The following is a 68,363-nucleotide window of genomic DNA, read 5'->3' on the forward strand; positions in this document are numbered from 1 at the left end:
CAACAGCTATGCTCTCCCCCCCAAAACTTGAATAGCACGGAACACACACGGGAACAAAGCATATCTGGATATACCACTACTTCAGGGCATGTAAACCGACTTCACGGATATCCTGGCCAGCGGGTGGGCTGATCGGGACCCCTTTTCCATAAGCGGCCTTGAATATGCCAGATGTGTGAGTGGCTACTGTAGCAAAAGAGACATACAGCTGAACCCTTGTGACGACAGTCATAAAAATGTGTATACGAAAATATGCATGCATATTACCCAAAGAAAATATCATACCTGTTGCAGCACATCTCTTGCGCGTCGCCCTTGCTCACTTGAGAGTGCACCTCTGGTTTCTTGTTTGACTGGCGCAATTTAGTTCCCGGGTGTTGGAGCTACGCCGATGGCTTGTAGAGAAGATCGATAAGGGAGCTTCGAGGTGCTGAAAAAGGCAAAATCTCGGCCGGGGTGGAAAGGGCCGAGCAAAACACTTCGCGCTGCAGTTCAAGGGCCTGGAACAAACATCCGCAAAAACATGCACTCTATTTCTGCCTTCAGCAATTGTGTTTTATCCTATGTATGCCTTCTCAAATACTAAACGAAATATTTACAGACCCATTCAGTTCGCGTACCCCCTGAAAGCACAGATGACAGCGCCATGGCATACATACAATGCAGCGAGGGTTGCAGCTTTTGAGGTGAGCTTGGTCTTTTAAATAATTTGCTTTTGCGGACTAAAGAAATCCTGCAGTTAAAGCCTTACATCGTTCTACCTCCAGAACGAGCTAGACAACTTCCTATCTAATGCACGGGGTAGCAATAGAGCTGGCTCATAGTTTGAAGCATTGAGATTCGCAGTAAATAGGTAAATTGTCCCATGAATGAGGGTACAAAGACCATAGCTTAGCATGAAAGCTTGCTTGGATGCTGTGAGTACTCGGGGCGCTCAGGAAGAACAAATGAGGTTCACGCGCAATGGGTAGGACGAGCCATCCCGCAAAGATGATAATTCAAATGTGCTGTTTTCATTGCTTTCTATATGATTTTGTCTACGACCTCATGCAAATCAAGACAACTACTCCTCCCCTTATTTCGTCGTTGAGACAGAGAGCGTGGACAAACCTTTTGTTCATAGCTTAAGACTAATTGAGCTGCGATGTTCAAATATTGTGAACGACATTGGGATGCCTGGCGTTGCGTTTCGCGAAGGCAGATGGTTGATTGTATAACGAATGCTGCTCAGCATGTGTACGTTGGATTTGTGGGCAGTTGGTGGAGTGGGGGGCGGAACGTGGTAAGATGGAGGGGCGCAAGGCAGACAATGAAGGGGGTAGTATCTCCTGGGAGGTGAGCTGGGTTTCCGATGGTGGCGCCAAAAATAGGGATTCACGAAGGTGAAGTGGGGTCCGATAGGAGTTTAGCATTGGCATTGGGAACAGAGGAAATGCGCAGGTGGGCTTGTGTATTGATGCTATTGAGTAGGCTGGGGGTTTGTTTTCTTCTAGGGCAGGAACTATGTGGGGGCTGTCTTGCATTTGGATGCGCGGGCATGTGGGCATAAAAGAAAGTATGACCCTGCCGTGGTGGCGCATACATGGAATGTGCTGGGTGGGGGACTGGCTGCAGGGCGCGTTTCAGGACTGTGCAGAGATCATTGGCTCCATAGGTGTTGCGTTTGGACTAATCATGAGGATGCTTTTGAGCAGGCTGCGTGCCGCATATTCAGTGCTTTTGAAACAGCTGGCGTTTCTGTAGGTGCACACAGTGGGTAGCATGTGTAGGACTAACTGAGTCGTGCAGTTGGTTTAAGTGTTGATTGTGACATGTCATTCTGGTTTGATTGGGCCTGACGCAGGCTCAAGTGCACCGCGGCGCTAGACGCAGCAGCAGGGCTCCTCAACGGCACATCGGCAAAGAATGGGCACTGGGGAATGCAGCGAAGTGTGTCTCGAGAGGGGCTTGGTGGAGGATGAGGCAAAGGGCACTGCGGTGGGCAAGGTAAAGTGGAGATTTTTTGTGTGGAAGCAAGAGACCGTATGTATTGGACTGTTTGTGTCCACGCTGGCACCGAGAGGCGTGGGGAAGATGCACTAAGAATCTGTTGATGTTCGAGTAAAAACCACGCCTTGGTAGAGTTTTCGTTGGATGCCACAAACAGTGCATTGTGCTGTCGTGCGTGGCGTGTATGAGGGTGTGTGGGATAAAACCGAATGTTTCCTGTCTTCTCCAGAAACCATTTGTGCGCCGTTAGTATGCTCCACGAACACTGCGGTGTCTGGCGCTGGGTTTTGTTGGGGCAAAAGATTGCATGGCTTCAAATTGCAGCACCGCCCGTGTACGTTGCATCGCGGTCAGCTGATAGAGTGGCAGGTGCAACGTGTTTAAATGGGGATGAGCGAGGCACACATTGATGGGCACAGCGTGTGATAGGGTGTGCTTTGGTTTCGCGTGGCAAATGCGGGTGGGTTGGGCATCCAAGAAATTGATGAAAAATCTGTTCGTTCACTTTACATCCTTCATGATGAACTTTTAGCTTGAGGCGTTTTACATATCGTTTATGCGAACGTTTTCAGCCCAGGGCCATTCCAAAGTTAGCCGCGTTTGACACATGAATGCAGCAAATATTTAATTTTCTTGTAAAATGTGCGGACTTGAAGTAATCAAGAGCCATAGTAGCATGTGCATCACATTTCGATTGCTACGGGGCCATTACGTCGGAGTCATATGCAGCATTCGCAAAAAGGCCTAGAAAATATGCTCCGCTTTGAAATTCTACCGAAATTCAGACGCATACAAGCAAATAAAGTGGGAAAGATAATTTTAGCCAGTTAGCGAACTCGGATTCCCAGAGCCCGATGGCTTGAATAGGTGTAAGATAGCTCACGAAGAAGTGATTATAATGCGGAGAGTCTAAACTTTCGCTGTATTTAAGTATTACTTTTGGCAGGCTTGGCTCTCGCAGTATACTGAATATGGAGCATCGTTATATTATACAGGGCGAGCCTCGGATCTTTGGGGCGCAGGTAAATGTTTCTACATATACAATAATATGCATAATTATAATTCAACGAGGAGCCAGATATTTTTGTTAAAGGGTTACTTGATCAATGTTTTTTCAGATAGCTACGCCACAAGCCACGATTCGTTCCAGCGTGCAGGGAGCCAGCCATGCCTCGAGCGTTTATTGCGCGAAGCCTCTTGAGCTGGACCGTAATTCGTACGGCGAAATGTCTGACGCCCTGTCACGATAGGATTTACTGCAGGAATACCGCTCTAGTATTCAATGGTTCTGCGTAGAGTGTAATACCTGCTACGAGATTCTCGGCCACCCATGCTTAAAAGTAAAGTGTCCAAACTTACCTGAATTTCGGATGTAAAGATCTGCCCTACATTGTTACGACAAAATCTTGGTTGTAAACGTACTTAAGCTCATGTATGTTTCCATTACCGTGTGAATACTACTTCTGACTTACCAGAGCACGGAAAAGGCGATATCAGAATTGTTGGAATGTTATTTGCATATATTGCATGCTGCTTTGATTGCATGTGCCCATGCAGGTTCCCTCTTATGCACAAGGAAATTAGTAAGAAGCGCATATGGATCATGCCTGATGAGTGTGAGCGCTTCATATGACTCGTGGTTCATCTAGTCATACCCTGCTAAGAAAGAGGTTCACGCTTTTTATGGATAGCTGCGTCAGCACGCCTTTTGCCTTTAGCAGGGCTTGAGGCTCACGCAATACCAGGTCACCCCCTTCCAATGCGATTACGTTCATGTGGGCGCTGAAGGTTCTCAAATATAACACACAACACGTTTGAATTTTTTCGATAATGTAGACGCTCTCATTGGGTTCGTCAATCTCGTCATTATAATGATCAGCAAAATACAACTATGCGCAGTCTTCAAGATTAAGTGCTCAATTATCGACAAATTTAGGGGAGAAAGCTATGAGGGCATGGGCAGATTCGACTGCTCATGAATTGTACAGACTTTAGGCTGCCCTAATTTGTTTTTTGGATTGTATAAACACGCTTGGAGCTGCCTTCATTTGGCTGTGCAACAGGTACAGAAGTACTACTAGAGCAGTCGTACTACTGGCCTTGTGAAAAAGCGCAGTGTTCATGGGGGTTTGATTATTAAAATATGGCATAGCGTAGCAAACCCCGTTTCGTAACAATATATGTTGCTTGGCAATTCAATACGTGTGTGAAGCTGTAAGTCCCCATTCAAACAGTTGGAATGATGCAATTAATTGCGTTTCAGCTGCCTTCTACGGGTTCGGAGCCCTTTAGAATGAGGGCGTAGAGGGGTCCAGTATAGCTGCAGGCATATAAAAGTTGTCCTTTCATTCTCCTTGGTCGTGTTGCTGATCTAAAATTTTTGGCAGGGGATGTCCGCAACACTTGTTACACCATCTGCCCTGATGGCACAGCCAGAAGTTTCTCTTATCGCTCACCACGCCCTTTAATGGGCAAAGCAAGCGACAGACAATGCATGAGTAGACACTGCTGACAGGGCTTTCACACTTGTAATTGACGGTTGGATTAATGTAACTACAGCAAACGAATGACCTGCTCACTATACAATACGGCTGAAGTGCCACAAAGCAGCCTGCCAAATGTCTTAACTTCGCTGAATGTCTTACCTAGAGTTATCCACTCAGCAAGGTTAGCGAACACCCCGACAAAGCGTGTACGTTTAGAAGCTTGGGTCCCTGAGAGTCATAAACGTGCCCTGACAAGCTTAACTCAAACCCAATGGCTCCGCATGTACATCCAGGCAACCCTGTGCTTTCCTAGGTTCTCATCCTTATGAATCTGGGCATCCAGTGACAACTTGTTTTCAAATGATTATTGTTAAGTTCCAGTAATGTTGTTAGAGCTTCTTGGTACAATCGCGAAGAAAGGGTCCCCAACACGAGGTCCCGTAAGGTAAAAGTGTGGGGAATTCCAACCCCGATGCCCGTTCTGGACAACCCTCAAATGAGCCCCTGCAAGCTTCTATTTATGAAAATAATTGTCTCCTTTATATGGTCATAGGGACCAGTGCGATTTTCTCCCGAATCCGCCCCACGAGGACTTATTTCAATCTTCTCATATCGACGTTCACCAGACTGGCCCTAGCACATGTACACGCCAAACCTCTTTATCAACATGGAGAGCCATGACTGCTGGAATGGTTTCAAGGGAAGAGTTAACTCTATGCAGAATTTAAAAGTTAAACCATATTCGGCCAAAAATGACGGGATCCAGATTCTTTGACATACACAGACCCTGCTAGAGTTAGTGGTTAAAATCTTTTATATTTAGTCAGTGGACACGAGCGCCTCGGCGGGCATAGGCCGCTCACTAAAATATACGCTTTTCTTGCTTGCGCATTCTTCAACCCTCCATATAGTCTTGCCTCACGTGTAGTTAATCTGTTATGGGAACACGTATGCAGTCATAGAACACAGTCTGAATTTTACATCCCTTCACACAACTTCTTAACTCACGAAATCTCCTAATAAGCATATGGTGCAGTGCACAGCACTACAGTAGCATGCAATTGTCAATCAAGGCTTTAACTCGAAAAATAGAAGAGCTATTGAGCGAACGGCAACCAGAAAAGGCCTAGAAAAGTATACACTAACCCTTGAATATAAGTCCAACATGTAGCCTCCGTCCTGACGCGATTGTGAGGGTGGTAACAATATACACAGAGGACTGACATAGAGAGTCGCTCTGCAGGACCCCGAGGTGTCAGTACTCTAATGTCGATCCTTTTAAGAGGATAGTTGCTACTTTGCTAGACGAGGCGGAGTGTTCAGTCGTTTGAGTGGTCTCTATACACTTGCAGCATAGTGCTGCATCCAGCGCATGGGGAGATGTGCGCTAAAATTGAAATTCTTTTCCCCGGAAGATTTGCTTAATCGAAAAGAGAAAGTGTGCCCGAATATTTGATACCTAAGAACCTAGGGCAAGGCAGGTAAACAATATACGTTATGCATGCACCTGCGAAACAGGCCTGTGATAATTTTAGGAGACAATCTCGAGATGTTAAATACAAGGCAGCAAAGTAGGAAGCGAACAGTCGAGAGCATTAAGAAGATAAAGAGGATGCATTCAATATTAACTATCTCCCAGAAAAGCCTGGCGATATAGATGCCTTGACTGGAAAATTGGTGAAATTGGATCCGACGACGAATCTCCTGAGAGTTACAATCCAATCACAGCTATACGTGGCTAGCTTACAAAGGCAATGATCAAGATGCGCGCGACGCCGACGAAGCCATTTCCGAATCAGTCAACTGCAAACGAAGACGAAAGCAATATGCAGAACCTTCTTGCCACGATAGAGACAGAGTTTCTAGATGGCGAAAAAAGGGGCACTTAACGGGGAGGTAGAATGCTAAAGTCTCTAACTGGTCCTGCATTGCACTATTGGCTATACCGGAGGCGAGAGGTAGTGTTGGTTCCTGAACGACAAAAACTGGACAGGAGATAGTACATGAAACCGTTTGCAGTTGTAGCATGTAGTGTCCCAGGAAAAGGTTTTAGGATGGAAAAACTGTTGGGGCACTACTATTTAGCCTGTCAAATCCCGAACGCTTACTAAGAATAGTTTCAGAGCAATTCACTGATTAGGAGACGCGCCAACTGCAAAGCCAATTTTCGAGGACTCATGCTGCCTAGCAGACGCAGGTTAGTGGAGAAAATGTCAGGATGTAGACGATTCGCGACGGCAGATTAACAGGGGAACCGGAAAGTGAGAGTGAGGATCAGCCACACTACATGAATACCCGTAGCAAAAGAAAAGGACGGGCTTCGACTGAGGAGGATCAACGAAAACACTTTGGGGAGTTGGGATAATATGAGTGCAGCGGCAGAGGGCACTTTATCAGGCACATTTTGGTGCCTAGCCATGATCAGCGAAGGTCAAAAGAGCTGCACCACAAATTTGGAGCCAGGGGCCACTGTGCCGCTTTCTACGCAGCATGAAGAGCTCGTGAGTCGTCACAGGGAGCGCCAACCACTAGGGAGCCAACTAGGGGCAACAAACAGCATAAAAATCCAAACGTTCAAGTGTAGACGCTGTGTAACACGGATACACAAGGCGCACTAATGCCAAAGATGGACTGTATGGTACTGTCGACACGGGAAAAAGGCATCTTTGTCTCCACAGATTGGAGACAACGTCTCTACCTACAGAAGTTAGATCGAGGGCGAATCGCATAGTGTAATGCAGGAACGCGAATGCGATCTCTGAAGACATTGGTATTTTAGAGTGGGGCAAACCAGAGGCCAGCGATGGGCCGTTTGACCCGGGGACAAAAGCCGGTAAAGGCATGGATGCTCGCACGTCCGAGGTCCAGACACACAAGCCTACGCACATGGATCACGATCTTACTTGAAGATTGTAGAGAGCGAACACCGGAAAACTACCATTAGCGCTTCGGGTTTTTGTACTACCGAGCGAACACCAATGTGATGTGTGGACACGCTGAGACAGACATGTGGACCGCATTAGGACACGCATCCAGAAGTTTCGTTAGTTTCGACATGGCTCATCACCTGGGCCTTACGGTCAGGCCCTTGCGTGAATAGCTTGGCTTTACCTTCATCGAGGAGGAGAGCAATTAAAGCAGTCGCACTGTTCCCGATGATTTATGTGGTACGAACAAAGCTTTTATTGCAAACCAATGGCGAGCTTTATACCGTGTGACCTTAGCGTAAGGTAAGACTGCCATACCAGATATTACTTTGCATGGGATTACAGTCGAATAGATAGTATGCAGGCGTGATTGGCTACTGGTGCGACTTGCCAGTTTTGCGAGGAAGAGGAATACCTCAGGCGAGTGACCTCGCTCTCAGGACTCGTTCACAGGCCCCAACGGAGAACAAACAACTTGATTCGCTACTGCTTCCGTCTCCCCAGTACCGCAAGCCATTACGTAAACCATAAGCCCTGGCTACTATCAGAACCTTACTTCAGCAGACGCAGACCGACACTGCAAAGTTCCAATCGGCACTGCTGGGGCTGAGCGCTAGCCTCAATTCGCTTCTTCCTTCTAATGACACTGTTACTTACAGCTATGAGGAGCCACAGTTTCCTTTGCTGTGTGCCCTCGCAGAGCACTTGCGTTCTCGTAATTCAACATACTTCATCCACAAAGCATGACTCAGTGTCCCCGCTGCAGTGGACGCCAAGGAGAAACCTCTGTTGCTTGCAGCCTTATAAGATACCCAGTTTTATTCTTAGGTCTATCACAAGTCAGCTCGAAACTGCCTTCGCAGGCGCAGACTGTCCTTGAAGAGCACAGACTTTTGCTTCCCCATAGCCTCGGAGAGAGAAAGCTGTTCAAACTTCCTCATGATGACCATGTTTTACTCATACTGGTAAACTACCAAAGAAGGCTTCTACATAGGCTATGCCACGCGATCATCTTACTTCCCATCTACAGGAGATGACCAAGTTGATGTCTAATGCTTGGGTCGCTCCGACTTCTTCGCATGGCTGTGTCGCCACAACCAAGGTTGATAAGCACGATGCTGGAACGGAGAAGCACAAAGCAACTGCCGGTCCACTGCCAAGAATGTAACTCCCCCTGTGATAGCCGCGGGATTCACAGTACCATACGATACCGACAATTAGTTGAATCACTAGGCAGAACCTTGTACTTTTGCTCACTTGACTTGAAATCAGGGTCTCACAAAATCAGGATGACAACAGGAGACCGACGGACGATTGTTGCCCGCTTGATAATGGTGAAGGAAGCACGAGGAGTTGGCTCGATCTTCTGGCGAGATTTCCTAGATCTCACGATCAACTACATGGAGTGCACGCGGCATCAGCTTACGAATAGTCCCCCTCACCATCCGCAGCACACCACTGTTCATGACCTTCCCCACACACCGATTGCTAGCTGCATTGCATCACAAGAATTGGTAATCGACATTGGTGCAGCAGCGGAAACACTCGCACAGCGGGATAGCAGTCTGCGAAATATATACCAGTATAATAACTGAAAGGAAAAGATTGGGTACAACCAAAGTAGAAAGCGTTCGGAGTCGGAGCCAGCGTTATTATCAGCGCAACTATCAGGCGGACGTGACTAGAGATTCGCATCCCAACCACAGTGTGAGCCACTGCCCCAATTGAAAGCACCACGGCACAAGCCTGCTACCCATCAAAACCAGAACTCTTAGAGTCGGTGGTGGGTACTTCCCCAACTGGCGAAACGCAGGCCTTGAAACACGAAAATGTATAGTCTTTCCCTCCTGGGATGCTTTGATAGGAGCTCAGGCCTTGGGAGCTAATTACTCCAAGTGCCCGGTCTTGCAAGGACCTCACGAAGTGGTCAAGCAGCAGGAAGGCGAAGATATTCACTTGGTTAATCGATGGGAGCACGGAAGCATATTCTATCAGCGTTCACTATCTACAAATTTCAATAAATGGCTGATGGAGCATTTCTGTCCCTCAGTCATGAGCTACACCGGCACCATGAGCGCGTCACCGCCGGCCACCGCAAACAAAAGGGAACGAATCAGGTCTTACGTAGACCATTTTACTGGCTAAATATAAATGCGTGATTCAACGTCTCTTTTGAAGCTGTTTTAGCAGTGCTGAGTGTACAGGACACTGAACTAGAAGTTGGCCGGCTCACTGTAGTCACTGCTTACGCCTTCCAGGCATTGCAGTAGTGTCAGGTTAATTACTAATTTCTCTTCGACTAGGCATGGATTCAATTATTGTGTTGGCAAACTTAATCAGTAAGACGGCACACTTCTTCCCGAATACTAGCTTGGACAGCAGCCAATGTGGTTGAACTTTTCAGCGGTCGCCTGGTCGACGCCATGGGTTCCCACGAGTCCATTTCTGATGGACACCTACGACTTGCGTATGAAAGTTGTTAGCAACTATGCCAGCGTTTAAGCATCAAGTGCGCAGAATCATCAGCAATCCACCCTCGACATCACGAAACAATACTTTAACAAAAGCTACGGACTTCTGTTTAGGAATATATGAAAGCGAGTGGAATAGTTTGCTTCCCACACCCGAGCTTGTCCATTCGTCTGTCGTGCGTAGTCCCTCCGAGGTGATGATTGGTCAGACCTTAATTACTCCATGAGACATCGATGTAGTCAGCGGGTGTCGCGGTAGCTGTTTGATCACAGCTTGCATTGCTGCTTCTGGTGTCTCTTTAGCCCAGCCATATCGTTGATGGTGCCTTGGAATTCACCCGTCTGGTCTAAATTCATTTCCTGTGACAAACTTGTTAAGGAAAGTGTAACTGGGCACAATGTCATATACTCAGGGCTGAGTAGCAGCAAAAGTACTGCGCTGACTCCAAACGATGGGAAGTTGAATTTTCACTCGACGACAAACTGTAAAAGCGCAACCGCGACCTCCCGCGTGTTTCCACCACCGACTTTGAGCCGTGTTACCGCGGCCCATTCGTGGCATCGAGGCAACACAGCAGGGTGGCTCACCGCGGTGCCTGTTCTCCTGCATACACTTGCCACTATGTTTTTAATGGATTCCTACCTACCAAACCGATGGTGCGACCCTAGTATGACTTCTCGAGAACCAAAGATCGATAAGCTTTACGTCTCGGCCGCCATAAGACAAGCAGCCGACACCTACAAAGTAGACTCGATAATGCAGGAGATGAACATGGGCAAATCTATTTAGTATCTAGTCAAGTGGCGCAGCTCGCCAGAGGACCCGGCCAACTAGGAACCCGCCGCAAACCTTACCGATTGCCGGGGGTTCCTTTACGCCTGGCAGTAAAATCGGTACGAATGGCGCCATCAGCCAGCTACACATGTGATTTTTCCCACCTGAACGACTACTGGAGTGGTCAGAATGCGGTGTACTGGCAGCAGCGCTTAGGAAAGCTACAAGGCAGCAAAGGCCAGTAGGCTCTTTAGGCCCTAGTTTTCTTTGAACGCTAGCGAGAAAGGCGGGTGTTAAGACCTCCCAGCAATCACCGCAGGTAGCACGAAGGAACAATTTTCTGGAGCGTACTCACAGTTGAGCCCGCTGACAGAGCATTAGACAGCCTTATCAAGAGGATGTGGTGTGCCCCTGAAGAGATGGAAGGTGAAGCGCACGGCAGCGGAGTAGTATACGCTTTCGGCGAACGTTTAAGTCCAAATACATAAGACACATGTTTCGACCAGAAAAGGCCCCACAAACGGAAAATAATCCATACATGGATGCCCGACATGTAGCCCTGTGACGATGGAGCTGTGGGGATTAGGCTGGGTGGGTGGGGATAAGACTCGTGAAAGACAATAAAAGAACCAGTGAATCGGACTCCAAGGATTCAGTGCTTATTCTGATCGTCGAGAGATGATGGGTGCTCTTTTGTTGAAAGAAGTGGAGTGTAAAGTCGTTTAGCGAACGCTACACAGTTGCAGCTTGACACAGCGTATTGAGCATTGGACAATGTGCGCCACATCTGGTGTCAATAATATAGACCTTCGCTGCCGCTTTGTAGGATCTGACAGCTCTGCTGGCCTAAGACGCTACTGGGTGCGTAGACAATCATGTGTTCCCTCTACAGCAAATATACTTTCAAGCCGAAATACCAGATACGGGTTTTTCTTGGGGCGTTTCTTTTAATCATGCGCATCTTCGTGCAACAAACTCCTCATATAGTGCCAAATGTAGTTTTGGTTCGTACAATGATTATGTAAACGACCTTCACTGGAAGGCTATGTTTACACTACCACGGGTGGTTACTAGGAGGCAATGCAGAAGGAAGCCGCACCAGACTCACCTGCAGCCTCAACAGACGCTCCATATCTACGTCATGCAACGTCACAAATATTCTGTCTCTTTCTATAGACCGGAGTCTTGAAAGAAGGATACTATGGTTTTTGCGTTGCTCTTTCCGATAAATTAATTTTAGCGCTTCCCCAAGTCTCCTTTACACTCTGAAGTGACAAGGATTTCCGAAGCCTGCGGCGTACGCTTTGAGGCCTAGAAGAGCTTTTAGTAGCAGAACTATTTGTTATTGGTGCTGCAAGTGATTATTATGCGTGGAAGAGCCATACCAATAAGCATCAAAGGATGATAATAGGTATGAGAGTGAAGGGCGTCTTTGTTGGATATTTGGCTTGATAAATAGAAAGAACAGTTTGACTGTCATTTGGAATAGACTATACGTAGAATCCTAGAATGGCTGCAGCGTAGGGGTATTGATTCTGGGGTCTCTATACATGCTTACCTTGCTCTTCCATCTCGCTGAGAAACCTTCAAAAAAAAACTTTTGTAGCGAGCACGATGCCAGGACCTAGCCTTACGTCGAATCTCTGGTAAGCTGCGGTGCCTAGCTATTGTGTCTCTTGGCAGTACAGTCTATTCTCCTATGGCCACTCAGTGATCGATAAGCCCTCTACCCTGTCCATAATTTCACAACTGCTTTCCTTTTGTTCTATTTTTTCTTCCGGTACAGGATTACCACTTCGCCATTCTCAATAGCGCTGTCCAGCTTTTTGCTCCTCTGAAGAGTCTTAAAAGGTGGAACGTCTCCTAACTTTTACACGTAGCTGATAGCGATAACAAAATATGGAGTACGCACGCGTGTGCTTCGATATAAAAGAAAGACGGCAAAGGGGGCTAAGCTACACTCAGGCTCTTTCTGTGGTATCAGATATATCGAGTACAGCAAAAATAAATAGACTAACTGGTTAGGCTGTTCTTTTAAGTAATTTGGTTGCATGGTGCAATAACTCAATGAAGCAAGAATCAATGTTGGGTGCCTTTTGGTGAACTTTCTACATGTCTCCGTAGAAAGATAGCTAACTGCACACTCACAAACTCCAAACAAGGTTGTTTTGCATCTTTGCATGGGAGGTTATATATTTACCTGTCCACACAGCTCAAAGTTCCGGACATGTAGGGCGAGGGAGAGCTGAAATGAGCAGCGCTGCACCCTCGGTACGCCAGGTCTAAATTGCGTAGGGCGCGCACCTTCATATCGAACCTTGTACAGGTCTCTCAAAACTCTCCTACAAGCACGATAAACGAACATGCAAGCCGAGTACTCAATTATTTCCCCTTTCTTGAACTTAATAGCATAGCACAAGGTGCCGCCGCTTAGCTTATACCCCTACGAAGTGGCCCAAAATTTCAAAACATATGCCCTCATGTTTTCCACCTATCCTCTGAGACCCGCTGCGTGCGCCAGAGCGGAGCCACCACCTTGCTGCTCTTCGGGCACACAGAAATGCGAAAACAATGCGAATGGGGAAGCCAGAAGAAGCATCAGCCTGTGAAAAGGAATGAAGAACAGAAAGACGCGAACACTAGCCGACAATTATGAGGGACCCAACGAAAAAGATCGCAGCAGCGCGATGATTCACTGTCCCCAGAGGGCTTAAATGCGTGAGGTTCCAGCTGCGAGACAGCAAAACACCAGTGAAGTGTGTAAGGCGGGTCAAAGTGTACGCTGGGTCAGCAGTAAGTCCCCGCCTCACAGTGCAGTGCCTGCAAGCCAAGGCAGCTGAAGCATCGAAAACTTTTGCCTTTAAAGTCCCAAAGGTGGTGTACGGACAAATGTAGGTACAAGCATGATACCCTAGATATATACGAATATATCGGAGTGTTGCGACCACCTGAACAACAATTAGGATGAACTTTCTACGCAATGCATATTTACAAAGGTAGGAAATCCAGGCACAAGGTGTACTGAAGAATGATAACTACCAGGAAATCATAGAAAAACCGTTCACGGCATTGCTGCGAATTAACGAGAGTAGCAGATTCTACAGCGCACAGTAGAACCGGTAGCGTCGTTCCCGTCAAGCAATGAGTCTGGCCTTCTTCTCCTGTGTAGCAAAAAGAACTACTGCCTAGCGGGCCCTCGGCGATCGAATAGTTTAAGCCAAACGCTTCTAGTGTTTCCTGTGTTTTCCAACTTTTGGAGTTGTTGTTGGAATGACAGATAGCAATGTTTTGTCTGAGTTCCCCAACAGTTTGGAGGGCTTTGAAACTACCCAAAGAGGCCGATGTTGATAGTTCCGTGGCACCTGCAACTTTTAGGACGATTGATACAATGGTGAAGAGCAATGTTTTCGTGGCTGCAAAAGTCTTATTGTTATGCCCCTCAGTTACATCTTTCAAAGCCCACTGATCCACCAAAACTAAGCCTTCACGGTCAAAACTCACAGCTTATTGCTTCCTGTCGCAATCACCTGCTTGACACTCTTAAGCTTTCCGCATATATTCACGCTAAGTAACGCGCTATTATCTGAGTTGCTCACAACGACAGATTTCTGCAGGCCTTGGCCCACTAGACCCAGGCTCGGCCCGAAAAGGGACTTCTTTGGGTAGACCAGGGATGCAGGGGAATAGCGGGTAGCAGAGTGCATGGTTTCTTGATCCACACAATAGAGGGAAGCAACCGAGGCCAAACCGTAGAATTTATGTAAGCGCAGAGTCGCAAATGCTTTTGGTGTCACCTCAGGAAACTATATCTACAAAATCCGTTGATTGTTCCTGTTTTGAAGGATGTCTTGGAAAGCCAGGAAGATCTGGACACTTTGAATTCTTTTTAGGATACAAAAAACATCCCTTCAGACACTTTTGTAACACTTACCAGCTCTACGCGGCGCCGTGTATACCCAGTACTTTCTGGATAAGCCGCAGAAAATAGGGTTTTTCCTCTCGCAAATATGAAGGATTCTCAAAGAACACTATCCCAGCACCTGGAAAAAAATCAAGCGCAAGTGCCACTATAGGCGTAGTCTTTTTTCTCCCATTACCCTCTCAACAAAAGGGATTATTTCATTTTTTCGTCGGCAGCTCTCCAGCGTACTGAGTGCTAACTGCTTACTAAAGCAGCGTCCAGACTAAAGAGAGATTTGAAGAACTTATCGCTAATCAAGAACCTACGAAAAAAATGGAAGCAAACCATATTTCGACACTTGGCACATGGCGGAGGGCAATGAATCGCGTTGGTGGCGATCTAGAAAATCTCCATACAAAACCAGCATTTCTGGTACCCTGTTCTCGTCTCGTCGATATTGCTTTTGTGGTCGCGCCTTCGCCATGCTGCTTGCAGATGTCTCAGAGGAGAGGCGCGTGCCTGCTTTCTCCCTCATGGAGAGACATTTCAATTGGTCGCTGCCCTGGGCCAGGTGACTGCCAAGGATGAACAGGATAAATTTAATTGGGGAATTCGTGTCCAACTCTTCGATGGGGATATGGATGTACGCGGTTGCTAATACAGCATGTGCACATACTGTTGGGGTTCATGCTGCTGTGTTTAAGGGTGCGGCGATTCGTCTTGCTGCTCTGAGAATACCCAGTGATATTTGGAACTCGAAAGCCGTTGCTAGAAAGCTAATGCAGCCGCTGCACTCGCGCGTGCCACGAACAGCCTTAAATTTAGCTTGGCAGATTCTGTGTGCCCCATCCTACATGCATTTGCTCAGCTTGTAGCCACTAGAGATGTGGCCTTGCTGGACTTTCAAAGCAAAGGGTGGCTGACAGCAGGAAAAAGCTGCTGAACAATATTCATGGAAATAGGGCCTCTTTCTTGACTGTTTCCTCGGCAATGTTGAAACCGCCTGTCTATATGTGCATCTCGGGTTTTGGCCATTTCGACATCAAACCAAGCAAAATCCTCTTCGTGTCACTCAGGCAATCTATTACCCATAAACCCTAACATTGGCAAGAGTAACAAGTAGTGCTTATACCTTGGGAGCGAGTAGCAGGAGCGTGCAAACGCACGAATGCACGAAGAGGCACCCTCTGACGAGCAGTAGTTGTACATGGATCTTTTCCAGGTGCATCCTTGCTATATGTGCTGCACGCGCATTTCGGGACGGAACCCCAGGTGGTGGCGCAGCTGGCGGCAGGAGACTTTGGCACAGTAGCAATCGTCCGGCAGAAAATGGCAGCGAAGGGAACTGTGGAATTTATGGCTCCAAAGATGGAGAGGTCCAAGCTGCAAATGGAATATCGATCTCGGCTTGTAGCCCTTCCTCGACACGACGTCTTAGCCCTAGGCCTCTCTCTTGCTCATATTTGGAGTGCTTTTAATCTTGTTCTTGCAGCCTACCCGTGGGTAGAGCGATGCATCACTCCTTACTTACAACCCGGCGTTTTGTTATCCCCGAAGTCAGTGAGCAGCAGGTCAGGCCCTCAATATACCCTGCGGAGGTCCAAAGGCAACTAGGACAATGTATGAAGACTGGAAGGCATGTATAAAAGCTGTATAGCTCTAAAATGCTTTTTTCTGGTTAAAATTAAGATTGTACACATGACAGTAGTCAACCCTCAGCTCCGCATTACCGAAAAAAACGCTTTCGCATATCTATCCGGTAAGTTGAAAACGCCTATACGGTGTGAACAGTGGTAAGTGTGCAGTCTAAAAGGTGACTGATGAAAAAAGATATGCATGAAACCTATTCCAACCTTGAGTTGAACTAACGTCTGGGCTACAAAATTGCCCGGACTGGCATGGCAAGCGGAGCTACGTGTAGTTGGGAATGCGAAGGCTTCGTCACGACGGCAAGACTGCATGCTGTAGGAGCTGCTGAAGCCTTAGCAATAATATCCTGGAAGCCGAAATAACATGGAGAGCTTCCACAGAGGTACTAGTCTCATGATGACCAGCAAGAAGTCCTTCGCTTATTAAAAATGCTTTCTACTTCCTGTTTTCAGTTGCTAATACCCTGGAAACACTACGGGAGGATCCAGAAGAGGGCAAAAGGCTTCTAGAAAAACTGCGTGATAGTGCTATTCTGAATCTGTCTCTTCATAGAGGCCAGCGGACGATGGTAGATCTTCAGGGACCAGAGGGGCACAAACAAGCGTTTAGAGTTCTTAAGGCTCTCCAAGACCTTGGTATGCCTACCCCTCCAGAGACACCAGTACAATTTTACCACTTTAGACTATACAAATCGCAAAAAATGTGAGAGAAAATAGCAGACGTATCTAATTTATGGAGAAGTATGAATCTGTCTTCCCTTTAAATGCAGCCTCCTGCAGCTCCATACTCGACGCCGCAGAATCATATGTAAGCCCTCTGTCTCTGCAGGCGGTTCGGTACCTTCGTATGCCCCCACGGCCGACAAAGAGGGAGGGAGCGAAAATAAAACGGAAGACATAAAAGCAGCTGCGATGACTCCACCTATAGCAGAAAGGAGAACTGAAGAAGAGACCCTACTCCGACCTTATTGATGATGTCTTCCGATTAAGCCTACAAGGCCTTGATGCTATTATTTTGAAGAAGTTATTACTACCCGAAACCATCAGGCAGACATGATGCACCAAGATACGTAGAATTGGCTATATACAATATTGAAAAGGCCTTTTCAAAATGATAAAGACAATATAAAGGTCTTAGGGCCAACGAGAGATCCCCTGAATGCGTACCCGTCTGCCCACCTGCATCATCAGCATTCTCTACCACACATTTGGCAGTTCACGACCCGAAACGTGTCTCGGTGTCCCTAAAGTTTTCTTACTGACGTTAGCACTACTGATGGAGTTCTTATTTTTGCTTGTTGCAGTGTCAATTGCTAGTATTGCCATGGCGAAAGCACTTAGAAGGCATCTGCACTAAAAGATACTGAATGTCAACGCGCAGAAAGTAAAGAAAACACCGACGTTGAGCGACCTTTCGCCAATGATGAGGTCTTCAGGAATCCAGCTCGAACGCAACAAAGGACAACCGACCGAGTACCTGAAACACAGGTGAACCTCATTCTATCTACTTTTTGCTTTGATTATTTTCCTATCTTGAGTTGGTGCTTCCAGATTTTATCTTACTGCTTTGGTTTCCGATTTTATCGCATCCTACTTACTGACCTAGTGTTTGTGTGTTCTCAGGGCTATTTGTCTTTCTATTGTGCATCTGCTTCTGTTCGTTTCCCGTCACTAAACCGCTCGTTCTCTTGATTCTGTAGGTTTTATTTCACCTGCTACTCAATCCAGCCTTTGTGGCTCCATAATTTTCCCAGAATGTCGTGTACTAAATAATGCCACGTCCACAAGACCCTAACACATTACAGCGCTACCCTTTTTTTCACCACTTTTGTATGAAGCCCCACAGCATATGTCGTCAACGTGTTGTGGGCCTCTGCTGACGGCCTTGCTCATTCATCACTCCGCCAATGCGTTTCCACCTCTCTTACCGCGTTATCAAGACATCATAGGTACGTAAATGGACATCCTGTGTTCAAAGAGGAATCCTTGGATCTTCAAGTCTGTATGTGGGACAAGCTTGAAGAAATAACACGGGAAACACACTACGGCTCCCCTTGGAGAATCTGTGGAGCTCTGAATGATTATAGGTTCCCGGAAAAAACCTGTCTCAGCACGTCAGCGAAACGCTAGTCAAGGCGGTCAGTGAAAGCTCATGTAGGCCAAAAGTCCTCCGGCATCCGTTGCTTGCCGAAGTGCGTCTCGGTCCTAAATTACCCGCTCCTCGAATCCCTGTCTTACTTAATCTGCCCCTTTCTTCCTCCACAGCGCTCTGTCATTAACTCTACCTTCGTGTTATTTTTGTGTCCAGAATATTCTTTCTGTTGGATTACACTTTGTAACCGTGACATAGGGAAAAGGCTCACGAGCCTCTCGCTTGCTTGTTGAAGCAAATCTCATAAATATGGTTGCAGGAGATTCTCGATTTCAGTTTTTGTCCCTCCTTTACATGCAGGGACGGCCGAAAGTGCCGGAAAGTTTTTAATGCTCCAAGCCTCGCGCTTTTTCTAAGCTGCCCGCCGGTTCACTCAACGGTGGTACTCGACTGCGGGGTGTATATGAAACTGTGATGAAGGAGATGGGCAAAGATTTCTTTGTCCCTCTACCATTTGGAAACTGGCAAGTCCGAGAAGAATATACAAAAGCACTCTACGGGTTCAAGCTAAATCAATTTAGGCAGGCAGTTACCTTGCCGCGACTTTAGAAGATCTATCAATCAGAGCCGTGGAAGCCCTTCAGACCCTCACTCCAGAAAAGAGTAATAGGCCGTAGCTCTGTTACCTTCAAAACTGTTTATCAACACCATACCTAATGGTACTTAAGTAACTAGAGCATGATATGAAGGCGTTGGTGCGTATTCTGTGAGGACAGTGCCGCAGCCTTCAATCACTGGAAGTATTGTCACATCTAGCTCTAGCTGCTACGCGTGTTGATAGTGCTCCTTGCAGAAGCAAAACTTCAGTTGACAATCTTCCCGCACTACTGCCATAGCTGCTGCTTTCCCCCTGCGATTTGATCTGAGTGAGGAAGAGGGGGAGAGCGTGTTGCAGCACATCCTCAGCCAGGCCCTGGGGAAGACTGAAAAACAGCAAGGTTGGTGCCACCTGTTTCCCCACAACATAGGCATACGTGCAGCTATTCAAGTCTATAGGAGAAAGCTTGTCTAGGACTGGTGGCTCTTTAGGAACGGCAGACGTATGGAGCTGTGGGCATTCGTCTATAGCTTTGTGTTGTGAAGGCGTGAGCCCATGTATATGTCTATCAAACGAGTGGCATGTAGATATTTGTATAGGTTCTGCTAAGGCATACTCAGTGTTGGCACAGCAAAGTAAGTTATTACAAACACTTCTGCACGGTGATAAAACTACTTGTGCACACCGGGGCAGAGCTTGTGGCTTCAGGCGAGGAACTGCTGACCCTAGAGATTAGTAAAGATGGAAGGTTTACTCCATCATCAGAAACCGCCACATAAAAGGAGCTTCCTTTTATAAAGCAGCTCTGGATCAAACCCAACACCACTGTTGCACATATCAACAGACACTTCACTGTAATTCTGGCAGACAGATGCGGCAGGCTAAAACTCAACGGCGTTAAAGCCACCTAATTACCGCCTGCCTTCATAATGGCTTCTTATTTATAGAGATGACACATCTATAGATATCTGCTAAGGCTTCATTGTGTGTTTTTTGCATGTACCTGTTCACGTAAGCATATACATGCAAGCATCATCTAAATGCATTCTCCCACTAGAAGGTAGCTGCTTATACAACACCAAACCGACACTCACCGTTTGCTCCAGCATCGTCAACCGTATTCATGGCTACTTGTGTGTCATGCAAAAGTCTGCCTCAGGGCATACCCTGTACAAGGCTGTCTTGAAACGGAGCATGTGCTCAGGAAAGATTCAGGCTCTAAAAGAGAGCAAGGTTCTAAGAGGCACGAAGGAACAAGCAGAGATTCCTAGACTGGTTGCAATACCTCCGAAAACAGAAGCTCAGCAAAAAATTCGTACGTCCTCACTTCTCTTCGCATTTCCCGATCTCTCTCTCTCTGCGTGTATTTTTTTGACTAGTATACAAGCCCATCTGTTGAAACGTAGTAGCGGCACTAAGTTGTAAAGTATATGCACATATGTCCCATGACGGGGTATTCAAAGCACAAGACACCACATCCATTGTACAAAGAGAAAACCAAAAAGCACACTCAGCTATGCCTACCAAGTCTCCCTGCTCAAGTCCTACACAGCAAATGAATCATTACAGTCTAAGGATGTCGTGACAATGGGATAAAGGCTTTGTGTGTGCTTGTAGCTTGATTCCTCAGAACAATTGCATCCTATGGACATCAGAAGTCCTCCAACCAGGTCTTCACACCATTCCGCCTCCGGATCCAGCTGGCCCCCAACACACCTAACTAGTCCTTTTCCTGGCTCAGCAGACATTTGCGGATCTGTTTGCTAGGATTGTGATTGATGTCTGCTGACGAAGCTACCATAGAGCATATGCTGTATACACTTATTAAGAGCAAATAAGCTTCTTTCCTTCGCTTGTAAGGAAATTGGGGCGACTATCTCGTGGGCCGTAAAATTATTTGCTCCACGAAGATGCTGCAAGGCCTTTTGCAATCGCAATGAACATGAAAACTACCATTACAGAGGGGCGGACACCACATACGTTGCTTATGTGGGGGCACTGTGGTGATCACTTTAAGAATGTGAAAAATAAAAATCACTCCTAGTTTCCCAACAAAGCTCAGTCAATTTCTGACGAGCTAGATCGAGTTCGTGCTTCTAAAAGATGAGGCAGTCTTCATGCTGGTCGCTGAGCCAAGCAGCGAGACAAGACGATTGTCAGCATTCAGCCCATTACGACGGCTCTCCGACCAGTGCTTCATTAACAAATTTGATTGAACTTTCAGCTGAGGAAAAGCAAGAGCGGTCGCCCACTGCACTGCTTCAAGCTAATCTTGTGTGAGCCCCGTGCTGAAATCCGCGATAATGCAAGACTGCACAGTATAAAGAGCAGATTAAGCGGCCGGAGAGTGAGTAGTTAAAAAACTTCAACAACCAAGAATCGATCAGAGCCTTAAGGCAAAACCTGTTTCCAGTGCTATAGAGAAACGGAAGTTGACGCATGTGCATGGGTTGCTGAATATGGTTTCTGATACAAAAATTTTAGCGATGCTTCTTGTAAGCGAATCACTTGAGAGCTACACGAATCAGCAGTCTACTCGACGTTTGCGTTCACGAGCACTTTCTTACAAAACCTCATATACCCGGTTGAGGGACACGAAACTGCAGTTCCACATTTGCATTGCAAACTCGAGCATACCTGTACGCTGTTTGGACCTGTCATTGTCCAAGCTAAACCGCAACGGCAAGCTAATCAAGGTTTTTGAGCCTATGAAGATGAACCGGATTGCGATCTATATGAACCGCGTACAAGAATCTAAGCGAAACACTCAAGACCACCTACAGCATCGACTTCATGCACAATTATCCGTTGCGCGGCAAGCATTGGTATATGAAAGTGCACAACTGTTTATGCTTCACCAGCAATTCTATTTGATTAATCCGGTGTCCTGAGTGCAGCAATTAGGCTAGATCGGGCAAAAATGTATGGAATTGCATTTTACTACCGAAAGTTCGTTTCTGGGTTCGCTAGGATCGCTGCTGCTTGACTAATCTACTTAAGAAAACGCAGTAGGTGACATGGACAGCGGAGGCGTATTCCGTGACAACGACGTTTGCTGGCTGCCTGAAAGCTCTTTTGATACTTGTGCTGCTCACTTTAAAGCATTAGTTCTTCCTAGTAATCGATGCTAGTGTTCACGAAGAGGTGAACGCTATTCTCTTCGAAGAAGCTACGGGCTTTTCAGAACAGCAAATTATTACTTGTTCTCCTCATCGCCACAGTGAAACCGAGCAACGGTGCTTACTTCGGGGCGAAAAGCTTCAGCTAGTGTGGCGGGGCATGGAAAAAGCTCGGCTGCCTTAATATTGTGATGAATCTAATGTTTAAAAGAACATTAGCACAAGACGAACTTTCAAGGCTTTGGTAATCCCAAACGAATTTCGTGGGTTCGCTGCTTAGTTCAAGATCATTCTGCATTAACGTATCTAGAAGGCACCATCAAGGGGGGCCGCCGAGGCGCTTTTGCGACACCGCAATGCCTCATTCAAGTGCAGCGGTACCCCTGTTGGCTGTGACGATTCACAGTTTCCACTGACGTTGCGTGAGTCCTATGCATTGTACCTCCGCATATCAGGCACTTCTATTGCCAATTTTTGGAATCGGGAAAAGGTGAAACCCTAATACATTTAGCATAACCTGCTGCGCTGCATAACGAAGTATGGATTGTGTTTTTCCTTCCGACCGTGCTCTGCAGTTTTCTCTTACGCAAGGCACACAATGAGATTCATCTAGGCCACTGTGAGGCTTGTAGGACTACGAAATTTTTGTCATTCTGGTGGGCTGGGGTGAACCCAGAGGCACAGACATATGCACCTTCATGGCCAACTTGTCAACAGCTGAAGAAGCCCATTTTTCCCGGTTCCAGCCTCTTCGCAGGCGTCCGCTTTCTAAAAGCACTGATTTGATTTTGAACTGTTGCTGGACTGCCGGGACTCAGGGGTCCGTTTGGTCTCTTGGTTGTTGTCGACAGTGTCAGCAAGACATGCCAAACACATATCCCTTGCTCCAGCTCTTTCATGACTCACGCAGTCACTCAATTATTCGTATTCAATGTTTGGTTGTAGTAGCTTTGCTAATCCGTGCGGTTTTCTTTGCCTGTTAGCAAAGCTAAATTCGAGGAACTTCGGTAGCTGGCAAATACGCAGATTGCACTTTTGCGACGTCTCTTCAGATTATGGAATTACTCCACATCCAGTGCTGGGTAGCGCAATGACTCCTTGACCATTGATGAAAAAGTAGTTTCAGCGTACAATTGACCCGTTGCCGGCCTCTGACTGTACGTCTATCCTTTGTAGCCCGCTTTACTGCGCCAAAGCCTGCGTGATGGACTTGCATTGCCGTTCTCCCGAGGTGCCTTTGTTGTTTGCAAAGCATCCTACCTCCACTTATCCCGGTCCTATTGTTCAGGTTTCATAGCATTTTCCATGCGTTTGTAGTTCCGTCTTGTATTACCCGAATTTTCACAATAGAAGCAGGTGAGTTATCAAGGGGCTGTCTGAGGCTTTATAGGAGCGTGGGTTCAATTGGCTTTCTGTTTGGAACCACTTTAGATTGTAGGCTAAGGTATGTTTCAATACGCCTGATTTCTATGGATTCCTAATCCCGGTTCGGATCTTCGTCTTTAGCCAAAAGCGCAGGAGACAAGAACTTCAGTTTGTGGAAAACTAAGAAGTCTGTCTCTTGTGCAAAGCCCGCCAATCGATTGTTCAACCGCTAAGTCGCTGCCCAGCCTGCGGCCATCTGACGGGGCACTGTGGGTAGCCGTGTAAGAAACCATCGCCAAAGCAACTTTTCGTATACACTGTGACTTCAAGCAAGTAAAAGACTTATACTGCTCAATTGTACCGATCTATTGAACGAATTGCCCGCGCGAAATCTTTGAGTTATGCCAAAGCTTCGTGATCTGATCTTGGCAAGGAGCGATGAGTGCGGGTACGCTAAGAGACTGAAAAATGTATTAACCAATTCAAGAAGCCATCTCCCTGTTTACGAATAAATCAGGCATCGAAATGCTTCTTCGTCAATAAAAAAACACATGGAGCGCGTCTTTTTCTTCATCTACGGGTATGCAAAGCAAGGTAGAGCTCCATCCGCCCAACGAAATCTTCGAGTACTTGCCCATCCATGCTGCCGTCATAATCGTTCGGTAGGCATCCCATCATAAATGCATTCAGAACATTTTATAGACTGCTGTATCATAATCTTCTACCAGCTGCGGAGCTATTGCTTGTACATTTGCTGTGCAGGCTGATTTTGGTTGCACCGACAGTCGTTGCGCCTCCGTAAACATCCATACTCACATAAGTTTTCTCCCAGCCCGCTGCCAACATAGTATAAACTCTACATTTTCAATGACCTTGGCCAAAAGTAGACAACTCTTGTAGGCAAACCTCACATCCCACCGCATCCACAGCAAGTCGGTGGACGGGGGGAACATTTACATCGATACATGCGATGCTAACAAAAGTAACGCCCTATTTAAGGTTTCCAAATGGATTCCCCTCTCTACAAAAAGTGTTCGAGCTCTGTAGGAGAAACGGATGGTATTCCAATAGAATTCTATTCTTCCCCCACTCTTTCATTTCATTTGTGTCATGAAGGAAGAGGGACAGCTAGGGCGTGCCTTGATGCACCATCAAAGCAGTCCTAGCATTTACAGCTACTTGAACAGAGCGCTCAGCACACGCTCACAGAATATTGCATCTAACTGTATCGAGAAAACTGTAAAGTTATAGCATGAGGATAGCACCTCCGGAGAAGATACTTGAATAGATGTTTCTATCACTTTAGGAGGCTTTTTTCTAAAATAAATAGTATAATGAGAGCAGCCCATTTGTATCTTAGCCTGCTAAAGCGATTGCAACATATGCTTAAGCTTCGTCGTCTATGATAGTGCCCCTCTGCTAGAAAATTTGCATATTTTCTGGAATATGTCCTTGAAGCGTCTTGCGTACTCGATCTTCTTAACATCGAGTGAAGGTAGATATCCCTGGCACGATCTCGATGCACTGCAGGACGAAAGAGTAGGAAACTTCCCTCGTATTGGTACTAGGTCTGATGTTTGCCATTTAATTGTGAACTAGTGAATTAAGGTTTGGCTCTCAGGAATGCGAGATTCCCCTCTTTAGTGAGATCCACTGCGTCGCAGTAATGGTCTATGCACATAAGACAGTTTCCCCGATCACCAGCGAGAAACATAGGTATATGCTTGGAGCACTACGCGCTGTGACGTGCCCGAATAACAGCCAGGTGCCAGGAAGTTCGGGATGCGTGGCAAATCCTCTTTCATCACCTGTTGAAGTAGCTCGTGCATATTCGACGCCCTCCCTTCCAACTCGCCGACTATTGAAGTATGTGAGCACATTTTTCGATGGTCAGATGCCAAGCGCTGCGAGCTGTATGGGGGACAGGCTCCGTTTGATTGCCGGCATGGCCCCTGGATCCGATGCAGCACGTTGGAAGTTCTATTGATTCCGCTGCCTGGCACCGGGCTTGGCGAAGCTGGGTGGAAGTCTTTAACTTTTTATCATAACCATATTGAAGCTTGGTATGTAGCCTTGTCATCTCTAAGAAATGCTGCGTTTGCAGTAGTGGCCATAATTTGAAATGTGGGCCATTTGCCTCTCCCGCCGTCTTTAGTCTTCGTCGTAACCGGCTATTCAGTTGCACTACGCTTTAATCCAACGCTGCTAGTTGACGATGTACCAAAAGTATGCTAGAGCCTACGAATGAAGCTTGAACAGCTGCTGCTGAAGATAAACCTACTAAGGTACTCGCAGGTAGATCAGAGGTTCCGCTGCGGTTTGCCGTGCAGCGATAACATCACAGAGGAACACATGTACTTGTAAATTGAGTAAGCCCTTAAAAGGGTCTATTATATTGTCTCCATGATTCCCCAATTCATTTATCGCTGATCACCGTCTTCCCACGGTCACTGCCGCATTTGACCATTGTAAGGCCCCCAAAGATACCCTGGTCATCCACACCGATTGTGAGACATCAGGCTCGTGAATATTATGCGATAAGGAGGATTAGAGTTGGCGATTGCCTTCATCAGGCCCAATGCAGCCCTGTTCAGGCATAGAAGCTTTAGTCTTGCTACCCCTTCTGCTATCGCAGTGCCTCCCCCCAGACGATCCAGCAAGTATCCGCTATTGGAATGGCGTGCAATGCTGAGTTGCAGTGCCGTGCCAAGCACTCTCAGCATCCTGGCGTTGCGAGTAGGTCCAATGTGGGCTAGGAGTGCTTGGGTGGAGATGCCAAACTCGACAGCGAATCTACTTGCCCATCGTTTTAAATCCATGCAAGGTCTATCAAAAGATAGTATCAACGCATAGGCCTCTTTTGGAGATGATCCGACTACTCCACACAGATGATCATAAAAGTATTTTGTTCATAACAAAATCGCATTTACCGAGCTGACTGCTGCACCCCTGCGAAACATATTATAGCAGCAATATCAGGAGGCTTTGCTACCAGACAAGACTCAACAATCTAACTAAACAGCCGCCTCTTTGCGGAATTAATAAATAGCTAATCAGCCATCGATGACTGCCTCTGTAGGCATTGCCGTCCAGTTTGGGGCTTAGGTAGGATAACTATCCCATTGCCCCTGTTGGTAACAGTGATGCGTCAGTTACTAGGAACCTCTTTGCTGATAGGGTATTGATGCTTCCCCATTCTGCAACCTTGTCCATCGATAATTTCAACGTTTGAGTCAAGTTAAATCACGGGGAAAATCCAGCAATCATTTAAAGGCCTGGAATGTTACCCTTCCGTGTAATTCAATTTATACAAAAATCTTACTAGCAAGTAATGCAGACAATCCTGCCTTTTTATAGCCTCTAAATGCCCTATTGCCCTCAAAGCTATAGGCTTACAGGATGCGCGATATTTCTCAGAGCATATTTTCAAAGGCCGCGATACCAGCTCGAAACGCGATTCTATTCTACATGCTGCTCCTGTACCGGAGCCTGCATAAGCTGGGCCAAAGGGAGGGTGAATGATTTCGAAGAGAATCTCACCAGGTCTTCATCAAGTGTCATATTCGGAGCCGAGTTTAGCTTTATGGGTATTCTAAGTGAAGGTTTACACCATGGCTCACTTTGCTCCATGCAAGCAGTGGCCATTATAATCGTACTGAATTACAGTCACTGTGCACACACTAGCATATATTGAAAATTACACCTGTGAGTGAAGTAATAAGTAAATTTGCCAATTAGTACCCGGATCAAGCACAGTTTAACCTGCTACACAGTTCTTCTGTTTTTGGAGACAAATAGGACTTTTGAGTCTACTTGCGGCTTTGCAGTCTTTTACGTTGTTAGCTGGGGGAACTTGTGATTTAAGGGTTTGAGTGGATATGCACGCCGTGTGTCCAGCCTTGTATTCCCTTTCGAGATTTCAATGTGGTTATTCTGTCAATATTGCTGAATCTACTGGATGGAGCGTTATGTGCTCAAATTGCATATTTTCATGGCGTTGAACCAAGCGAGCACCGTAATGTATCTGACACAAAGCAGGCAAATCGCGACGCCCTAGATTAAACAAAGCTTGAGACCGTGTAGAGGAGCCTTGTGGCAACTGTGTACGTGTAGTGCGGCTGGTTCCATCCTATGGGAGAGCTCACGGAGCCTAGAAGACAAGGCCTTCAGCTTGCGGTATATGTCTCAGGACCTGGGGACTAAGGACCAAATTGGGTTGGTTATATTTTAAAAAGCGAGCTGTGAACAGCTGAGCGCGCCCATACTTGCGAAGCTATAGACGCACCGGAATGTAGGGAAAGAATGATCCATGCAGACGTACATGTGTAGCGTCGTCGGTAGTCTAGAGATCGCTTGTTGCGAAACTCAGGTCTAAAGGCGAGCACCAAACGAATTTTCGATCTTTATAAAGGCGGAGGGCCAAACAAAATAAATGATTTCAGCATCGGATAGTAAATCGGCTCTCTAAACCGTGATCCCTGACCTCGAACACAAAGGGCCCGCCGACCAGGCCTGTCGGATGGGCTCGACACCCCAACTAAGTGGAAGGCCTCGTTCATGTTTTACTTTCCCCTACTTTTTCTGTCCCTTTGTGTACATGCATGGCAGAAAATATGCATTTTGTGGGCTCGCTGTTTGGGCTTCGGAGGGAGTTGCCGGATGGGCCTTGTGAGCCGCGCCGCAGTTCCCACTGCCGGCAAGACTCTACGGTTGAGAAACTACCTCGACTCCCAGCAGCCTTTTGCGCCTGAAATGTAGACAAGGGAAGAAACGCAGCCAAATGGTGCTTCCTCTTTTCGTCTTGTTCGCGAGTGACCGAACCACAGGCCGGACCAATGGTGCAGTGAAGCTACAGCTCGGACGCGCAGTGTTGCAGCAAAAGATGGTGAGCCTGTATGCATGGCATGACCATAGGCGGCAGCGAAGAGGCTGCATGGAGCGGCAACAGCCCTGCATCTTTCCGAGGTGCCTCCGTGTCAACCTGAAGACTTGCGCCGCAGCAGTCCTCGGGATTACGTGTTGCCTGCTCTGCACCATCGGCTTCCCAGCGGCAGCATTGGTGGCGCACCGAGGCTTGAGCAAAAGCTCCTTTGCCGGGGTAGACACAAGGGGTGCTCAGCGTGTAAGGTCGTTCTTGCGCTTTCGCGCTGTGTCACCCCATGCGAGCCAGCTCTTCCTGCAACTTCCCCTGGAGGAGGGCCATAATGAAGAGTTCCCCTTTGAGAGTTCCCAAGGAGTGGTCTTGCTGCAAAAAAGTACATCTGCGACGGGAGATGGGCATGCATCAGCCACAGGTATGCACGCGCCCCAGGCAATCAGTGAGTATTGATCTGTGGTACCTGACGGAAAAGCAAGTTCTTCTGGCTGGAAACATGTCAAGACATTGCCGTCCGTCTGATTCTCAAGATCTGTGATTCTGGGACTGCTTGGGTGTAAATGCAGTCTTCTCGTCGTTGCTTCGGCGTCTCCCTGGACGTTTGCACGTGGCTGCACAGCAGCCACCCTCCGCTAGTGAAGGCCTCTCTTTGTCAATGGCCATGAGCCTTTGTCGTCTTTCTTTTGACGACTTGGATCCAAAGTTAGGAGGAGGAACATACGGGGAGGTGTACCCAATGCGAGCTGGTGCTCTGTCAGGCGGCCCTTGCATCCCCACAGCGGCACAAGCTGAAGGAGCGAAAGGAGCTGCACAAACAGACGATCCAGGCCCCAAATTCGCCGTGAAGGTCTTTAGACTGAGGGGACTAGTTGGACTAATGAAAGCGGCGGAAGAGGGGCAAAAGGAACTGAGGGCCCCTGAGTTGCAAGCCCTTAAGAAGGCAGCAAGCGAGCTCAAGTAAGCCAAGAGCAGCTACCTTAGTGGCTATTTTTTCCCTGCGCGCTCTGCCGCTTCGGCCAAGTCTCACTTCCTGTAGTATTTTGCTGCATCGACTAGTGACACTGCACGTAAAAAACGGAGTATCGGCAAATCGAGCTTCCGAAGGGGGAATCGTTCAATGAACACAGACAGAGCCCCCAGCCAGCTCTCCAGAGTGTTGCACATCAAAACACAACAGAAGAAACCAAATGATGGCTCGCCGAAAGAGTCGCTACACATAGAGGCCCGGAGGCAATCGGCTGCGAAGCCAGAGAGAGAAAGAGAGACTCTCTCTGGATTGCACTCATGAGTACTGTACACCTCTTTGGTGCATCCCTCCAGCACGTGGTACTTTCCTGCATACTCTCAAGTAGAAGCATTTCCTTCGCAGGTCTGTCAATCTCAAGGACCCCTTCACTGTCTCCGCCTTAAAGGAGGTGCTGGAAGATCCTGGAATGCTAGGCACTCTGGAGGCGCTTCAGCAACAGAGCCTGTTATCCCCTGAGGCATTCTTGCAGAACTTTGCGGCTATTCGCAGCGCAATTTACACAAAGTGCTTTCTTGATGAGCTGGAAGAGACAGGACTCATCTTTATCCAGATGGACAGGGCTCTTGAAAAACTAGACCCCGCCATGTGGGAAAAAATGAAGGGTAGGTTTTATTGCCTACTTCGTCGCATTTCCCAACGTGTCGTTCTGCTTGTGTCGTTACGTGGCTCGTATAATAACACACACCCAGCCACGTGTACGGGGCGAGCTGCCAATATTCAGTAGATGCATATACCAGAGAATGCGCACGAACCGGCTTTAATTCTCAGCCAAACAGTAAGCTTTAATTCTTAGCCAAACAGTAAAAGTGGCAATTCGTTGAGTGGGTGGCCACTGCCGTATCTCAAGACTTTGACGTACCTGATTCGTAACATGTGTTGGCCACTGGGAGTCCACTCTCAATGCTGCAATCACCTGCTGCTTCTCATTGGTGCTTCAAACTTGCATTCCGCATGTCCTTTTGAGTGCAGATGCCTCAAAGGAGGAACGCGTGTCTCTGTTTGCTACCGTGGGGAGACGGTATGTTCACTGGTCGTTGCCTCTGGGGAGAGTGCTTGTCAAGGACAAACATCAGAGACTCCACTGGGGTGTTCTCGTAAATTTGTTTGACGGCGATCTGGAGGTTTGTTGCTGGTCCTTCCTATTGATGAAGCGTATGCTGGTGCTCCTCAGGTGCTCTGGAACTGCTACTACAGCTGCCGCTATGCTACGTTTTCCCCTTGCAGAACTGCAGAAGTGTCTGTAAGCACTCCTTTGCAGCTGCTAATGGTGGTACTGCGCTTTTTTACTGTTTGAATCAACGATTTTCTGGCTCTATGCCCTCAGCCTCAAGCCAATCGCAATTCCGACGGCTCAATCCTGGACGGGTGGGCTGTTGGGGAACGCAACGCGGTGCTGAAGGAGATTTTCGCGGAAAAGAGCTCGCTCTTATCGTTATCGTCCAAAGCCATTCAGCCATTTGTTTACATGCACAATTTCTTCGGGTTCGGACACTTTGACATTAAGCCAGCCAACCTTCTTTACTCGAGAAGTACTAGGCACGTCATGCTACTTATGGCACACATGCAAAACCCCAACTTAGATGGACTTAACGAAAAGTCATAGCGTTTGGGGGCACTTTTACAAGCGGCACAAGCAAAATGTGTATGCGAGGAAACTATTGGAACCAGCATACTGACCCTTCGTGAGCGCTTGAACTCTCATCCTTGCATGTGATATGTCCACACACTTCTCAGGAAGGAATCCCACCCAACGGTCCAGTTAGCGGCGGGTGATTTTGGAATGGCAACTCTCCTGGGGCAGAACGTACTCATGCGAGGAACAGTTGCTTTTATGGCTCCGGAAATAGAGAGGCCCAAGAAGCAAACAACCCCACCCCCGCGAATCGTAGCTCTTCCCGAGCATGATGTGTTTGCCCTGGGCCTGACACTCGCTTATTTCTGGAGCGTCTCTGCTTTTTGTCCTGTCTCCTATCCATGGGTGGAACGCTGCATTGTACCACATATACAGAATGGAGCTACATTCTCCTTCGATACCATGTCGAGCACCGTGTCTCCCCAGTTGTATACACCAATCGTGAAGAAAGAACTAAAGAAATGCCTGCAACCGGGCGGCAGGGTGGATAAGTTGTACAGCTCTAAAATGCCCTTTGTCATTAAATTGAAAATTGCGCAAATGACAGAAGTCAATCCGAATCTTCGCATCTCCATGAACAACGCCTTCAGTTTTATGGCAGGTAAAGTGAAGCCCCTATGGAAGCATTTAATAAGCTCGCCTTTGAGTGCTTTAAAAGTTTGATTACATCGAATGAACGGGTCGTACGGCAAAATTAGTACTTCCTGAATTTTAGATTCAAGCCTTCCGTTAGAACAAGGAGGCAAGAGCAGTCTTTTGCTGGATGAGAGCAAAATATCGTGGCCAAGAGGACATAACCACATGTAGTGGCAGTTCACGTCACCAAGATATGCAGACAGAGGTAGTATACTTGTGAAAGTTTCCAGAAGAAACATTTTTTGTATTGCTTACGTGAAGGTGGTCCCTTGTCTTTTCGATGCATGATCTGTGCCCTGTGCATTCAGTTACCATGGCCTTGGAAACGGTACGGGGAACCTCGGTAGAAGACGGTACGCGACTTCTGGAAGAAACAAAGCAGACCAGTCTTTTCCAACTCTCTCTCAAGATGAGTCGATTGGAAAAGATTGACACGCAGGGCCAGGAGAGACAGCAACAAGCCACAAGAGTCCTTAGAGCACTTCAGGACCTGGGTGTGTATGCACACGTTACCACATATCCAGCGAAATGTGCAGACACACTGCTGCGAAAGCGTTACGTTTTGTGCAGCTGAAACTAGTGTAGGCAAGCGTACTACCAAAGCACTAAAGCGTATCAGTGAAAATCACACGACTGCCTTGATGTGTCTTTACTGCAGCCATTGGGAGTACGCTAAAAGAGGTCGTTGAAGCAGCTGTCAGTCCGGTTGCTCTGGAAGATTTACTCTCTCTCGACGTCTTGCCAGCAGTGACTGACGAGGAGAAGGCAACAGTCAGAAACGAGCTCGAAAAGGCTCTGCAATGGGCCCCTGTGCGTCATCAAGAGGGTCAAACGACGGGGGCAACCCACGCGGATCGCGTTGACGCAGTCTTTGGACTCAGTCTAGATGGCTTGGAAGTCCGTATTGAGCAGGAAATTACCGATAGGAAAAGTAAGACTTACAAACCTAGTTCATTATTCTTAGCTCCGTGCGATGGCTTTTCAGAACCACGACACTCCAGATCGCCTCCCGAAAAGGTCTATATACTAGAAAGGTTTACTGCCTTTCTGGCATTTGTAGTGTTGCTACCTCCATTAAGGGCTTACCTGCAGTCCCAGAGGCTCGACAGTGCTAAACGGGTTAGCATTTGGTAGGGAAGAAGTGGATTCCTGCAGCACGTATCTTCCTGGGTTGAGCAGGATCGAAGTGTGTGCGCATCTTTACGATTAATGCAGTGGAGGCAGCCAGCGTGGCCGTGTCAAAGGCCGTCCAGGTGTATGTAAATGAGGAGTACTCACTGGAGCCCAACACTCAGCTGCTAGATGAGACGCCAAGCGAAGCAGCCATTTCAACTATTCTCCGCTCTGTAGGCGTCAACCCAGAGAGGGAAAGCGAAGTTACGAAGTACCTCTCGGACAGGCAAGCTTGCTGGTGTTGCCTTTTGTTCTCGTCACTTTGATCCTCTCTGACCTTCCTGTTGCCCCCGCCTCTAAGGTTCTTCGTCACCTTGCTGCATTCGCCGCCATGCGCTGCTTCAGCCTGCTGATTTGCTTCTTTTCCGTGCGCTCTCTTGCTCCACAATACGGGACTGCTTTCGGCTCTGGGGGATGTCAGTGCGTGTTGTTTCATTCTAAAGGCCATCCACTGACTCGCGACGCGTATCCTGTGCAACTAAGCACCCCTTTCCACATCCTTGGCCTTTCAACGAACGGTCACGGTATTCCGATTTTTGCTGTGCGCCTTCCCAGAGCTTGTGCTTCGTATGTGTCCTGGACGTCTGCGGATCGTCTTGTGCGCGTCGCCCTTCGGCGTTGCGTTTCATCCGTCTCCTCCGCCTCTGCTATACATCGCAAGTATGCAAGTGGAAACGCTGTTACCGAAGAGGAAGCCACAGCTCTACAGGATTGCATGTGGGCTGAGGTAAAAGCAGCGACTGCCGAAACACATTACGGCCTGCCCTGGGGTGTTTCTGGAGCAAAAATGGATTTTGGATTTTCAGAGAGTCAAGTATCTCGGATAGTTCGAGATAAGATGATCAAAGTGATAAGCAAAACTGCTTGTAAGTGACAAAGGCAAAAGTGTCCTGGATCAGACTTTTCTGCAGCGTGCAGTCGGGTTCTTCCTGTATTCTTACGTTGCTGTCGCGGAGCTGACGCTTCGATCTATCTCCCTGATGTGTCTGTTGCTGATCTCCTGCTGTGCTGTTTAGCTACCTGTAGCCCATTATATGCCATCGTGCTCCACACATTCTCCCTGCACCTCGTCGCTGTTTTTGCTGTGCTTGCGTCATAACTATCTGCCTCCTCCTTGGCAGCTGTTACAGTTGGATAATGAAGTGTCTCTATTCCATTTATACATATGCTTTCTTTTCACAGGGTCAGTGGAGAACGCCAAGAAGCTCCTTTTACTACAAATAAAAAGGGCTGTCTACCGCCTGCCATCTGACTCGCTCCCCGGGGGCACTAATCTGCGGGGTGTATATGCAGCAGTGCTAAGGGAGATGCATAAAGATCACTTTGTCCCTCTACCTTTCGGGGTTTGGGATGAACGCGAAGAATATATTGAGGCGCTTTACGATATCAAACTAAGTTTTTTTAGGGAGTTAGTCGCGTATACTGCAACTAAAGAGGAGCTCTCCAAGAAAGCCGCAGAGATACTCCACGCACTGGACCCAGAAGAAAGTAAGATTACTTAGTTCTCGTGTTCATCCTACGTGGACCGACTTTGATTTATGCGAGCGTGCACCTGCACGCAGCAGCTCAGAGATTTAGAAGTACGATTGCAGTCATATTCTGCGGCGGAGACTGCATCAGTCCAGGAACCACACGCTGCAGGGATTGCTTTTGCTGCGGTGTTCAGGAGCAAAGTTTTCAGTGGCCACACTCCGCGGAAAGATCCCCGAGTCTATGCGAGCTCCTGAAAGATTTGGTCTGACAGAGCAGATTGGGGAAGGCGTGCTAGAGGGGGTCCTCACTGAGGCACTATACAATGCCAGAAAACCAGAAGGTTGGTTCCCCTCATCTAGTTTGATCCTGAGGTGTGCAGGTTGCTGTGTGGTTGGCGAGCTTTTAGTGCATTCGGAGGTGTCTTGTGGCACTGACGTACAATCCTGCCTAGAATATCGAGTTCAGTTATCTGCAGTCCATACAAGGTTTGACAAATGAAAGCACGCACGACGGGTGCCTACATCTGAACACCACGAGTCAACCTCTTTCCCGCATTGCTTTAGAGTTGTTCTTATGTATACGGATCCCCACGCAGTCGTCGTATGCTGCTCAACGTGATGTATACACGGAGTCGTCTATGAATTGATGGATCGCCGCAGCACCGCAGGAGGCCTGCATGCGTACACTCCATGGTTGTGCCTTTTTCTCTGGTGCAGTCGAAGGCTTGACGACACTCTCAGTCAGCGTGAATGGGGCATTCCTGAGATCTCCTAAAACCAACAGACAAATTGGCCGCCCAGCAGTCAAGCATTTGAAGCTGCCCCCCGAAGCCACTGCTGGATATGTCAACGAACACTTCACCAACATCCTAGCCACCAGGTGCGCGGACGGAGTCAACGCTTTGAACCTTTCGCAGAGCCACAAGGGGGCCGTTATGCGTTGCGGTGTGGGCACACGTAGATCCCGCGCCTTGGGGAGCTGATTCCTCGTAGAGCAAAGTACCCTATCCTGCCCGTTTTTCTCACAGTCTGTGCCCCCCTGTGTGGGTGCTCCTTCGTTCAATTCGCAGTAGTCTGGCCCCCGGGTGCAGCCGCTACAAAGCCATTTTGAAGCGGAAGATGGCATCAGGAAAGTACGAGGCGCTGGAGAACACCGAGATACTGCAGGGGGGAGAAGGGCAGAAAGACCGACTCAGGCTTTACGCAGTGCCGCCAGCCACGGGCACGAACGCAAGGACCCCTGTAAGACGCCATTCCCTTCCCCACTAGCATCTCTTTCGTCGCACTCATGCTAGCGAGAATTCACCGTCGTCACATATAGGGGATAATACGTCGTCTAGTCTCGATCCCCACCCTGCCAGTAACATCTCTAGGCGTGTGGGAGGGAAGAAAGACACTAAATAGGGGCACTCCGTGTCAGAAGGGCTGTGTGCTGCTGAGTGCTGCCGCCTGCGTGGAGAGCCTCGAGCACTCAGCCTTTCTTCCAGCCTTCCGCGTGCACCACACCCAAAGCCGACAGGGATGAAGGCATGCGCGTGTTTGATTTCTCAGAACAACTGCTTCTTGTGGACAGCTGAAATCCTAAGACCGGAGTCTTACACCGTCCTGCCTGCGGCGCCAAGCCCCTAGTCGGCTAGCTGGCGATACACTTTGACGGCTAGCTCCCTGCTTCCCACGAAGCCCTTTCATCTAGCGAGCGGCGAGCTAGCCAGTGGAGAATCCCTGCTTCCCCAAGTGCAGCGCAGTGGCGCGGAGCTTGCAGAGTTCGCTTGCTACACAGCCCTCTAGCTACCCAGCTGGCCAGGCGAACTGCACCCCCGAGAAGGGGGCAGTCGGTTCGACGAGCAGCAAGTTGTGCTGCTACTGCAGTGTGTGCCGCAGCTAGCTATGCGTCGCCGACAGCCGGCTCCGGCGTGACGACTGTTTCGACACTGCAGCACTGCATTGGTGCTGCGCCTACCTACGCGCGCATCTGCAGCTGGTAGTAGCGCTGCTCTCTTTGTGCGGCTCCCCGAAGCGTCTCGGTGACGAGCAGGCCTGCGAGAGAAAGAACGGTGCAGTCCACGTGGCATCTCCTGCCGTCTGCAGACATACGCGCTACTTTCTACGGTCGACTTCGCTTACATGAGAATGTGTAATGGAGGCACTGCAGTGCATACGCGATATTGGCAGTCCCTACACCGCGATCCATCCAGAGGGAGAACGCCACTGGCAATAGGGCTGCCGCAAGCAAGCTGAGACCTACCTGCACCCAGGTAAAACAAGCAAGAGAACACGCGCGTAGTACACGTAGCAAGGAGCAAGGCAACAAGCGCCAAGAGGAAAAAAATGTGCGTTACTAAAGGCCCCACAAGCTTCGAGAAGGGGACGCGCTGCTGCATTTCTCGCCAATGAAAAGCCAACAAAACCTGAGAGCGCACAGGCACACATGCAGCGCGGCAGCAACACTCCAAGAAAAGGCAGAGAGAGAGCACAAATACCAACAGGAAGAAGAGCAGTGGAGCGTCGCACCTGCAGGAAGGCGAATTCTGTGAGGCTTGGATTCTGTTGGAAGAGCACCATTGACTGCGCATGCATCCCGCATCCAAGCAAAGGCAACCCTCTGAGGAGGAGCACTGGCGCAACGCCCGCGCTGCACGGAACCTGAAACTTCAGAAGGGTCTTTCGAAGCCTCATTCAACTACGGATTCTTCTGTCTGCGCTGGTGGAAGGCAGTCAATCCCGCAAGGAAGGGATGGCTGCTGCCCTGCCTGCCTGCCTCCCTGCCTGCCTGCCTGCCTGCCTGCCTGCCTCCCTGCCTGCCTGCCTGCCTGCCTGCCCCTCTTTGAGACGGCCTGTGTGTGGCTTTGGAGTTCAGCCATGCGACTCCAACAAGCGCGCTGCTACGGCGCAGCAGCGGGCGCATCTTTTGGCGGAAAAGGCAAGACTTGATGCGCGGTGGCTCAGGTGTATGTACAGCACGGCTTACAGCGACTGCGGCCTGGCAGTGACTCAGGGGGTTTCCCGCAAAGGCGAGCGTCAAGGGGACCATCAGAACGAAGGCAGCAGCCTGCGCAGGATAGTCAGAAAAAGCAAAACACTGACGCGTGACGTCTCTTTTCTTTCGCAGCAGTTGGCGGAGACCTACCCCCTTCCTCTCTGCAGCGCTGCTGCGCCCGCTGTGAGTACCTGCAGTGCAAAGACGAAAATGCGACGGTACCGCTCGAAAGCCTGCAGAGAGAGAAAGAGAGAGAGAAACAGCCCGACACAAGCACCGTGGAAGCGACTCGACGGCACTGAGCGCTTGACAAAAAGGTAGAAAGGACGCACATCCAGGAGGCAACACACTGGAGCAGCTCGCGGCTTACCAGCGCGAGCAAATACCACGAACCTCCAAGACCAGGGTCGATTGGCTCCAAATGCCATTGAGACGCGAAGCTCTCCCACAAGCTTCCCTGCACAGCAGCAGCAGCAGCAGCAGCCACCCCCTTCCGCCTCTTTAGAGGGTGACTTGGCATGCCTTGTGCTGCTGCAGACTGGCCTCCTTCCCTGCCGCAGCGTGTACAGCGGGAGATGCGCGCAGAGAGGCTCCCCCTTTTGCAACTGCACCCACCAAATTCCAACTCGTCGCCGCAGCAAAAGATACGAGGAGCAAAAGCGATCCCACGAGCGACCCCACCAAAAACAAACACCCCCGGGCGACAGCTGCAAGAGGCCTCCTCTTCCTCGCAGGCAACGCCTGCGCTGCTGTACAGACAGACAGAGAGATGCAGACGCCTCGCGTAGCGCATGTAGTGACTGAGTGTATGTGCTCGCTCGCCTCTGCCTAAGGGTCGTGCGTGCGTCAGACTCGTGAACGCATGCACGCATGCAAAGCACTGTCTCTCAAGCGGCTTCTTTCCCGTTGAGCGACCCCTCTGCGCCTCCCCTTGCCAGAAAAGCTGCGGGGAGAAAGAGAGAGACTGTCTGCGCGCGAGTCTAGACGTACAAGGAATCGGCCCTAAGCCGAAAGTGCTGACGGCAGCAAGGGCGAAGGCAGTCGTCAGAGCTTGGGGGGGGCCTAGCAGCAGCAGAATCGCGAAGCAGCAGCAGCAAAAGCTCCGCAAAAGCAACGCCAGCAGCTGCAAAGAAAGTCTGCTGCGGTAGTTGGAGTGTCGGTGCTGCGTCGCTGGCTGCTTTCCACGGAGTGTTGTCGCTGCTTCTGCTGCTCTCGCTGCGAACGCCCCTGTGACGATTGCCAGCGAGAGGAGCAGCAGAGGAACGTGGTGAGGAGACAAGGCTAAGCTTCCTGCTACCTGCAAACAAAGTCAGCAAGAGGAGTTGCCGCGCAGGGAGGGGGGTGGAATGCGGTTGGCGTCAGCTAGAGGCACCAGCTTGCGCGGCGAGAAAAGCGCGGAAATCAATGAGAAAAGAAACTACACACACTCCCAAAATCGCTGCGCCAAGAAACACACGCATACCCTGCCTCCTCCCCTTCCCTTTCTTTCTTTTTCCCTTTCTTTCTTCCTTCTTCCATTTCCCAAGACTCTAGCGTACGGTGTATGGGTGAAAGAGGAAAAGCGCAGCAGCGAGAGTCGGGCTGATAAAGCGCTGTGATGCAAGGGCCCCTAGCCGTTCCCTCTGTTGCAGGAGAAGCCGCTTCTCCTTTACAAGAGAGAAACACTGGGAAGCGGCTTGCGCATCAAGGGGTGAAAGGCTGCTCAGCAGCCTTTCCTCCCCGTCCTCGTCGGCATGCGGCTGCAGCTGCGCCGCTGCAGTAGCCAAAGCGGCAGCAACTCCAAGATCTACCGCCAGCAGCAGCAGGAAGAGACGAAGCGCGTTGCAACTTGCGCCACTGCCTCCACATCCAGTCAGATGTTTCAGGAGGACGAAGAGAGGCGGAGTTTGAACGTAGATTCCAGCGGCAAGCGGAGAGAGGCCAGCTGCCTCTCTAGCCAAGGCTTCCTGGAAGCTGCTGCTGCTCCTGCTGGTGCCACTGTACAGCAACAGCGCGCCGCTGGGAAGCGACACGCAGTGGAATAGCAGCACGCGCACCAGAGCTGCACTGCCGAAAACTGCAGCCAGAGGCAGCAGACGCCTGCCTCTGCTGGTGCTGCCACTAGCCCTCCTTTCGCCGGGGGAGGCGATTTCAGGGGACGACATGGTTGCTCGAGGCGGCTAGCGGCGCCTCTCAAAGCGCCTTCCCAGCTGCAGCCAGATCTGCTGAGTCTCCCCGGAGTGTCTGGCGAGGAAGGAGGCACGCGGAGCGACGCGTCAACGGCAAAAACTACGCCCAGCCGCTGCAGCAGCCTCTGAACCTCTCTCTGCCGCAGACACCCAACAGCCGCGGAGGAGGCAACCACTGCTGCACCACAATTCTTTTTTAATTTGGTGCAATTTGCGATTTTTGTTCACAGAAAGGACAGCAACGTGCAGGGGCTGCAGCCGATATCGGCAGCTGCAGCCGCCGATTAGGGGCCTTTAGCAGACACCGCAGCTGCGGCAGGAGCTGCTGCTGCGCGCTTTGGACTCACGGCGCAAAAAGAATGCATTTTAATGTCTGTTGGGCCGAAACTTCGACCTCCGCAGCCACTGCTGCCGCTCCAGCTGCAGTAATGACTCTCTCGCGGGGCGGTGGTAGACAGTGGGGTTGCTGTACCGCAACTCCAGCAGGCGCAGCAGCGGTGCCGACAGCAGGCAGTTTGGCGATTGACGCGCCTCCAGCGGCAGCCAACGCATTTCAAGAAACGCAGGGAAGCAGCAGCAACAGCAGGAGCTGGCTGGCGCCGCTACCTGAGGATGCCTCGCCCTTGTGCAGCTGCTAGGGGGGGTGCCTTGGTACACCAGCAGCCGCTTCTGCAGCCTTGCAAGTTGGCGGAGAAGCAGTTGCAGGAGCAGAAGTCGGAGGGCAAGCAACAGCAGAAGCAAGAGCAGCAGCAGCAAGAGCGAGAGCGGCAGTATGCTTGTAGCAGCGATTGCTTTGTAAGCAGCAGCAGCAACAGTGGCCAGTCTGCTGGCTACACAGAGGAGCGCATGCAGCAGCAGCAGCGCATGCAGCAGCAGCAGCAGCAGCAGCGCATGCAGCAAAAAGAGACGTCTACACGCCTCCCGCTTCCCCCCGCGGGTATCTCGATTTTGCTGAATGCCGCAGCAGCATGCGCGGAGGCGAGCAGCTGCAGCAGAGCGAGCGATGCTTCCAGCGAGTTCAGCCACTGCAGCAGCAGTCGCAGCGTGGGCTGTCGCACTGTAGAGCACCTCCCGTGGGTAGGCATCACGACAGTCAAGGAGTATGCCTCTTACCGCATGCAGCAGGCGCAACAGCGGCAAGGAGTTGAGCCGAAGCAGGATAAGGATCAGCGCCAGAGATGCGCAGAGCAGCACCTGCATATTCTTTCTCGTCCTTCTTTGTCGGCAAAAACAAAATACAGACGAGCCACAGTCACCGAAGATCATGGAGCATCGAAAACAACAGCAGCAGCTGCTGCAGCAGCAACGACTCCTGTTTCCTTAGCTGCTGTTGCTGCTGCGAAGGGACCAACACCAGCTTGTGCTGCTGCAGCTCCTCCTCAAGCTGCTCCTCTCACAAAGGCTGCCTCTCCTGCTCCTGCTGCTTCTGTGCTTGCCGTCCACACTGTGCAGCAGTCAGCAGCAGCAGCAGCAGCAGCAGCGACACCTGTCAACGTCCCCTTACCCTGCAGAACGCTGAATGCGCGCCTCATTTGGGAAGAAGCAGTCTGCTGCAGCAGCACGGATAGCAGCAGCAGCAGCAGCAGTAGCAGCTGCAGCAGCAGCAGCTGCAGCATATCGGATAGCAGCAGCAGCAGCAGCCTCCGTGAGGCCATGTCGTTCCGCATGCAGGTACAGAAACTGCCGCCACACCAGCAGCAACAGCACGAGAGGATGCAGCAGCAAGAGAAAGTGAAAAATCAGCAGCAGCGACAGCAAGAGAGGAAACAGCAAGAGCAAGAGAGGAGCCAGCAGCAGCAAGAGCAACAGCAAGAGCAAGAGCAAGAGAGGAAACAGCAACAGGCGCAACAGATGCAACAGCAGCATCAACAGGAGATCCGACAGCAACAACAAGAGGAGCTGACGACGGCAGAGGATGCATCTACCCCTCTTGGCACTCGAAAATGCCATAGCCTCAAGCAGCAGCAGCAGCAGCTTCCTCAAGGAGCTTTAGGCGTGACTGTTGATGCCTTTGGTGATCTCCTCGCAAGAGACTCTATTGGCAGTTGTTCAACTGCCGCAACAGGCAGAGCTTTGGTGACAGCAGCAGCGAGGATGAAAGCCTCGCAACAGGGAGAAGGAGGAGTAGGAGCAGCAGCTCATGCTGCAGATTCTCCTTACAGCGGCAGTCTTTTGACGCTCAGCGCTGGCAGTCTCTTCAAAAGCAGCTTTGGTCGAACTGAAGTTTGTGGGGACCTTGTTGCTGCTCCTGCTGGAGATTTTCATTTCATAAGACTTCGGCGAGCAGGCTTTTTGCATGAAACGCAGCAACAACAGCAGCAACAGCAGCAGCAACAGCAGCAACAAGAGCAGCAACAGCAACAAGAGCAGCAGCAGCAGCAGCAGCATGCAGCAGGAGCGCAGTCTTCAGGAGCAACTACAGTGGCAGCGCATACACTGCGTCCTCTGTGGATGTCTCGTCAGCGAGAAGTCTCCACTGCGACTCCCTCAGCAACAGCGAGCGCAGCTTTGCCGCCGTCTGGAAGTCTCACAGTCCCCTTAACGCCACTTTTAGTCCTCACATCAGCAGCAGCAAGAGCAGCAGCAGCAGCGAGTGGATCAACAGGAGAAGAGGAAGGCTCTGAGGACGCTTTGGAAGAGACAGACTCTTTCTTGGAGGAGCCAGAGACTCCTCCCCAACGCGCAGCGCTTCCACTGCCGACGGCGACAGCAGCAACAGCCACAGCAGCAACAGCCACAGCAGCAACAGCCACAGCAGCAACAGCCACAGCAGCAACAGCCACAGCAGAAGCGGATGTGCCTCTGTGCTTCAGCTTTTCAGGCACAACTGTTGCTGCAGCTGCAGCTACACCGCCTCTGTGCTTCAGCTTCTCTGCTCACTCAGGACCAGTCGCAGAGTCGTTAGCGCAGGAGGAAACTCCGCAAAAAGCTCCTCCTCTATGGGGCGTGTTGCAGACGCATGCGGACGGCAGTGTCGCGCTGCAGACGGTGACGCAAGAGCCTTTTCTCTCCTCGTTGCACGCTCCCTCGCCGCTGCAGCCAGTGCAACGAGAAAGGCAACAAGTCCACACGCCTTCTCAAAGCTGCCTTCTCCCCCCCTCGCAGCAGCTGCAGCAGCTGCAGCCGCTGCAGCAGGAAGACGACGAAGAGCTTCCTCCCGCGCCGGTCGCTCCGCAGCCGCATGAACTGTCTCCGCAGCTGCAAGAGCTCAACGGCAGAGCAGCCTCTCTCGAGGAAGCCTTGCTTCCAGCCGTCGCTGTCTCGAAGAGCCTGCGCAGAGACAGTCGCGTGAATTCCACAAGTGCAGCTGCCACGCAAACAGGCACACCAGAAAGGCTGCTAGATGCCATTCTGCTCCCCCCACGACGTCTCCAGACGCCTTGGGGAGTCATGGCAGTCGCGGCTGAAGGCGAGTTTTCCTTCGTCTTCAGCTGCAGAAAGGAAGCCTCGGATCTCTTCTCGCCATCACCCTGCAGAACAAGCCACTGCAGCTCCTGCAGCCGCAGGGGGAGCAAGAGCTGCGACAGCAAAGACTGCTCATGGGAAGCTGATCACTGCTGCTACTGCAGCAGGGAAGGGCGATCCGAAGCAGAAATAGCAGCAGCCAAAAAAACAGCAGCAGATCCTACAGAAGAAATAGCAGCAGCCAAGAAAACAGCAGAAAAAATAGCAGCAGCCAAGAAAACAGCAGAAAAGATGGCAGCAGCCAAGAAAACAGCAGCAGCAGCTCCAGCAGAAGAAATAGCAGCAGCCAAGAAAACAGCAGAAGAAATAGCAGCAGCCAAGAAAACAGCAGAAAAAATGGCAGCCTCCAAGAAAACAGCAGCAGCAGCTCCAGCAGAAGAAACAGCAGCAGCCAAGAAAACAGCAGCAGCAGCTCCAGCAGAAGAAATAGCAGCAGCTCCAGCAGAAGAAACAGCAGCAGCAGCAACGGCGTGGCGAGAGAGCAATGCGCGGAGCAGTCGTGGAAACGTTTGCAGTAAAGGCCATGCTGCAGATTTTGGCGATCGTTTTTTGCTGGAGGAGTTCATGTCGCTGCCTCACCTGCCCTCTTCAAGAGCAGACAAGCTCAAGCCTCGCGCGGTGCATGCAGTCACCTTTGTCGTGGAGCTGGGGGGGGCTTTTGTTCGCTTAGAAGATCCCAACACGAAGACAGTTCTTCGAAGGCTGCATGCACGGTACGTGTGAGTGGGGATGTGATGCACTTCTGCGTTTTTTCGTGCTGTTTGCTGCTGTTGTTGCGACTCCAGCGGCCGATGCAGCGTCTGTTTTCTGAGGCGTGACAGTAATTCCTCGCGCCTGAGCGTCTGCTGCCTGCCCATAGGCTGTGGATGCTGCTCCTTCTCTCTTGGAGGCATGCATGCATGCCTGCATGCCTGCCTGCCTGCCTGCCTGCTTTTTTCAGGTGTCTCTCCAGTCGCAATCGGCTGCGGTATGCGTATGCGGTACACCTGACGGATGCAATAAGAGAGCACTCCACGATGGCTATCCTCAAGAAACCGAATGTATGTGTTGCATGCGCGTGTGGCTTTGGGCAGCAGCAGCAGCACTGCCCCTATTTAATTCGGTGCAAAAGAATTCGCTGGAAACCACTGGCACCCAGAGGGCATGCTGCTACCCTTTGCATGCGTGCACTGCTTTGTTAGCCCTTGCAATCACCAGCCAGCCAGCTTTTTGCAAGTGCTTCGCTTCGCTGCAACACGAGAGGTTCTTCGTTAGGCAGGCAGGCAGCAGGAGTTGCGCTGATGGCGATAGCAGCTAGCGCAGCAGTCGTGGGAACGTCTACCTAACCGTCTGTGAATAGCGGAGGTGTCGCATTGTGTGTGTTCTTGTGCGCCGATGGGCAGATTGGCATCTTTCGACTCATGGGAGACGGCTCCTTCCGTGCATCCTTTTGCATGCATGCACAGCCTCAAATCGCAGCGTTGCTGCTGCGGCAGAAAGTGGCCGTCGTAATGCTGCGGGGAGGCGATGTGCTGCACCTGCGCCAGCCTGACTTGGCAGCCTTTGCTGCTGCTGCGACGGCTGGCGAAGTCGCAGACTGGTGGCTCCCGCTGCTTTCGAAGCGAAGCTTCCCCCCCCCCGACTGCAGCAGCGGCGTTCCCAGACAGGCACGTGAAAGAGTCTCAGCAGCAACGTCTGCTGCATGCGGAAAAAAGACTCAAGACACAACGGCGCAGCAATGCACACTCTCCTTGCCTGCCGAAGAACAGAGCGACTGCGTCTTGGCAATTGCCCCTCGAGTGTCTCCTGCAGCAACAGCAGCAACAGCAGCAGCAGCAACAGCAGCAACAGCAGCAGCAGCAGCTACGGAGGCAATCCTGGGTGCCCTCCTGCAGGCTCAACTTCCAGCCGCAGCCCTCTTACAGGTGTGGTCTGAGTGCCTCCGGTGCTACAAGCGCTGCAGCGAGTTGCATGCGGAGGCAGCAGCTGCAGCAGCGAAGGAGCAGCAGCAGCTGATGCAGCAGCTGCTGGAAGACAGCAGCGACGAGCTCTGTGCCTCTTCCGCGGAAAGGCAGACGCCAGCACAAGACAGCCGTAATCTGCTGCTCCAGCGCGAGCTGCTCCTGCTGCAGAGGCAGTCGCTCCTGAAGCATCTCCCCGCAGAAGCAGTGGAGTGTGAAGAGCCGCTTAGCTGACTTCTTGCTCGCGAGGCGAAGAGCAGTCTCCCCATTTCTCTCCCTACCCCTTCCGAAGCAGCAGCATCTTGGCTACAGCCGCAACACCTTGACTCCTGCGGCTTTTATGTCGTAGCAGAAGACGCCCTCGCTTCTGCTGCTACGCCTCCAAATTTTGACCAATCCCCCTGCGTTGCTGATCCTGCCGCTGCAGCTACCCCCCTCCCTCTGTGTGCTGCAGGTGTCTGTCTATTCGCTTTTTTCCTTTTGCTAACTTACGCAGCCTAACTAGCGGCAACGACACGTGCATGCGAACGTAGCACCTGTCGCCCCTCACTCTCGCCACGCGCTAATTTAAGGCTTACCCCCTCAAGGCACTGCGCGACTGCGCAGGGGGTGAGACACGCTTGCATGCAGCGGCATCTGCCGCTGAGAACGTCGAGGAATTTTTTTTGAACGCTGCTCGGTAGAACCACCGAGAAGGAGGTCTTTTTCAGATGGCTTGGCTGCTGCTCCGCTCGAAGCAGCAGCAGAAGCACTACAGCCGCCTGGGGATCCCCCTATTCAAATAAAAATGAGGCGAAGCCTACTACACTCTAGCTCGAACGAAGCTAGAAGATACACGGCAGCGCTTCACGCACACACGCGGCTCGTGGGAAGCGCTGCACTGCTGGTGCAACGTCGCTTCTACAGCCGCTCAGCGGTGTGTGCCTAAAGCCTCGCGGCTGACCAAATTCTCTCTCCTGCGGGAGCCGCTGTGCGTTCGTGCGTTCATCGTCTCCCTATGCGAAAAGATACACTGCCTTGCTCAAGCCGACTGCAGCGAGAAGACGCAAACTGGGGTGGCATGCCAAATCCTTGACTGGCTGCCTCGGTCCACGAAGAACTGCAACAGCAGCGGAAGGCGGCAGCAGCGCCGCAGGTGTACGTACACCGGCGCTTGGGTTCGCTGCTGCTTCACGCAGCGCGAACACCAACACCTCAGCGCCAGCAGCCTGCAGACGCAGACGCAGAATTCCCCATGCGCATGCACACGAATGTCGACCTACGCGACGTGGTGACACGCGAAAGGGCCGCCTATTCGGCGCGCTAGTCATCTAGCCAAAGTAGATCTCCCGTGTTTCTCTCCCAACCCCTCCTGCCTCCCGGCTAGAAAGCTAAAAAGGCGCTAACTGGCGAACACGGTGGTAGATTTCGTGCAGCCTTGCACGAATTCGCAGCAGTACAGCGATTTTTCCCGCCTAAACGCCTAACTGCTGCTACCCCTGCTGCTCATTTATGCATGTACACGTATCGCCTCCTGTTTCTGCTCATGGTGAGGCACAAAAGCACACGCCCTCGCTCAGAAGGCTCCTGCGTCTCACCCGCTGCGTTGAAACGTAGAGGTAGCCTCCCTCAGTACTTAAGGCCAGAGAAGGGCTTGCGTAGCAGTCAATGTCGGGCACTTGGAGGCGCATCAGCTGGAAAAAACAAGAGACACCGCACCGCATGCAACCGGTGTGAAATCTGTCAAGCATGCGGGAGAGGCATCATTCTTTATCCCCGTCAACGCTGCTGCAACCAGAGAGTAGCGACACCGTTGGCAGCGGCCGCGTCTCGCAACGGCGCGCATGAAGGCTGCACTCTGCATGCAATGGCGCAGCCACACACATACCTGCCGTTGTGTGTGTATGCAAAAGACAAGCACAATGCCTGTGCTCAGGCATGCACACAGCCACCCCTTCTTCTTTTCAGCGGCCATACGAAGCACCGAAACGCCACACGACTGCGTCTGCAGATGCCGCTGCAGACGCTGCCGCTGCGGCAGCTGCCCTAAATCTTCGATGCAAAACACCTCCGACTCCCGCCGCAGCGTCTTCACGTCAAAACATGAAACAACAAGTGCCTCGTGCAACGCGATTGCAACTTTGTCCCCGCTGTCGGAGAGAAAGCACAACGCGCTGCAGATGCCTCCCTGAAAGTCGTGGTGGAAGAGCACGTCAAACAAGCCGGAGGTGCTCTGCTGTCTGTACACCTGAACGCGAACAGAAAAAATACGGTCACCCAGCAGGCCCTTCCTGCTGCTGCGGATACGTTTTGATCGGGAAGTTTTTTAGCTGGCATGCATCTAGGCGGGTGTTTGTCAAGACTTCTGACTTCTATCTACTCGTGCTCCCCGCTGCAAGACAAGGTGCACCACCTCCGCACAGGCGTGCCAACCCCCTTCACCCCTTGAAGCCTACCGCCATCGATCCGTCTCTAGAGATGCTAACAAGTGTATCCCCTTCATGAGAAAACTCGATGCCAACCACTGCTTTGCTGTGCACCTTCAGATGCTGCAATACGCAGCCTTTCGTCGGTACTGAGGCTCCGGAGGCGATCTGCTGCTGCTCCTCCTCCTCCTGCGCAGACGACAGCGGCGACAATACGAACTGTCTGCATGGGGGTTTGGGGGGGAGGAAAAGGCGTCATTAATCACCTCCGCTCAGGAAGAGGATCGAAAGTGAACATGTGCTGCAAATTTACCCATTGAAGAAAGAAAATACCGCCATCGAGAACCCCTGCGGCTAGGAGGAAAGGTGACCTCGCCAAGGCACCTGGGGTGTCTGTACAGCAGGGTGCGCTGCTTTTGCGGCTACCCTGATTGCTCCTCGTGCAAACAGCCATGCAGATGGGGGGGGAAGTAAGGCCTGTCCACTGGCAGATCACTTCACAGGAAACAACGGCGCTCGTGCTGCTGCTGCTGAGAGCCTTGTTGTAGTTGTTGCTGCTCGCAAGGGGAGGATCACAACTTATCTGCAAAAGACAAACGGCCTTGTCAGCTCCCCCTACTGCAAGCAGCGCGTTGCTGCTGGTGGGGGAGGAAGATCTGTCCGACAAGTTCGCATCTTCCGGCACGAAGGTGCAGCAAAGCAGGTTGTGCCGCTGGACATACACTGCGTCTGTCGAGACACTGTCTGTCCCCGCGCTGCTCGCAACCTGCGCGCCGTTTTTCTCGAGAAGGCGAAGTGCGTGAGTGCAACAGCAGCGGTGCTCCTGCTCATTCAGTTTTCCCCAAGCTGCTGCTACAGCCGAAGCCACAGCGGCTTCTGCGGCTGCTGCCAACTCCTCCTCCTCCTCCTTCTCCTCTTGCTTCTCCTCCTGCTCCTCTGCCTGCCACGCGCCTTCCTGAGGGGGCAGTACCTGAAAGCCGTTGAGCGGTTGCAGCACTTCGAAGCTCTCAAAAAGGTCTTGTGGCTCGAGTCGCACTCTTGTCAGGGAGCTGCTTGTTGGTGCGATCGCCTGTGCTGCGTGAACAGCTGGGAAGGGAGTTGCCTTAGGCTGCGCGTCGGAAGGCCCCTCGGAGAGGCTCCCCCCTATACTGCAACTCGTCTTGCTGTCGCCACGCAAGATGCATGCTTGCTGCTCGAGCGCAGTCATCGCTGCAGCGAGAACTGGCCTCCCCCTGAGGAGCTGCTTCATCAGCAGCGCATCGGCGTCTTCCTCGGCGTCCTCTGGAGAACGCGGTGGCGGCGGGGGTGGTTGGTGCTGCTGCTGAGGCTTTGGGGGAAGCCAGGCATCTGTAAATTCGAAGAAATGCGGGATATACCCCACGCCGCTCTCGGCCTCTAACGCAGCCGCGGCAGACGCAAAGCCCGTAGTCTTCAGATACTGCAGCACAGCCTGAAGATTCCGGTGAGTTTCATCGACGTTCGTGCAGTTCAGCATCTTTGGAGCTGCTCCTGCGACCGTCGCTGCGAGGGGAGGGCTGTCTGTACACCTGGTCTCCTGCGCGCTGCGTGTATCGAAGAAAGCCAGATCCCCGGTGCTGCTGTTGGAAAAGGAGCTGTAGCAATGCTGGCAGCTCTCCAAATGCTGCTTCGCGGAGGACGAACAGCACAATAAGTCGGGGTGGTGCAAACTCTCCATCATGCGGTCTGCCGTGATCGCGCGAAGTGCCCTCTGCGGCAGATCCTGCAACAAGTGACGCCACGCGATCACACGGGCTGCTACAACCGCAGACACCTACAGCTGAGCCTAAAAGACGCGATTCTGTCTAATTTCATTCATGCGAAAAAACCCGAGGGGCATTATTCTCGCAGCTCTCGGTGTTATCCGTAGGAGACCGGGTGGCGCCCGGACGCCTCTGGCCTCCACTCCCCGAGGTTGCAGGAGCTGTACGTACACCAGAGGGTCCATAAAATCGCGATCATTATGTCACATACGCCGCGAAAAAATATGAAAGGCAGCCCTCTGAGGCGTCGGTCTGTGTACTACCGAAGACACCGTCAGGCAGGAGGAGGCGCAACCAAGTGTCGATGATGAGGAAGCTGCAGCGCCTTCGTGGCAGCAGCCGCCGCTGCTGCCACGAAGGCGCTGCTGCCGCTGGATCTTTGCGGGAAGCTTTCCTTGCCAGATGCCTGTTAATCAGAAAAAGAGTGCTACACTGCTTATGCGCATGTGCGGCGAATATAATTCCTGAGGAAGGCTTCCAACAGCAAGGCCTGCCGCGCAGATGAGCAGCTGCTGCAGCAGCAGCAGCAGCGGCAGCCGCGTCTGCCACCGATAGAAGAAGCTTCTGGAGTCGCCACGACAAAGTACAGCGCCACCAGGCGCGCATGCGGCAGCAGAAGCAGAAGCAGCCGCGAGCGAGAGACAGAGAGAGGCACTTCTTCGGGAGCCGCCGCTGCAGGGTACACGCTCCTTGAGCTGTGGGGAGGGGAGCTACTGTCAGGAGAGAACCTCCCCTCCTTGGTGTGGCGCTGCTGATGGTGTTGCCGCGGCAGCAGCAGCTCGTGCGTCAAGAATGCTGCAGCTGTGGCGAAGGGCAGCCTCGCGAAGAATACCCCTGCCTGCTGCAGCTGTAGCTGCTGCTGCACCTGCAGCTGGTGCTGTCGGCAATTCAGCGACAGCAGCAACAGCAGCAACAGCAGCAACAGCAGCAACAGCTGTATCTACCCCTCCTCTCCAGCGTTGGACCCTCACCACTCGCAAAGCAGGAAGCGCATGCAGCACTGCGTTTTCAATCCCCGCAGGTGCAGTCTCACCGCAGAGATGCAGCAGCCTCTATGCTCGCAACAACAGCAGCAGCAATAGCAACCCCATCAGCTCCACCCTCTACGTAGCAGCTACACCGCCGATCCCTTTTCCGGTATGGCGCATGCACAGCTACCCCTCCAGCAGCGGTGGGAGTGAGTGCTTCCCCCAAAACAACAACAACTTTCTGTTCTCTCGAAGCCTCTCCGCACTGCAGCAGCGCCTCCAACAAATGCAGCAGTGGCGTGCCGCCTCCTTTGCCTCGAAGGGATTACCTGCCCCCTCCTTTGCAACGGCAGCAGACTGTGCGAAGCCTCCATTTGTTTTTGCTGCTGCTTCGCCGCTGTCATTTGGATCGCAGCAGCACCAACAGCAGCAGCAGCTGTATCAGCAGCACCCCGTCTCGGCGGCAGCAGCAGGTGCTGCTGGCATTGCAGGATCGGTGCAAAAAGAGGAGCTGCAGCAGCTGCTGCATGCGCACAGGCTGCTGCCACACGACGCAGCGCTGCTGCAGCGGCTGGCTGCAGCCCTCATTTCCCAAGATCGACCAGCAGAGGCTGTGTCTCTCGTGGCGAATGCAGCATCAGCTGCTGGTGCGCCTCCCATCTCCGATGAGCTGCTGCTCCAGTGTCTTCAGGCAGCAGCAGCAGCAGACTCGAAAAGCAGCAGCAGCAGCGGGGATGTGCAGCGGCTGCTGCTGCTGCTGCAGCAGCGTCGCAACAAGGCAGTCGGCGACGAAAATGTCGCAGCAGCAGCAGCAGCTGCTGCTGCTGCTGCCGTAGCCGCCACGGCTCGCGTTTCTTCAGGAGCTGCAAGCGGCCTCTCGCCGGAGGCAGCAGCGCAACTGCAGCAGCAACAGCAGCAGCAACACTTCCAGCAGCACTACCAGCAGCAGCAACACCACTTCCAGCAGCACTACCAGCAGCAGCACCAACAACAACAGCGCCAAGGGGTGGCTTATTACTTGCGAGGGCTGTGGAGCATTTTGAAGGCGTTCATGTAAATGCTGAGTCTCCTTCCTTCTGGAGCCGCTGGATCGAGTGTCTGTGGGGGTGTTCATGGAGAGTTACGTGGTTTCGAGGCGGAAGTCTTGAGTTTCTGTGCGAACTTTTGCGTGCGTGTGCCCTTTCGTTTTGCAGCACCGGCAGCTACAAGCTCCTGCTTTCGCCGTTCGTCGGAGTCTTGCTCTTAGTCGGTTGTTTGAGCGAACTGCTGAGGCTGGCTTCCGCAGCTCTCAAGGGTGAAGGCTTTGGTGCTGCAGCAGGGGGCAGCAGCAAGTGGGTGGCGGATCGCATCGTCTCTCCGGAAGACATCAAGGATTCCTTTGACAGCGTGAAGGTGAGACTCAAACGCGTTAGCCTTAGAACGCAGGAAGAAAACGCGGGCGAAAAAACGGGGAGAAAGGGGGGAAAAAACGGGGAGAAAGGGGGGGAGGAGTAGTAGCAGGAGCAAGGGAAGGGAGGCGGGGTGGGGGTGGGTGGTGTTTTGTTTTATTTTTGTGTAGAGGACTGTATATGCTGATGTTGGGGGATTCTTGTTGAGCGATCGCCTTTCTTCGCAAAAGCGTTTCTTGCCTCGCGCGAACGGATGCCTTCGAGTCAAGGCTCTCGCGGCTGCATGCAGGGATACGAGGAAGTAAAGAAGGAAGTGCGTGAAATCATTGAGTATTTGAGAGATCCTGAGAAATTCCAAGCGATCGGCGCGAAGCTTCCCAAAGGCATTCTCTTGCACGGACCCCCCGGTAAATTTCTCCTTCCTACTACGCTGGAAGTTGTGTGTCTTGACATCTGTCTCTATCTGCGTCTATCTGCATCTATCTCTCTCTCAAGTTGGAGCTTTCGCTTTTACGCATGCGTCTCTTGACGTTTGGCTACGGCTTACGTAAGGGGAGAGTGCCGCGCAGCATTTGTTTTTTTTTCACGGAATTCTGTGAGGAGTGGAGAGAGAGAGAGAGACAGACAGACAGGCGGGGAAAGGGTGTGTGTGTTTTATGTTCAGGCACCGGAAAGACGCTTCTAGCACGCGCTATTGCGGGAGAAGCAGGAGTGCCTTTCCTGCATGCGTCGGGATCCGACTTCGAAGAGATGTTTGTCGGCGTGGGTGAGCGGCGCTGTGTCTCTGTATGTCTGTATGTATGTGTATGTATGTCTGTATGTATGTGTCTGTATGTACGTATGTATGTGTGTGTGTGTCTCTCTCTCTATATATATAAATGTACATATATTTATCCATTTATTAATATTCATATGTATATCTTAATATATATGTATATATATATATATGTATATATTTATTGATTTATATTCATATATATATCTTAATATATATATATCTTTCTCTGCTGCGTCTACTTGGGCGCATGCGTTGAGTCGTGCTGCGCATGCTCCCCAGTGCTCTTCTCTGGCTCCTCCTATGCATGCACATTTCTCGATTTTTATTGCAGCTGGCGATTTTCTCGGAGGCTTAACGGCTTTACTCTAACAGAGTGGCCGCTGTTGCGATGCCTGCGACTCCGCCTTCCCCTCCATGCGCATGGCAGCAGTTTTCCTCGCCTACATCTGTGCTGTTTCTCCCTCTCTCTCTCTCCTCTTCTTGCGCACTGTTTAGGCGCAAGCCGCATAAGGAGTCTCTTTGCAGCAGCTCGAGCGAAGGGGCGTTGCTTGCTCTTCATCGACGAGATCGATGCAGTAGCAGGCAGCAGGCGACTTGACACCAGTGGCAATTTCCGCCAAACACTTAATCAGCTTCTTGCAGAACTAGATGGATTCAAACCGGTACAGACCTTCCTCCTCCACGAACCACGTTGTGCTGCTGTTTTTGCTTTTGCTCCTGCTGCTTTTGTTTTTGCTGCTCCTGCTGCTTCTGCTTTTGCTCCTGCTGTTTCTGCTTTTGCTGCTGCTGTTTTTGTTCTTGCCACTGCTGGTTTTGCTACTGCTGCTTTTGCTGCTGTTGTTTTTGCTACTGCTGCTTTTGCTGCTGCTGTTTTTGCTACTGCTGCTCTGTTTGCTGCTCCTGCTGCTGCTCCTGCTCCTGCTGTTGTTTTTGCTGCTCCTGCTGTTTTTGCTGCTCCTGTTTTTGCTGCTCCTACTCCTGCTCCTGCTGCTGTTTTTGCTGCTCCTGCTCCTGCTGTTGTTTTTGCTGCTCCTGCTGTTTTTGCTGCTCCTGTTTTTTGCCGCTCCTGCTGCTGTTTTCGTTGCTGCTGTTTTCGTTGCTGCTGTTTTTGTTGCTCCTGCTTTTGCTCCTGCTTCTGCTGTTATTTTTGTTGTTCTTGCTCTTGCTGTTGCTGTTTTTTGCTGTTGCTGTGTTAGCGCTTCTTTCCAACCCCGCTGCTGTCGACATGCCTTACACTGCCACGGCGTTAGTCCATCGAGACTTCGCTCCTCGCAGTTCTAACAATGATGTCATTCACTTTGCATGAATCGGCTTGCTACGCACATCCTTCTCGTTTCTTGCGGATTTAAGCTTCTCCACACACTGACACACACCATCTCGCCTTCCCTTATCGGAACGCCTCTCCACGCCTCCCTCCACACCTACCCCTGCTTGTCGCTTCTGCCAGCATTTCTCTGAATGCTCTTTTTCGTCTATTCATTCTCTCGACTACTTCTTCTTCCTCCTTATTTTCTCTCGACTGCTTCTTCTTCCTCCTTCTCTCTCGACTGCCTCTTCCTTCTTCTCTCGACTGCCTTTTTCCCTCCTTTTCTCTCTCTCGCCTACTACTACTTCTTCCTCCTCCTTTTCTCTCTCTCTCTCGCCTACTACTACTTCTTCCTCCTCCTTTTCTCTCTCTCTCTCGCCTACTACTGCTGCTTCCTCCTCCTTTTCTCTCTCTCTCTCGCCTACTACTACTTCTTCCTCCTCCTTTTCTCTCTCTCTCTCTCTCGCCTACTACTGCTGCTTCCTCCTCCTTTTCTCTCTGAACTGCCTCGCTTTTGTCCATGTGTTTCCGCCTGCCCTCCCCTCCCCCCTCCCTCTGCCGACCACGTCTCTGCTGCCTTTTCGGCTTCTCCCCGTTCTGCCTCTCCCGCGTTTTCCCTCCCTCCCTTTCCCCCCGATCGCGCGTGTCTCTCGCGCCTCGTCGCCGCCGCAGTGTGGCTGCTGTAACGTGGCTGCTGTGACGTGCGCCGTGTGTCTGTTCGACTGCCGCGCAGACTGAAGGTATCGTTCTCATCTGTGCAACCAACTTGCTGGGATCGATCGACTCCGCACTGCTGCGTCCAGGTCGTGTGGATAAGACAGTCTTCGTGCCTTTGCCATCTTTAAAGGAGCGACAGGAGGTGGGTGGCGCTGCTTGGAGCACAGGCGTAGTAGCGTGCGCAGCGCCTGCGGAGTCGCAAGCCGCTCCTGCATCTGTCCTCTAGGCACAGACAGCAGCCGTTTCGCACGGCGAAGGGGCAGTCAGTTGGCGTGCGGCTTGCGTGTCTTGTGCGGACTGCTGAAGATGCTGGAGTACTACGCCTCGCGCGTGCAGCTGTCTCCGGATGTAGACTTGTCTCTCTACGCGTCTCTTACCTCGGGACTGACTGGAGCAGACGTTGCCAATCTCCTGAATCTTGCAGCCATACGGGCAGCCAGCAGCGGCAAGCAGCAGGCACGTTTTGGGGGGTACCTTCTCGACGCGCGCTCTCTGCGTGGAGAGTAGCGGCTTCCCCCTCCTTCTCCGCATCCTCTCGTCTACGCGCATGTCGCGGCGCAGTTCGAGAGACTCGCCTGCATGCGTGCACGCATGCGGGCGAGAGAGAGCGAGGCTCTTCAATGCATTGCATCTTGCCTGCTGCTTCCCCACGTAGCCTCTCTTGGCGCTCTGCCCCCGCAGCGTGCGTCTCCTGCGGCGTTGTTTTGCGATCGATCTCGCGCAGCCAAACTGCTGCTGCTGCTGCTCCTTCTTTTTCTTAGGTCACAAATGCCGAACTAGAGGACAGCTTTGATCGACTCAAAGTCGGCAACAAGCGAAGCTCCGCAACGCTTGAAATCGAAGAGAAAACTGTCACTGCGTTTCACGAGGCAAGCACGCACATAGGGGGGCAGGGGGGAAAATCGTAAATCGCGTGCACACTGGAGCTGTGTGTGATCGGCTTTTCACCATTGGTAGCTCTTTGGTGCACTTCTGCGTCGGCCGTCCCTTCCTGGGGTGTATATGTGTATGTGTATATGTATGTATGTGTGTATTTGTATGTGTATGTATATGTGTATATGTATGTGTATGTATGTGTGTATATGTGTATATGTATGTGTATGTATGTGTGTATATGTATGTGTATGTGTATGTGTATATGTATGTATGTGTGTATATGTGTATGTGTATGTATATGTGTATATGTATGTGTATGTATGTGTGTATATGTGTATATGTGTATGTGTATATGTGTATGTATATGTGTATATGTGTATGTATATGTATATGTGTATATGTGTATGTACGTAGGTGTGTATATGTGTATGTATGTGTGCTGCCGCCTCTATCGCTGGCGTTTTTTTCGCCGAGCACATGTTTTGTCTGCATGCGGACTCTGCCGTCGTAATTTCTGTGCCGCAAGCGCCTCCTCACTGCTTTTGCTTCGGCACAGAGAGTGGTCTGCCCGTGCATTTTCGTTTTGTCGTCTCAGGGAGGGCACGCCTTGATGACGCTCTACTCCTCTCACGCGGCAGCACTCCACAAAGCCTCCATCCTCTTCAGAGGCAACGCCCTAGGGGTCACCTGGCAAACCGAAAAGAAAGAAAAATACACGGAGAGGCAAGTCGAGCGCCTTCGCTTTCTTAACTCTGAAAGGAAGGTGCTCTCTGCTGCGCCAGTTTAATGCATTCGGATGCGTAGCTGGCCGCTTAGACGCTTCAACTAGTCGCTTTAGGCGACTCCGCCTCGCCTGCTTGCATGCGCGGCTCGTAATACAGACTTCTAGGGGCCGGCGCAGCGTACAGTCCATCGCATGCGGCGACCGCATGCGCAGACAGACAGTCTCCGAATTAGCAGCCAAATCACGTGCACTTCCTGGCACAGACAGACGTGCGTCACGCTGCACTTCATGTCACTTCACGGCGCTGAGCCGGCGGGAGGAGGTGCTTGTCTTCAGGTTCACCGACTTCTTCGATCAACTGAAAATACTGCTGGCTGGGAAGGCAGCCGAGGAGCTCCAATTTGGCAGAGACAGAGTCTCGACGGGGTGCCTTAGCGACCTGCAGAAAGCCACGCAGATGGCGAGACACCTCGTAAGCGGCAAGGTCGAAACTGCGCACAAAAGCGTTCTCTGCAGAACCTTCGTTCCCAATTTTATAGAGGGCCTGCAGCTGCTGCTTATGCTGCAGCTGTTGCTCAAGCTGCATGCCTTCGATGCGCCGTTTTGCCGCGCGAACGTGTGGCGAGCTTGCCGATAAGGCTCCTCGCTGAAAGGCCTTTGCGAGTCGCTCTTAGAAGGTGGTGTCTGCTGCTCTGTGCTGGAGTGTTGGCTTGCGTGTAGGTAACATCCTTTGGGGTTGGCTTGGAGGACGACTCTAACAGCGGCAGCAACAAGGGTACCAACAACAACACGGCTCAGGGGAGTTTAGGAGGTCCTTCCAGTGTGTGTCTCGACTCCGTAGAGGGGGTAGCCTTGTCAGAGTCGCTGAAGCAGCGAATCGAAGCAGCGACGCAGCGGCTTCTCTCTGCGGCTTTCGAGGAGGCGCTCGGCGTTCTCAAGGCAAAGCAGGACGAACTGCAGCGAGTAGCGGAGGTAGGGCACTGCTGCTGCCTTGCTGCTGCCTCTGCTTTCGCCTCTGCTTTCGCCTCTGTGGCTTCTTCTGAAGTGGTCAACATGCAGCACCCGCTGCCCTTGCCGTAGCAGCACAGACAGCCTTTCGCGATCCAATTTTTTCGCCTGCATTTCCTGCACTGCAGGCCTTGCTGAAATACGAGACTCTCACGGCAGATGAGATACGGGCTGCTGCTGCTGGCACGCTGAACCTCAACAAGGAGCAGCAGCAGCAGCAAGCGCCGCAGCAGCAAGCGCAGCAGCAGAAGCACGAGCATTCCGAACAAACGCAGCAGCAGCAACACGCAGCAGCAACAGCAAAAGAAGCAGCAAAAGAAGCCATTGCAGCCGCTCCCAGCAGCGCTAGCAAGCAGCAGCAACAGCATGCACAGATACACCGAGACGGCAAGGAGGCAGGTCAGTAAACGGTTTGCTGTCTGCAAGAAAACACAGAAGGTTCAAGGCAAACAGAGATCATGGATCTGGCAGTACCTACCACCCACAATAGCACTTGCTTCAAAATCAATGGGAACTACAGAGTTGCAGCAGGTTTAGCACAAAAAGAGCAACAAGGCATTGCTTTTCGTAGAGTCACTTTCAATGCACACCACGCCTGGGGGCGTGATATGCGGCTTCTGCGACAAGAGCGGCAACGCGAGTTCTTATTGAATGTGCTCTAGAAGAAGAAGGCGATGCAAGCCACGCTGAAGGTTTAGGAAAGGGGTGTAGCCAGGGAGGAGCACGTATAAAAAAAGCGTTAGGCTGTCTGTTAACCCTGCTCCCTAGAAACATCTCCGCTTAAGCCGGACACAAACGCAAGCATCTGAAGCTGTGTAGGCATATAGCAGGCTTTCTAGACAGGGATAAGGCAGCTTGCACGAAGCGGGAGACTGCCAGCTTTCACATCAGGTGCAAGTGATATTGCACTGGGTGGCATCCACACTGGCGCCTCTCCGGCAGAAATACGGGATTCTTCTCCTCATTGCGGTATTTGAGAAGCCTTAGATACATCTGTAGAAGTCTTTTACTAAAATAGCTAAATCCCCGCACACCTATGTGGTAAAGCATGTGCCAAAAAGGGGCTGGTAGCTGCGGGGAGGTCCGTAAGCTGGCGAGCAGCTAGGCACCCATAAAAAACGAAGCTTAGAGACTCGCACTTTGTGCAGGCATGGGAATATCGTCGGTACGGGGGCAAAGCCGCGAAACGTGGTTTGCAAGTGCTACGGAGAAATACCCACAGTATGTAGCATGGGGGTGGTGTATGTACACCCGTTTTTCTATCGATTTTCCGGGCACCTACTGGGCCGGCGCTCGAGTGCAGGGCTCTCGCAGGTAAAAGTACGAAAAATCGTTTGAAGAAAACCTTTTGAGGGGTACACTATTGAAAAGGGCTCATGATGGTCATCAACATAACATGAGATTTTAGCTGAGCCGCATGTCCATGCGAACATGCCGGTGAGGAGGGTGTCGTGACAGCCAAACCACGTGGTGCTAGCGAGAACACATCGAAACGGAAGCCGATGGGAAGAAGGCTTCAAAACCAAGGGAAATACTCACACTCAAAGCGCCTGCTTCCAGCACCGGACCCTACTTCAGAGATACCTGCTATCGAAGATAGATACGATTATGTGTTTGTGTCGTGAGGCTGTGGTCCACACATAGGCTTAGGATGTTTGAGGTGTATGGCCACGACTCCAAGAAACCTAGTGCCGGAAGGCATTTGTGAGTGGTGATTCGAAAGCGGCGCGACAGTGGTGGCAACATAGAACAACCTTGCAGTTAATGAAAAGGTCTCACCCGTATCCTGGCTAGAGGGGTGGTTTTGCTGTGGCGCATCAAGTTTCTAAAAAAACCCTCGAGTCGCATGAAAAAGAACCACAACCAACGGGAGATCGAGGAGCTTTTTGGCTGAATTTCTCTGCTGGTTCGCCCAGTGCCAGGCGAGACCATGTTGCGTCCCTTGAAGAACGATGTACACGAAGGATGCATGAAGGCCAAATGGAGAGACATTAAGACACAGTCCTAGTGCTCTCGTAAGGCACGGAAAACCAGGCTAAAGCGCAAATATTAGATGCGTCTACCTCTATAAATTCCTAACCCTCTCGGACAGACCGACCGATATATATATAGTCACATAGGGATGCGTTTAGAAGGGGCTGATGCTGTAGATCGGCAGCATGACGTTTCAAAGGTGTCTCGAATGCGGTGTGAGCAAGCTCCTGCCTTTCCTACGGTGATAGTGGAGCCTACAAAAGAGATGCAAGGCTGGCTATGCGCTATTAGCTCCGTGGCAGCTTTTTCACACGTCTGCGCACTGCCACGCGAACACGGAGAAAGACGGTGACACGACGCAGGCATGCATGCAGAGGACTTGTGTCACAATTCGCCTTTTAGATGCTTTTGACATGAGCAGCTGCTTAAGATCTGCCCGCACGTCTTCTCTGTAGGTACTGTGGACCAGCCGGTTCAAAAATGTGCGACACCCACGGCTCTTGAAAGTATTTACTCGCCATCCTATCTCGGCAGGAGAACGTGGCCTACTGGAATGTGAGGAGAGGAGCTCCCAGCTGCGAGGCATCTAGACTTGCCGAGCTAACCAACACGCAGGAGGCGGCAGAAGAGGAGCACTCAACACGTGAAGCTGCAGGCACCGTACGGCTCCACTCTCTTCCTTAGTTTTCGAGGGTAGCCCACCAGTGTGGCTCTCCGTCAGAGGCAACCATAAACACACATTCAACCCAGACTCGATGCAAACTTAGTGGTAAGTTACTGTGTATCATTGCGGGAACCTGCGCCTTGTCCTTCCCGCGATTGCATGGCTTCCCTACATAGGGGGAGAGGGACTGCTAGGCTGCTCGTAGCTGCACCCTTTAAGCTCTCCTAGCATTCACAGCAGCTAGTCGCACATTGCATCGAGCTCACACACACACACACACACAATACTAGTCAGTTCCTTACCATTTTTAGGAGTATATGACTAGAGTAGTACAAACTTCTTAAGTGTCGTTTTAGCCCGCTTAAGCTTCCCCTATTTTTACATAAGCATCCTCGTGCTTCGTGCCTGTTCGTCAGGACCAGCTCCGTGCAGGAACTGCGAAGGAAACTCGTTCTATCATCACTCCCCACTCAAAAGCATACACCAAAGCACTGCAAAGGAGGATCGCAATGTTGTGCATCAACTGCTAGGGTGAAATGTACAAGAAGAACGACACACACACTGGCCAACAAATGGGGGGCCAAATTAATATGGCCGTGGCTGCGCGATGCTTCGCTCTCGTCGGAGCTTTGAAATGTCTGAGCCTCCTGTTGCAAACAAACTCCCGTAACATCTTTAAGGGTGGAACATAACGGCACTGGTTCAGCAATGCCTCCGAACCTCACGGAGCAGCAATGTCAGCGTGGAAACAGCCGATGCATTCAGCCCAGTAAATTTCAAAACTCCGAAAGAGTCAATAGGATAATGTGCGGACAACAAAGTTGAGAGCGGCTGCGCACAAACTGGAGTGTACAGAGCACCCTGAGAATAATTATTAGAGACTTGGCAAGCAATACTCAAAGATGAAACTAAGCGTCTGGCACACTGTGCGCCAGGGGAGGGCGAAAACCAAGAAAGCTCCAGGAATATTGTACATTCCGACTAGCCATGTGAGCCAAAGGAGCCGCAGTTTTTCTTCGCAGGCAATACGAAGCTCGCGAACAGTGCCTGCTTTGCAACCCACAGAGGCCGATGTTCCCCACACCATTGCACTAGAAAGTCTCGTTAAAAATCCAGCCCTTCTACGGCTCCATGTGGACCCTCTGTTTTCACACGGAATGCGTGTCAGCGCGGCATGGTCTGAAAATAATTCAAAGTAGTGTGAAACTTTTCTACAAGCCTATATTGATAGTTTTATGGTTCCCCCGTCAGTAGGGAACGTGATAGAGGCACAAACTATTGCTTCACGGAATACCAAACCGCCCTAGTCACTTGCTCGCCGCCTTTTTCGTTTGGTCATACTCTGGGCAAAGCTTGTTTGACCCACCAGAATCAAAATCTCAAGCTGAACACACACAACCTATAGATGGCTAATCTGCACTAAATACTTCTACAAGAATTCGTCAAGACTTGTCTAGCTGGATCGCCTGCCTGCATATCATTTTTATTGCCGAGTGACGTTAGCTTGATAGAGCACTATGCAATGTGTGCCTGCGAGCAAGGTCCTACGTGCAACTAGGTGTGAATGCTCCGAGATCCTAGAGGATGCAGGTACAAGCATCCTAGCTGTTCCTCTCCCCTCATCCAAATAATTCTGTGAGCCTCAGACACAAGGAGACAGAGCACGCATTTACTTTTTACCGAGTCAATATTACGTGCGTGGTTAAACGTCTCCCTTTGTGTAGTTTGAATAAGGCCTTACAGTTGGTAGCGCTACACGGTTCCATGCGGATGCTTCCAGCTTATCCACTGGCTGTGGACGCAATGGGATATCAGGGTTCCGTACAAAAGCAGTATGCGTTATGTCAGCCTATTGAGTCATTCAATATTTTGATTTTATTTGGCACCATAGGGGGAAAATACGCTCGGCAACTGAAGGGGCTTGTGAGACAGTGCCTGTTGGGGCAGCACAGGCTGGCCTGCACGCAACTGTGAAGATAAGGTCCCTTCTGCTGCCAGAAAGGCATGGTTTTCAGTTTACATAATGTTGGTGGGTGCGCCATCTGGAGAGGCACCGCGCTCATTACCCTTGTATGAACAGAAAGCGATGTTACTTGTGGCATGTTTATTTGAGGGAGCAGCATTTCCATAGCGACTCTATTCGTGCAGAGGAATTTGCCCGCCTACAGAGATCAGTACAGTGCAAACCTTCATAGAGGTCTGTGCGCAGTGGTTTGTGCTGAGATCAACCCAACAGCAAGCTGTGAGAGAGCCGAAACTGTTCGAGCAGGGAAATTCAACAACAGACCGGTATATCAGCCAGAAGTGATAATGTGTGGCTTGCAAACGCCGTAACGTAGACGAACAGCTGCTTGAATAAAGGATTTTTCAGGTTTACCCGAAGTGACACGTCCTGTAGTCTCAGAATGGCAGAGACTCAGTAATAATGCAACCGACCAGTGACGCTTTAGAATTGATGAACCACTTGAGTAGAAAGCAACTGAGTGCTCTAACTTCTCCTGCCGGGGACCCCACAATTCTTTCGAGTGAGTGGAGAGGGACAGCTAGGATGCTTGTAGCTGCCCCCTCTAGGCACTCCATGCATTCACATCTAGATACGCGTTGCTCCTATCTCGCAGGCACCCACTGCATCGTGCTGTATCAAGCTGACAGTCTCTGCAGTAAACAGGTATATGAGCAGGCCATCAAATAAGGCACGTCTTCACTAGTCTTTGTATGATCGGAGTAGGAAGTGTTTAGTGTAGCTGAGTGTAGCTGAGCCTGCCACTCCAGCGCTGCACGACGTGACTGCGTAACTCCTGAGGGTCCCCTTTCGGCTCGCGACTGGCCCTGTGGTGCATCAGCCGCAAGGACTAGCGAGAAACCACAAGATAGCATGGCAGCAGTGCAAGAGAGCAGGATGCTGCCACGAGAGAATGCTCATCAATATAGGCACCAGCATGCGTGTGCGCATATTGTACGTAGTAGAACTGGAGAAGGAGCTCACATCGACAGCGCTAATGCTCTATGAAGAGCCGTCCGCTACGGCACTTGACACCGAACCTACGTCTTCGCGCAAACGGTTTCAGTGGGTTCAACGAAAAATCGCCTTAGTCCAACTAAGGCCAAGCGCGTCCTCCGCACTCGCTTGCCTGATGCAAAGGGGTGTCAGGGAGGCTCATTGAGGCTATTCTGGCGCAGCGCATGGCTGCCAGCACTCTGGAGGAGGCCACTTCAGCAATACTCGGCTTCCCCCCAAGCGGCCCTGCCGAGTGGTGGCTGCCTGCTGCCACCACTACTCTCGCAGGTGTACTAACTGTCTACACACACACACATACACACACTGCGTTCGTTTTGCAAAACGTCACGGGCTTGGTGCGCGAGCCGGTGCAACACTGCATTAAGGGTGTCTCGCCACAGCGACACCACCAAAATGACGAAGAAGCAAGGTCTTGCAAACCGTGGCCTCTCCGTCGTTTTGCATGCGCAGGAAGAAGCGTCGCTCGCAGCCCTCTGCGGGGCTGAAGCCTGCGATCCATGGGCCCCGCTGCCTAAACATGCACTTTTTTTGGAGTCGCGTGTAATTTTACCGGTTTATTTGTTTCCCGTTTTTGTCTGGAGTGTCTTGCGGGGGTCGCATGCATGCCGCCTGCCGCCTGTGTGATCGGCCCGCCCACCGTTCTCGCGCTGCCCCCTGCCCGCCACTTTTCGGGTGTCACGACAGCTGCGCGCGTGCAGCTCGCATGACCGCCGGAGCAGTGCCGATCTCCGCGTTCTCGCGCACTCCGCGGCTCATTCTGCGGAGAATTTCCCGCAGCAGCCCTTTCAATATCTTTTAACGCCCCCGCTCCCCCCGCTGCAGCAGGATGAGCGGCAAGCCTTCCGCCACAGGTCTCCCAAAGGCGGCGAGAAACAACGCCTCTGCGACCACCTCTTCGGCAGCAGCAGCAGGAGCAGCCGCTGGACCCCGAACCGATGGCGACGACCTCAAGTTCGCATCTCTTTTGGGAGTGCTGGTGGCGTTCCCAAGCCGCGAGGAGTCGGAGGCTTTCGAGCCGCTGGCTTCGGAACTGTCACCCGCGCTTCTGCCCGTCAACGGCTTGCCCCTCGTCGATTACGCAATCGAGTTCATGCAAAGAAACGGTGGGTGGCTGCTGCTGCAGCGGACAGGCGTCTGGTGTTGGGTGTCTTGCACTTTTCGCGAAGCGGCGACTGCGCGTCTGCCGTGGGGCAGACTGCCCAGGCGTCTGTTCCTCTTCGGCGAAACCCTCCCCACTGACAAGCCAGCGGCTGATCAGGGGGCATGAGTGGCTCCAGCTGCTACTCTCCGGCTTGGGCGCGTTCAACGCATCTCTTGTGCGCGTCTGTTGGCTTTCTGCGGCTCCAGGGGTTACTGAGCTGTACGTGTTGGTGCGCGATGATCCTGCTGGACATGAAGTACAGGCTGTCGTGGAAAAACACCAACAAAGGCAGCAGCAGCAGCAGCGGCGCTGCAGCAGCAGCACGGGCGCCCGCGTTGGCAGCAGCAGCAGCAGCAGCAAACTGCCTCCTCTGCGTCTGCATTGCATGGTGCTGTCTGCCGCCGTACAGTCCGTTGGCGACGCCCTTCGAGACTTCGATTCGAGGGTGGATGTCAGAAGCAGTAAGGACGAATCGAAGGAGACAACGACACGTTTCGCCAGTGCTCTCCCCCCTTCCTTCTCCCTCCCTCTCCTCTGGATCCACCTCGCGGGGGGGAGGAAGGGGGGAGAATATCTTCGTGGTTTATTGGTAGTAACGCATCTAAGGACTGTCAACTCGCCTTGAGACCATCACACTCCCTCTTTTTTTCCCCCCCCCCCCTCGCTCTTGCCTCGTCTTCACTCTTCATCGTGCCGCATCCCTTTCCGTGTGGCTTCTCTACTTCGCATGCTGCGCCTTCTCCACTGCCTGACCTCGTCTAAAGCATTCTCTTTTTTGGACGCTTTTCCCACCCCTTCTCCTCTCCTCTCCTCCCCTTCTCCTTCTCCCCCGAAACACCCCTCTTGTTGCCTCCTTCTACCCACGTTGCATGCCGCACCTGCTTCTTCACACAGTTACCTCTGCTGAGCTGCTCCTTTCATGAGGATTTCAAGCAACTCTCTCCCTGTCTCTCTCTCTCTCTCTCGTGCGCTTCTCTTTCTCTCTCCAGCCGCGGCTACACTCTGCCTTCCAGTCCCCCCTCACCTCTTCCCCCCTCACCTCTTCCCCCCTCACCTCTTCCCCCTCACCTCCCTTCTTCTCCCCCCGAAGAGCATTCTTGCATGCCAGAAAGGACCTGCTCTCTTACACTTGCCCGACCCTTGCAACCCCCTCCTCTCTGTTGCTGCCTCCCCTGTTCTCACGCTTCTGCAGCTTTTGTGCTGATGAGCGGCGCAACTCTCGCAGTCGGAGACTTGCGCAGTGCAATTGCTGCCCACAGTCAGCGTGTCTCCTCCGGAGGTAAGAAGGCTTCAGCAGCTCTTACGTGGGTACTTAAAGTATCGCCTCCAGGCAGCAGACAACGAGGGCTCCCCGATGATGCTGGCCTCATTTATGATGAAGACTCTCTGCAGCTCCTCGCCTTTAGCCCCTTGCACAGCAAGCGTGCGCTGCTTGTCACCGACGAACTGCTCAACGTAAGGCTAGCTACGTGCGGGGAGGGAGAGGGGCGGGGAAAGGTGTGTGGGGAGAGGTGGGTGGGTGTTTTTGCTCCTTTCTTGCGCTGCTTCTGCGTCTAAAAGGAGGGGGAAGGAGGGGGGTAGCCGCGCGCAAGCTCTCGACTCCTCCCTCCTGCTGAATCTAAAAGGCCATCTTCTCTTTTCCTTTTTCCTCTTCTTCTTCTCCCTTTCTTCTACCCCTCTGCTTCTTCCCTTTTCCGTCTACCCTATTTCTTCGCTGCTCTTTTTCTTCCCCTTCTTCTTCTCTTCTCCCTTCCTCCCGCTTCGCATGCGTTTCACGCTATTTCCGTCTGCCTGCCTGTATGTACGTCTCTCTCCGTTTCTCACACCCCCATATGCTCTCTCTCTCTCTCTCTCTCTCCACGTTTCTGTCTTTCTCTGTTTGACGCGTGTTATTTTCTCTGTCAGAGAGCATCTACAGGATCTCCAATTCGCGTGCGGTATGATCTGTCGCTCCCTGAGCTGTACATCTGCGAGCCGTCGGTGCTGCGCCTCTTCGGCCAGAGCTTCGACTTTGACACGCTGCAGAAGCATCTCATCCCCCACCTCCTCAAGCAGGAGCTGCAGCTCGAGACGATCTTCTGCCATGTGCTAGAGGCAAGCAGTCGCAGCAGCATGCTCCCCTGCGCTGTCTGTCTGTCTGTCTCTGTCTGTCTGACTGTCTGTCTGACTGTCTGTGGCAAGAATGCAAACCCGCAGGAAGTTGAAGATCCTGAGTGCCTCTGTCTCTCGGACGAAGCTGCAACAGTGACAGAGATGCATGTGCATGCATCTCTGTCTCTCTCTGTCTCTCTCTCATGCATGCTTCCTCTTTTTCCTAGTCTATCAAGTGCAGAATCGAGCAGCTCTCTCCCTTCCCCGTGCTTTTGGCCTATGCGCGTACATGCGATGCGAGGCGTCGTCGTCGCGTGCCACAGGCGGAGAGACAGACGAACAGTCAGCTGTATGTCTTGACAGCGCGTGATCCAAGAGGCTACCAGGCAGTCTTACGAGACGTTCTCGAGCGGTGGACGTTCCCTTTAGCTCCAGATTCGCATGCTCTTGAGGCTCAGGAATATCTCAAATATCGAGGTCGTGGGGTGTATCAGGTGTGTTGTGGCTGCTAGTATCTGCCCTTTGCCTTTCCTTGGCAACCCACCCCTCTCTCCCTTGCGCATGCGCTCACCACTCATGCATGCACGCTGGCGGGAGTCGCATTCCTCCTGAAGGCTTTTCTCGAAAAAAAAGCTGCCTCCAAAAGTATGTGCTTGCCTTCGTAAAACAGCGTCTGCTCGTTCCTTAGAACCCCACTATCGTCTATTTCTTCACCTGCTGGTTGAACTGTCTTCGCCTCTCTCTCGCGCGCGCGCGCGAGGCGTTCTTTGTGTCTCTACAGACCAGCCGTCCAGGCATTTCTCTTTCTTGCTGCCCTCTGTAGCCGACTTTCGCGAAGCCCATACTACGCTCCTCCGTTCTTCATTCGATTGTATATACATATGGATGCATGGAAGTGTGGATGTATGGAAGTGTGGATGTATGGAAGTGTGGATGTACGTACACATATATATATATATATATGGATGTATGTATGTACAGGTATAGATATATATATGTATGTATGTATATATATATGTATTTATATGTCTACAAATATATATGTATATATAGATGTGTATGTATGTATGTGCATACACACACATGTCTACATAAATATACGTATACATATGTACATACATATATGTATGTTACGCATGTATGTGTACACGTGTGGAGTTGCTCAGTCGTCAAGCGTCTCCGCGGGGGTGGGGGGTTCGATAGGCCCCTTGGCTGCTATTGAAGGAGACGCGAGCGTTGGAGACAGCACGGAAATTCGCGAGAGTCTCGTGGGACGGTGTTGCAGCATTGGCAACAACTGCAGCATAGTGGGGTCGTTGTTGCTGGCAGGCGTAACTGTGGAAGACGGAGCCGTTATCCACGACAGTCTGATTGCGTCGAAGTGTGTCATCAAGAAGAACGCCAGACTGAACAGAGGCTGCTTGCTTGCACCAGGAGTGGTGGTTGGTGAGGGGGTGACTTTGCCTCCCCTCACACGCTGCTGCCTGCCGTCTGCTCCAGCCATGCAGCGACTTCGTCAGCAGCAAAGCGATGCATGCGTGGAAGCAGCGGCAGCTTCCAAGAAGGGAGAAGACGCCTCGAAGACAGTTTCCTTGGGGCAGGATGGGAAGGGTGTCGTCTTTCCCAATCCTGGAGGGGGAATGTCTCCTGCAGACTTTGAGGCTGTGAGTTTAGGAGCCTCCGTCCTCCCCCGTATTCGTCTGCCGCTCCCCAAATTCGACGCTGAGGATGACGACGTAAGAAGTGAAAAACTCTCTCCGCGTCGCCGTTGCTGCTGCTGCTGATAGTGATGACGAGCTCTGAGGAGAATTCGCTTTTGGCGCACTTTTAGAGCTCCCACGCGTCGCCACAAGAAGTCGCGCTGTTGCTGCGCGAAGGAGGAGGCAGCAGCGGCAGCTGCAGCAGCAGCGGGAGGAGCTCCCTCTGAGACGGAGGGAGATCTGAGGAAGGAGGGCGACTAGCTGTTGTTGACTGCAAGATGCCTATTTCTGGATCTTATGCGCGTCTTCTGGGTGTGCTTCAGACGCAGTCACGCGCGTCGGATGCGTGCACGGCTCTCAGCGATTTCGATCTCGCTAGTGCCACAACCTCCCAAGAGCAACATGAGGTTGGCTTTTGCAGCAAGCAAGAAGGGGGCTTATCACGCAGTGGCTTCTTCGTATCGCTAGCTCGCCTCACGCAAGTCACCCTAAGCGTCTCGTCGCCACTGCATTCCTTCATGCTGGCTGCCAATCGCTTCTCCGCTGAGGCAACACCTGCTGCCTGCTGCTTGCTGCTTGCTGCTTGCTGCTTGCTGCTGCAGGATATGACGTTTTCCACAGAGATTGCAGCCATGTGCATGGAGGCGCTCGAACAGCCGCAGCAGCAGCAACACAAAATCCTCGAAATGAAATCCTTTCGGCTCGCCTGCAACAAAACAGATGCAGATATCTCCGAGCTTGTGCTGCTCACGATGCTCCAGCAGCTCGCGCTGCGAGCAACCAGAAGCAAAGAGGTATCCATGCGCTGCGTCTCTCCCTCCGTGTGCAACTCGCAGTTCCTCTGTCAGTCTGTTTGTGTAGTGTGTGGTTTTCGTAAGTGCAGCGGTGCGTGTTTGTCCGTGTAGTCGCATGCATGTATGTGTATTTATGGATTCGTGTTTTGACGTATGCATCTCTTGGTGTGTCTGTGTATGCATGTATGTGTATTTATGTATTTGTATGTTTGCGAATTTATGTATGCACGTATCTGTGTCTTTATCTCTGCATGTATGTGTATTTATGTATTTGTGTTTTGACGTATGCA

At 51.4% G+C, this 68,363-nt stretch overlaps 7 protein-coding genes and 1 pseudogene across 7 annotated transcripts in view; 5 read left to right on the forward strand and 3 right to left on the reverse strand.

Annotated features, from left to right (window-relative positions):
* Positions 1-8,145: 8,145 nt before the first annotated feature.
* On the forward strand, positions 8,146-10,762 carry LOC113147200 (annotated as a pseudogene).
* A 5,116-nt stretch (positions 10,763-15,878) lies between these two features.
* Positions 15,879-18,706, forward strand: LOC34619879. Its single transcript, XM_026336953.1, has 8 exons — positions 15,879-16,052; positions 16,239-16,308; positions 16,652-16,860; positions 17,130-17,245; positions 17,319-17,436; positions 17,580-17,686; positions 18,037-18,308; positions 18,651-18,706. Exons 1-8 carry the CDS (start codon positions 15,879-15,881, stop codon positions 18,704-18,706), a joined length of 1,122 nt encoding a protein of 373 aa, XP_026192738.1.
* Positions 18,707-28,576: 9,870 nt separating this feature from the next.
* LOC34619878 lies at positions 28,577-35,818 on the forward strand. Its single transcript, XM_026336954.1, has 14 exons — positions 28,577-28,666; positions 28,868-29,205; positions 30,240-30,396; positions 30,600-30,804; positions 31,021-31,565; positions 31,642-31,739; positions 31,806-32,038; positions 32,203-32,475; positions 32,760-32,943; positions 33,273-33,583; positions 33,900-34,205; positions 34,907-35,069; positions 35,218-35,431; positions 35,741-35,818. The coding sequence occupies exons 1-14, from the start codon at positions 28,577-28,579 to the stop codon at positions 35,816-35,818; spliced, it is 3,195 nt and encodes a 1,064-aa protein (XP_026192739.1).
* Positions 35,819-36,149: 331 nt separating this feature from the next.
* Positions 36,150-39,235, reverse strand: LOC34619877 (the record flags this gene model as incomplete). The annotated part of the gene is made up of 9 exons (XM_026336955.1): positions 36,150-36,226; positions 36,314-36,434; positions 36,541-36,597; positions 36,701-36,754; positions 37,158-37,238; positions 37,358-37,399; positions 37,537-37,717; positions 38,345-38,463; positions 38,705-39,235. Coding segments are annotated over 9 exons (1,263 nt in total), but the record flags the coding sequence as incomplete, so codon positions are not given.
* Positions 39,236-40,106: 871 nt separating this feature from the next.
* On the forward strand, positions 40,107-44,330 carry LOC113147201. Its single transcript, XM_026336956.1, is given in 9 exon segments — positions 40,107-40,217; positions 40,742-40,753; positions 40,881-40,913; positions 41,303-41,584; positions 41,798-42,014; positions 42,290-42,397; positions 43,361-43,512; positions 43,752-43,839; positions 44,245-44,330. Coding segments are annotated over 9 exon segments (1,089 nt in total).
* A 1,404-nt stretch (positions 44,331-45,734) lies between these two features.
* On the reverse strand, positions 45,735-50,727 carry LOC34620764 (the record flags this gene model as incomplete). The annotated part of the gene is made up of 6 exons (XM_026336957.1): positions 45,735-45,947; positions 46,607-46,966; positions 47,175-47,333; positions 47,458-48,230; positions 48,294-48,639; positions 50,698-50,727. Coding segments are annotated over 6 exons (1,881 nt in total), but the record flags the coding sequence as incomplete, so codon positions are not given.
* A 2,090-nt stretch (positions 50,728-52,817) lies between these two features.
* Positions 52,818-55,534, reverse strand: LOC113147202 (the record flags this gene model as incomplete). Its single annotated transcript, XM_026336959.1, has 5 exons — positions 55,414-55,534; positions 55,031-55,069; positions 54,460-54,838; positions 54,020-54,302; positions 52,818-52,877 (listed from the first exon to the last, which is right to left on the reverse strand). Coding segments are annotated over exons 1-5 (882 nt in total), but the record flags the coding sequence as incomplete, so codon positions are not given.
* A 7,639-nt stretch (positions 55,535-63,173) lies between these two features.
* The window catches only part of LOC34621016 (translation initiation factor eIF-2B subunit epsilon), a 6,010-nt gene continuing 820 nt past the window's right edge, over positions 63,174-68,363 (forward strand). Inside the window, exons 1-8 of the mRNA XM_026336960.1 lie at positions 63,174-63,450; positions 63,695-63,949; positions 64,681-64,943; positions 65,394-65,582; positions 65,903-66,073; positions 66,746-67,315; positions 67,603-67,686; positions 67,882-68,073. Coding sequence (XP_026192745.1) covers positions 63,174-63,450; positions 63,695-63,949; positions 64,681-64,943; positions 65,394-65,582; positions 65,903-66,073; positions 66,746-67,315; positions 67,603-67,686; positions 67,882-68,073 — 2,001 coding nt within the window. The remainder of the gene's footprint in view (positions 63,451-63,694; positions 63,950-64,680; positions 64,944-65,393; positions 65,583-65,902; positions 66,074-66,745; positions 67,316-67,602; positions 67,687-67,881; positions 68,074-68,363) is intronic.

The sequence above is a fragment of the Cyclospora cayetanensis genome, unplaced genomic scaffold (genome assembly GCF_002999335.1).
Source record: "Cyclospora cayetanensis isolate NF1_C8 unplaced genomic scaffold, CcayRef3 CcayRef3_contig_157, whole genome shotgun sequence".
Lineage (NCBI taxonomy): Eukaryota > Apicomplexa > Conoidasida > Eucoccidiorida > Eimeriidae > Cyclospora > Cyclospora cayetanensis.

Coding starts and splice junctions, on each gene's coding strand:
- LOC34619879 (XM_026336953.1), top strand. CDS start 15,879: ATGGCAGCGAAGGGAACTGTGGAATTTATGGCTCCAAAGATGGAGAGG. Junction 16,053..16,238: donor TTCTTGCAGCCTACCCGTGG/GTAGAGCGATGC, acceptor GTTAAAATTAAG/ATTGTACACATGACAGTAGT. Junction 17,687..18,036: donor ACCGAGTACCTGAAACACAG/GTGAACCTCATT, acceptor TTTTGTATGAAG/CCCCACAGCATATGTCGTCA.
- LOC34619878 (XM_026336954.1), top strand. CDS start 28,577: ATGAAGAGTTCCCCTTTGAGAGTTCCCAAGGAGTGGTCTTGCTGCAAA. Junction 31,740..31,805: donor AGTTCACGTCACCAAGATAT/GCAGACAGAGGT, acceptor GCTTACGTGAAG/GTGGTCCCTTGTCTTTTCGA. Junction 32,039..32,202: donor TAGAGCACTTCAGGACCTGG/GTGTGTATGCAC, acceptor TCTTTACTGCAG/CCATTGGGAGTACGCTAAAA.